Source organism: Medicago sativa, chromosome 1, assembly GCF_051527215.1.
Source record: "Medicago sativa cultivar Bolivia chromosome 1, Bolivia_mono, whole genome shotgun sequence".
NCBI classification, from domain to species: Eukaryota; Viridiplantae; Streptophyta; class Magnoliopsida; order Fabales; family Fabaceae; genus Medicago; species Medicago sativa.
The window spans coordinates 71843947-71904109 of record NC_140749.1 but is presented as its reverse complement, the minus strand read 5'-3'; the positions used below and the strand labels follow the sequence as shown (position 1 = coordinate 71904109).

Genomic DNA, 60163 nt, shown 5'->3' with positions numbered 1-60163 from the left:
AGCTAGATGCAAAATTGATTGCAAAGTCAAAACTATCAAATCTAAGGATGTTAAAGAGGTGAAGTCGATGAAATTATGGAATACCATCATGTATGTGTGGAAGAATATGGTGGATTCTCCTTCTAAGGAATCATATATTGAAGCCGTGTCGTAATTTTGAGAAGTGTGGAAACTTTTACAAAATTCCGCGATAGGTGTGTAGAATGTGTTTCAGTCTAATGCAAGAACGAATCAGGTCCTAACTAACGTAATGTCCAATCCTTTACAAAATGAAAAAAAAAAAGGCAAATCAGTAACCTCCAAACAACAGCGAATGGATGTTAGAACCTAATAGATTTGGTATTTTGGATTTTCAAGGAGCATGTGAGGCTGTGAGCAATTGAAGGGGACTATAGAGCAATTTTCTTTAGTTGATTATGGCTTTTCTTCTATTTTTTGTGTGACCCAAACAATGAAGAGTTTTACTTTTTCCACCCAGCTGCCTTCTCGCGTGCCCTGCAACATTTCCAAAAATACCCCTGGTCCGGATTATATAATCCGGATCAGATTGTTAGCGATATCCGAAAAACGAAATCCGGACCAGATGTTATGTGCTTTTTTGTGTTTTTCTTTGATGTCAAGGGTCTCTGTTGACCGTTATATGAACCTCACACAAGCTGCAATGCAATTGCAGGGTTCATATGAACGGTCAACAATGACCATGACACCACCGACACCCCTAAAAACTAATTTTTTTTGAAGAGAATAGAAGAAAAGAGGTGAAGTGAAGAATGAAGGTATTTGTTGAAGATGGAAGCCTATTTATAGCCTAAAACAAGTCATAGGTCATTAGTACAGTCAATGAAAACGTGTTAGTGGCTGTAACCGTCCAAACCTACATTAATGGCTCCACACAAAAGAATCCCATGCTGAAGCTTTCCGGATTATGCATTCAGAATTTCCTTAACCCTACAAGTGCCAACTTTTCCCTCGTTCACCAGTATCGTATTAATCCAGAAAATATATTATGGAAAACAAAGGTGCATTCCGGATTGTATTTTCCGGAATGCATCAGTGTCATGGCCGGTGGTTTGCACCACATGTTTTTATCGGTAGTCAAGTCAAGAAAACATGTTTTACCACGTTTTTTGACTACATTTATGACCTCCCAACCGTTTTTTGACTCACCCTCCCTATAAATAGCATTCCAAACGCCATCATTTCTCACACCATTCTCTCCCACCCTCTCCTCCTTTTCTTCCTTCTACAACCATGGTTTTCCATCGTTGGCCTTTCATAAATAAGGGTCTCGTTGAAAACTTTCAGGGTTTGTATGAACGGTCAATGAGGATGGAACTGCACTGCAAAGAAGTGCAGTTCATCTGGGGGTCATGTGGGTCAGTGTGGTTCTTAGCTTGACATGCATGGTGTAACGCCCTCCTTTTTATTTAATTATTTTTATTAAGTTAGAATCTATTTATTTGATTTATTTATATATATGAGGTGTTAGTATTTTATTATGTGGCATTATTCTATTATTTATTAGAATATGAGAATTATTAGTGTAAGTAGAATTGGAGGTTAGAATAGAAAGAAGAATAAATTATTGGGCCTAAATAGATTTAGGAAGAGTGATTAGTATTATAAATAAAGAAGCTTAGGTTAGAAAGAGTTTTTACGTTAGACCGCTTTTTGGAGAAAGAGGAGAAAGAGGAGAACTCAGAGAGAGAACCCTAGGAACGAAGAACACTGCTTTTGATTTCAGAAAAACAATCTAAGGTAAGGATGAGACTATCTTTCACTAATATTAGGTCTGTGAATCATTAGATTGCATCTAACATGCTTTAGGATGAGTTTGTATGGGGGAGTCTCTATTCACATAAGGGTTGTATGAACATATGAGTAGTGAAGGGTTTGTGTTCTTTCTTTCTTTTATGATTTTTTTAATAAATTTATATTAAATTTTTGCTCTAATTTGTTGCTGTGATTTTGGGTTTACTACTTTCTCTAAATTTATTATTTCATGTGCTAAATTTTTAGTTGATTCATAGTCATGTTATGTTTTGATTCTTGAATGTCTAAGGGTGAAAGAATCTTATATTATGATGGTAGTAGAATAATTTGTTATGAAAATATGATTCGGGGTTTATGTCATTATATGCAGTCTCGATTATGTTTTGTTCTTTTGAGTGTATGCGGTGTCGATTAAAAGTATTGGTTTTGCTAATTTCTTTATCATTCCAGCACAAAACCGTGTCTCAATTTGCTGATATTATGCGAGATGTACTTTACTTAATGCAAGATAAATTGGCTTAATAGGTTTGATTCAAAAATTGTCTGGAACCTTTATTTTACGGCCTGTACTGAAGTTTGATATTTCCCACTTCAATGGATATTATTAATTAAAGCTTTGATATCTTATTTTAAGTAGATAGTATTAATTGGGAGAGATTTAATTTTCATGATTGACTTGTGTATGGATATGAATGACTATACTGCATCATGGTGCTTATCAGAACTCACTAATTGCTTTATTTTTGAAAATTAATTGTATATATAAATAGGTGCTGTGAAGCTATCTTATTATTATATGTTTATACCTACACTGTATATTTGTACATGTTCATTCATTGAAGAATTGATAATATATTTGCTCAAACATGAGATACTCTATTTTTTTAAGGTGATTTTATAGGGATAATTATTATAATGAAAATAAGTTCCACTATTCTTAAATGTCTTTGAAATGATAAATTGAGTAGATGAATTATTTAATTATGTGTAAATATTAGCTATTTAATGATGAGTATTGATGTGTCATTTAACGATGTGTAAATAATAAAATATTTGACATTGTGTAATTGATGGGTTATTTAACGAAGAGTAATTGATGAATTATTTGATTAAGTGTAATTTGTGATTCATTTGATAATGTGTAATTGATGTGTTATTTAATGATGATGTTATATAAAGATGTGATATTTGAAGATGTGATATTTGACGATGGTGTTATTTAAAGATGTGTAGTTGTCGAGTCATATAAAGATGTGCATTGTTGAGTCATTACTTGGTGTCCATGCATATATTGTTGAGTCTTATTTAAGATGTAAGTGTCAGACTAAGTCAAGGAGTTATAAGATGTTCATGAAGTTTCTAAGACGTAAGATGTTGAGTCCATGCATACTCATTTATAGATGAGGGCTCATGCCCTGGAGCTTTTGCTCAACCACGACGATGGAGCTTTTGCTCAAACACGACGATGGAGCTTTTGCTCAACCATGACGATGGAGCTTTTGCTCAACCACGACGATGAGGGCTTATGCCCTAAAATGGTACCACATGCATTTGCATTTCATGATGATTCAAGATGGTTTAAGACGTTAAGAGTTGCATAGTCAAGTTTAGATGCATTGTCAAGTCAAGTTGTTAAGTTGTGATGTTTTAACGAATTACTTTGTGATGTCTTTTAGTATGATGATATGTGACAATGACTGTGACTGCTATATGATGATATTTTGCTAAGATAAATGACGATGTCTATGTATTTGATTATAATTGTTAAATTATAAGATGTTTATATTGTTAAATGTAATTTATGATTTATGAGCTTAATATTATTGTTTGAGAAATCTCACCCCTTCTGCTTGAAAATGTTGCTCTTCGTATGAGTAACTTGCAGGTAATCAAGATTAGTTGCGGTCGTGGGTGACTATCTCTCACTGTGTCCTTAGATGCTCTGATACGTAACGGGATGTGGATTTTAATACTATTTTCTGTTCCTTTACGTATTGCTTTTGAAGTTTAAGAATTATTATTGAACTAAGATTTATGAGACTTTTATGATGAGGCCTTTGTGCCAAAGACTATTTATGACGTTGAAATAATTCCGCTGCAAGACTATAAAAAATTGTGTTATTATATTTTGAAGGAATATTACTTAATATCCAGTTTACGATTTATGAAAGAAATGTGACATTCCGTTTTGTGATGAAAAACTCTTATTTTAATTATGAAATTTTTACGTTGGGAAAACGGGGTGTTACAATTGGTATCAGAGCAGGTCGGTCCGTCCGGCCAAGAAGATGAGTCGTTGAGTCGTGTCGTCATGTTTTCTAGTTAGTAGTTATGTTTTTATGTGATCATGTTTAACTGGCTAACTTGATGTGGTTTTTGTGTTTTGTTTGAAGAAGTAATGACTAAATTTATTTTCTATTGTGCTTGAATTTCGAGGACGAAATTCTTTTAAGTTGGGGAGAGTTGTAACGCCCTCCTTTTTATTTAATTATTTTTATTAAGTTAGAATCTATTTATTTGATTTATTTATATATATGAGGTGTTAGTATTTTATTATGTGGCATTATTCTATTATTTATTAGAATATGAGAATTATTAGTGTAAGTAGAATTGGAGGTTAGAATAGAAAGAAGAATAAATTATTGGGCCTAAATAGATTTAGGAAGAGTGATTAGTATTATAAATAAAGAAGCTTAGGTTAGAAAGAGTTTTTACGTTAGACCGCTTTTTGGAGAAAGAGGAGAAAGAGGAGAACTCAGAGAGAGAACCCTAGGAACGAAGAACACTGCTTTTGATTTCAGAAAAACAATCTAAGGTAAGGATGAGACTATCTTTCACTAATATTAGGTCTGTGAATCATTAGATTGCATCTAACATGCTTTAGGATGAGTTTGTATGGGGGAGTCTCTATTCACATAAGGGTTGTATGAACATATGAGTAGTGAAGGGTTTGTGTTCTTTCTTTCTTTTATGATTTTTTTAATAAATTTATATTAAATTTTTGCTCTAATTTGTTGCTGTGATTTTGGGTTTACTACTTTCTCTAAATTTATTATTTCATGTGCTAAATTTTTAGTTGATTCATAGTCATGTTATGTTTTGATTCTTGAATGTCTAAGGGTGAAAGAATCTTATATTATGATGGTAGTAGAATAATTTGTTATGAAAATATGATTCGGGGTTTATGTCATTATATGCAGTCTCGATTATGTTTTGTTCTTTTGAGTGTATGCGGTGTCGATTAAAAGTATTGGTTTTGCTAATTTCTTTATCATTCCAGCACAAAACCGTGTCTCAATTTGCTGATATTATGCGAGATGTACTTTACTTAATGCAAGATAAATTGGCTTAATAGGTTTGATTCAAAAATTGTCTGGAACCTTTATTTTACGGCCTGTACTGAAGTTTGATATTTCCCACTTCAATGGATATTATTAATTAAAGCTTTGATATCTTATTTTAAGTAGATAGTATTAATTGGGAGAGATTTAATTTTCATGATTGACTTGTGTATGGATATGAATGACTATACTGCATCATGGTGCTTATCAGAACTCACTAATTGCTTTATTTTTGAAAATTAATTGTATATATAAATAGGTGCTGTGAAGCTATCTTATTATTATATGTTTATACCTACACTGTATATTTGTACATGTTCATTCATTGAAGAATTGATAATATATTTGCTCAAACATGAGATACTCTATTTTTTTAAGGTGATTTTATAGGGATAATTATTATAATGAAAATAAGTTCCACTATTCTTAAATGTCTTTGAAATGATAAATTGAGTAGATGAATTATTTAATTATGTGTAAATATTAGCTATTTAATGATGAGTATTGATGTGTCATTTAACGATGTGTAAATAATAAAATATTTGACATTGTGTAATTGATGGGTTATTTAACGAAGAGTAATTGATGAATTATTTGATTAAGTGTAATTTGTGATTCATTTGATAATGTGTAATTGATGTGTTATTTAATGATGATGTTATATAAAGATGTGATATTTGAAGATGTGATATTTGACGATGGTGTTATTTAAAGATGTGTAGTTGTCGAGTCATATAAAGATGTGCATTGTTGAGTCATTACTTGGTGTCCATGCATATATTGTTGAGTCTTATTTAAGATGTAAGTGTCAGACTAAGTCAAGGAGTTATAAGATGTTCATGAAGTTTCTAAGACGTAAGATGTTGAGTCCATGCATACTCATTTATAGATGAGGGCTCATGCCCTGGAGCTTTTGCTCAACCACGACGATGGAGCTTTTGCTCAAACACGACGATGGAGCTTTTGCTCAAACACGACGATGGAGCTTTTGCTCAACCACGACGATGAGGGCTTATGCCCTAAAATGGTACCACATGCATTTGCATTTCATGATGATTCAAGATGGTTTAAGACGTTAAGAGTTGCATAGTCGAGTTTAGATGCATTGTCAAGTCAAGTTGTTAAGTTGTGATGTTTTAACGAATTACTTTGTGATGTCTTTTAGTATGATGATATGTGACAATGACTGTGACTGCTATATGATGATATTTTGCTAAGATAAATGATGATGTCTATGTATTTGATTATAATTGTTAAATTATAAGATGTTTATATTGTTAAATGTAATTTATGATTTATGAGCTTAATATTATTGTTTGAGAAATCTCACCCCTTCTGCTTGAAAATGTTGCTCTTCGTATGAGTAACTTGCAGGTAATCAAGATTAGTTGCGGTCGTGGGTGACTATCTCTCACTGTGTCCTTAGGTGCTCTGATACGTAACGGGATGTGGATTTTAATACTATTTTCTGTTCCTTTACGTATTGCTTTTGAAGTTTAAGAATTATTATTGAACTAAGATTTATGAGACTTTTATGATGAGGCCTTTGTGCCAAAGACTATTTATGACGTTGAAATAATTCCGCTGCAAGACTATAAAAAATTGTGTTATTATATTTTGAAGGAATATTACTTAATATCCAGTTTACGATTTATGAAAGAAATGTGACATTCCGTTTTGTGATGAAAAACTCTTATTTTAATTATGAAATTTTTACGTTGGGAAAACGGGGTGTTACACATGGGCGTAAGTTTGAGCACCCCCTACCTCCCTCAGGGGCATTGTTTGCTTCTTCCCGCCCTCCTCTTCCCTCCTCCCCTGGTCGCCCTTCAACAGGGAAGCTACTGATATGTCCCATCACATACCAGTGGTTATGCTCTTAGGAGATTAGAAATAGATTTAGGTTCTTATGTAATAAGCTTAAAAAGCTTCAACATTATTGTAATGTATTGTTCATATATTAATAAAATGAGTTGTTTTTATCTTTTTGTCTTTTTATTTCTGGTTTATATGTTTATTTGCATTTATTTTACGAATTTCTAAGCTTAAAATTCTGGTAAAAGACATTTCCGGATTTTATTATCCAGATTAATCTGCAAAATTCCAACAATCCATTTCGGAAAACATAATCCGGATCAGGGGTAAAATTGGAAGGAAAAAATAGGACGCGCGAGAAAAGGCATAGGGTGGGAAAAGTAATACTCAACAATAAAATAGCCTACGGCCTTACAATGAGACGGAAGCCAGCAAATTGTTATCTATACCCCCCCTCCCTAAAAAAAAAACTTGTTGTACCCTTCAATTTTATTTAATTTCAAAAGCATCTATCCTAAATTTTGTTTTCAAATTTCAATATATTTGTAGAGTAGCCGGCAATATAAAGCTATGAATTCCCAAATCCATATTATCTTTAACGAGCAAAAACACGGACACTAAGTGTTTATAAATCAATATTTTCTATTTATATTATATCAATTTTAATTTTATAATATATATACTGCTAAGTAAAATTGGTTATATGTTAAAAAAAAAAAGTAAAATTGGTTCAGAAAAAAGCTTGATGGGCACATTTAAATTATAGTGTAAATTTAAATATAAAAAATAATTGAATTGTTAAGGGTACAAAAACATATTTATAAAAATCGGATCATAATGTCCTCGTGAGCTTAGCTCAGTTGGTAGGGACATCGCATGTAACATGCAAGGTCTGGGGTTCTAACCCCGGCCCCACCACAAAAAAAAATCGGAAAAATCGGATCATAATTAATGAAAAATACAGATAAACAACACACTGGTGTGAATTTTGGCACTAAAGAACTGCAGTTGGATCAATTCGTTTTTTGTCACCTGCACTATTTTACTAGTGCTTTGTGCAACTCTTCTCACTGGTGGTGGAGAATGAGCTCTACAACTTTCTGCTTTGGAATTCATTTTATTTATAGTTTCGACAATATGACTTAAATTGAGCCTCTCATTAGGATGCTCATGAACACTTAATGCAGCAATGGTAACAAAATTTCTGTAAACCTCACTCTTTTATGCAGAGGCAAAATTCATTGGTGTTAGCCATTTTACATGTCTTTTTTATTTTACCTGCAAGCACTCACTATGTTGGCAATACTACATTTGCTTCATTGCTTGTAATTTAGCAACTACACCACTTCTTGTACCTTGTTCTATACTTTATTAATTAATGAAGATCTTTTGTCAATGAAAAAAGCAAATCAAATACCAAAACCATACATAAAAAGCAGCCTCCTTGTGATACAAATTTTGATTAAATCATTCATTATTCAATTTCAATACACATGATCTCATCCTCAACAAATCATAAACAAGTTGAGAAAGAAAGGGTAAAAAAATTGAAACAAAGGAGACAATACTCAACATCCCCAAATGAATCAAATTTCTATTTCTAATCCAAACTATATATGAATCACAACCATAACAATTACCAATTAATTTTACAACAAGCACCTCATCAAATATAAGAGGATTCATAAGTTAGTTCAGAATCAGCAACACGAGGCTTATTAGTGCTACCACCCTTCTTATGGTTACCCCCTCCACAAGTTATCGAAATCTCACACCCTAATGCTGTTCCAAAGCACGAAAACAAACCGCTACCTTGCCTTCGATGCTTACCTTTACCTTTCCCTTTCGTTTGTTTCGCAGTTTTCTTCACACTACCATTATTATTGTTCCCCAAATGATCATACACCTGCGGTATATCTATCTGTCTCCACCGGTCCATCTTCGTGTTCAACATCTCCCCGCCATTGTCCTTTTCTGGCGGCCATTTCTCAAACATTGAATTATTCACCGTCTTTCTTGGCACGTGCAATGGCAACGGATACAATCCTTTCGCTATCGCAGCAGCCACCACAGACGGTGAAGGTCCAACATCCGAACACAATGATCCATTCGCGTTCACGATCACACCTTTCTTCCCAGAAGGAACACTAATTTCAGACTCACATTCACCACCGTAACCGTTTTTCCCATTAGGATTATAAACATAATCATTAATAGTCGAATCATTTTTTTCGCTCTGTGAACGTTGAAGCGTCATCATATGCTTAGCATCACAATTACTGTTATTTTCGTAGTTTTGATTCTGTTTGTTAGGCTTCGTTATATCATAATATTCAACAGCCGAAGAACTAAGCTCCGAATACATCGGCATGCTTCTCATCGTAGCATCGACAACATTAACACCGATGTTAAGAATCCCTTGTGGACGACCAGAAGGTCGACGAACCTGCAAGGCAACGAACCGAATCTTGGATTTTCGGTTACGAGGTAAAAGATTGTTGAGATGAACAGCGACGGTTCCAATGAGAACATCACGGAGCCAAGCCGAGGCATAGATTTCAATCATAATGACAGACTCTTCTGATAGGAGGAAATCATCATCGACGCGGAAAACAAATTTTTCGTTCCAGGTAGGGTTGTTATGACCATGAGGGTCTGCTTGGGTGGTAAGTTTACGTTCTGGATTGAGCCATGCAACTGCATAGGCTTTGATTGATTTAGAAACGGGTGCGAGGTCTTGTGCTGATATGACGTTGATTTCTAGGAGTTGGAAGGGAGGTGCTAGCATCGACATTGTTGTGATGAGGTTGAATTTGCTGTGAAAATTGAAATGATAATGTTATGGGTGATTGATGGAGGGGGAGCAGCCGGTGTTGAAGGCTGAGACTCACCCACCACCTTGTGAATTGGACAAATGAAATGATTCTTTCTTTCTCTCTAAGGAGATAAACAACATGATTTGGTTATATTGGAAAGTTAAAAATGGCATGTTTTTTATTTTTGGGTTTGATTCATGCATGGAAAGATTGGATGAAGGAGAGAATAGTGGTTGTTGAAACAAATTGGTTTTGGTATCTGTCATGGACAATTTCTTATGATTTTACTCAACTAGTTAAGAACCTTCCTACCAAAAATAGGATTGAAAATGGATCCCAACCGTGTTGTTTGCATTTCATGCGGTTCATTTCGGCCATTCATTTGAGATTGAAAGGAGAAAATCACACGCTATGTTTTTTACATTATAATAATCTCAGCCGGTGGATCAAGATTGAACGATTGAGTTGGGAGTTGCAACTACCTAGCAGATTAGTAGAGGACAACTAACATTTAAACATAAATGTCAAGTCGACATAAAAATCGACATAGACATCGTATAAAATACATTTCTTTTTGTATTTTACAAGTTGTAATATAAGTGTGACATTGACGGTGCCTTAGTTAAATAAGAAAAATGTTTGTCTTTGTGGTACCAGTTAAGGAAACAAATATAATAAAAATGTATTGAAATTTGCATAGTCAAACTTTTAAAAGTGGTAAAAAATGTCATTTCGATACAATATTTTTATTTATGATTTTCACATATTTCTGGAAGACCTAAATACAAAGATTTAATTTATATGTCCTAAGCTAACAATTATGATTTTCACCGGTTAGCAAGACTTAAGTTAATAATTATGATTTTCACATATTTTCGGAAGTTATCATGTTTGAGACATTATTCAAAATTAAATACAAAGATTTAATTTAAATGTCGATAATGTAAAACTTTTTTTATATTTGTATCTAATCAGATCACTTGATCATGTTATCAATTTTTAAGAAAGTGCTAAAATATCTATAAATATCTACTTGACATGACTTGATTTGATGCATATGTAAAAAAAAAAATGTCAATAAACATTTATCTCTAGATATTAAATTTGAATGTTGGCTCTAAATGCTATAATATTGACTGAGCAAGGACATAAAAAGGGCTCCTTGTATAAAAATAGGGGTGAACACTTAGCACAACTCAACAAAATTCTACTACTCGTCTTGTTTTTTTCCTATTTAATTGGCCAAACATGAACTTTCTTGTTATAGGTAAATGTTAGAAGTTAATTTGTCAAGGAAGGGAGAAATTGTTCATAGTAGGTATTGAACAATTGGGGGCAACTGTTAAAGCTTGTTAAACTTTTTTTTCGTCCTAATTCATATCGATAGGTCCAGCCACGGATCCAGGTTATGTAAATTGGGGGCAACTGCCCCCACTAATGTTCCGGTTATATTTGTTAAGTCTTTACTATTTTAATGATTGCCCCCTCTTAAATTAATAGATTGCCCCTATTAAATAAAAATTTATATCATAAAAAAAGAATTTCGCTCATGAATTTTATAAAATCAAACATGTAAATGCGTTTGAAATGAAATTTTGAATAATTTCTAGAATACTTTTTAAATATAAAGATAAGTAAAGATCAATTTTAATTTGTAAATGTTAACGAGTCTTTAATTTTTCTAATATATAATAGTACAGTGTTTATAATCTCAAGTATTTTGTTATGTTATCATTCTATCATTTTTGCATTGCTAAAAAATTTCTATAAATATTTATCATATAAAATCTTGCCCCCGCAAGTCAACATTTCTGGATCCGTCACTGGATAGGTCTGTGGATGGGTTAAGGTTGAATGTAACTTGTCTCAACGGACTCACCATCACTCGCAGTTGTTAATTTTTTTTTGCTTGTTTAAAAGAGTAACTACATAACTCGTGGAGAATTGTGAATTCCAACCCGCGATCCAACCTATCAAAAACCCTTGAACTTTTTACCGCATAAATCGTCCCCGCATGATCCTAACTGTTAGTTTTTCATGTGAAAAATAAAACTAACAATTGGCTTTATTAAACTTTTACAAACAAAATATTCAATATGAAATTGGTGTTAATTAGAATGCTAAAACATAGGTGTTCAATTTTCACACTTTGACGTATTACTAATTAATTCGGTTAGATAGGATTAGGAACGAAAAAGTAAACCAAAACCCAACTCCCCATAGCTACCACCAAAATTCCAAATTAAAGTAACACCAAACAACACAACATATCATAAAATATTCAATGTTGGTTCCTCCAAATCAATGTTTCAAAATTAAACCACCAGATTAATTCTTATAACATTGAACAAATGAAACATCTCCAAAATGAATATTTCCCAATATTGCACCACCATCTTCTTCATTAGTTACACATTCTTGCTCTTCCTAACTTCTTCTAAACCAATTTCCAATTACAACAAATTAGTCTACAAAACATGTTCAAGTCAAACCTTCAACCATGAATCTTATTCTCAATCCCTCAATTCCTTATTCCAACAATTCATAACACAATCTTCCCAATACAAGTTCTTCAAAACCAACGAAGCAATCAACGACGACACCTTCATCTCCGGGTTTTTTCAATGCAGAAAGGACTTCACCAAAGAAGATTGTTTCACATGTGTAACATCTTTATTTCCTCATATATCAAACACCTTGTGCAGTGATTCCACATCGTCACGAGTACAACTTCAAGGTTGCTACGTTCAATATCAAACCGAACAATTTCAAGAAACAACTATTCATGAATCCGAAAATAACAATATGTTTCACAAGATTTGTGGAGTACCTGTTGTAGAGTATTATGTTGAGTTTAAAGAATTGATGAACGAGGCATTCATGATACTGGAAAATGGGATTGTAAATAGTGATGGGTTTTACACAATGAAGTATAAAAAGGTGAAATTGATGGCACAGTGTGAAGGTGATTTGAGAAGTTGTGAATGTGGTGAATGTGTTGGTAATGCAGTGATGGTTGCTAAGGAAGAATGTGGTAGTTCAGTTTCTGCAGAAATATATTTTGATAAGTGTTTTCTAAGCTATACATACATGCCCAAATCAAATGGTGATGATAACAACATTGTTCCAGGTAAATTCATTTTTAGATTTGCATTGAGAATCATAGTACTTATAAACGTCATGATAGAAATAATTTATATGAAATTGATGAATACAGGGGCAAGCAGAAGCAACAACCCCCAAAAGTTGATAGCAATAATTGTTGGAGGGGGTGCAACTTTGTTTTTGGGTCTTATAGTTGTATCGTTGATCAACTCTCGGCTTAAAAAAGATGACTATGAGTAGAGTTAATTGGTTGGGTTATTGTGTAACTAATTAATTAGTTTTGATTAATTAATAGGATCTTCTTTGCTTTAGTTGTACTATACTATATGATCTATTAGAGAACTTTTGAGACAGAAAAATTTGTAACGATTCATCAATTGAAAGAGACTTGTATATTGATTCATCTGATTTATTTCGGTCACAGAAATTTGTCTTGATTCATGATGTATTATTTTATTGGATCAGCCGTGTTTATAATTATATAGGCAAGATCATTATAGTCAGAATTACCACATGAGCTACAATATTCTAACAGACAGTGTTAGTCACCATAACAAAAAATGTCCTCTTCTATATGAGATTAAAACATCTAGATCATTTTTTTTTTTTGTAAAAAAAAATGAAAGAAATAAATCTAGGACATTCATATGATATGCCGTTGGGTCATGGGAGCTCATAGTTCTTAAGATACGAAAAGAATTTTTGTCCGTAAGAGGGGGAAAATAGTGATAGTCATTTTGGTCTCTGAATGTGTAAAGAGTAGGTACAATAGTCCTTCAATGTATCAAAATTTCAGAATAGTTTTTTATTGTGCATTTTGTTAGTCAAACTAGTCCCTGTTTTAAAATGTTTCATTAATATTGTCATATCATTTCTTCAATATACTTACTTATTGTCATATCAATCGTTATAAATACTTACTTGTTGTCATTTTAGTCCTTATATGAAAAGAGTTATTGTGTGTATTAAGAGATTATTTTAGCATAGAGACTATTTTGACTAACAGAATGAACAATTAAGAATTATTTTAAAATTTTAATACATTGAAAGACTAATGTTACTCATCACACAGAGACCAAAATTACTATTACCTTTTTTCTCTCTTGCTTTACTCCTTATCAGCTCATTTTAGATCTTCACGACGTTGGTTTGGAAAATATCTGCCATTTTGCCAATAATAAAAATATTGAAAACTAGATTCACCAATAGCAGAAAATACAAAGCTAGCTAATCATAATCAAACACATTAAAAAAAAAAAAAACAGGACAATACTATACATCACGAGAAACTTATATGCAAAAATTTACGAGAAGACACGTCGCTATTTCAAAATTGTTGCATTCTTCTAAATCGTGATGCTACCTTTCTAGAGATACAACAATGCTCTTTTATAATACAAGTTCTTTTGTATACATCGACCTTAAATCAAACTTTTAATCACATGGGTATTTAAAGGATGTCCAACCTTATTTGACTTCCCTTAAAAAATATTATTTGACTTATTTTATGTTTAATTCTTTCCAATTTTAATTACAGTATATAAGTTCAGTTTCATTTGAATACATGACAAAAAGGAACACAAATAAGGCCTTCTCCAATAATTTATTCAATCAAAGGCTTTGCCTAGCTTTAGACCTCCATTTTATCTTGGACATACCCTAACTCAATCAACCATGTTACCTACCAAATGTGTTATATATACAAGGGGAAATTACAATGACCTCCTCTGAAGTCTCTTCAAACGACATAGACACCCCCTCTAGTTTTAAACTTGACACAAACTTCCTCCGAGATATCTTAAAATAGATACATACATCCCTTACAACTTAACACCGTGATTGTTCCGTCAAAGCTAGAAACATCTTATGCATCGAAATGAATTTGGTTTTGTATGATCATTTGTTTCAATGATAGAGCTCAATCCCCAAATCAATTTGCATTTCTACTGTGGTCACATTCTCTCTAGCGCCAATATCTTTTCTTGTGGCCCTTCTCTTTGTGCAACCATTTTCATACTACCTTGCTCTGCATGCCACTGATTGAAACAAAATTTCTAGAATTGATTAAAAAACGTTTTCTCACGATTTCAGTACGTGAACTTGAAACAAAAACAAGGGTTTACACATAGTTTTTTAGTCTAATTTACTCCAATTTTGTGTGTGTTATTTTTCCATATACATATCAAGTGTAGCCCCATGATTGTTTATAGAATTATCCATCCAATTGTGAGAAACTTGATCCAATAAAACACACACCGGTAACCCCGAGAGTAAATCAATTTGTTCAAGACATTAAAAAATGCAATGAAAATAAATTGTGATCCCTGGACTTGTTGTGGCCTCTTCCACGTCTATGATTTTCTGGGCTATTAATATATCTTTTTATTGTTGGAGCTATGAATCAAATGTTAAAAAGAGAAAACATGTAATTTCAACGGATTTGTCAAGAAATAAAATGTAATTTTAACGGAAGGTGGATGGGAGTTTAACAGCAAGGGGTGTTGTTTTTTTTGAGGGATGTTGTTGTTGTTAAGTGAACAAATAGAGGGGAGGTGAGATATATTAACATAAACTCAGGGGAGGTTAGTGTAATTTTTCCTATATACAATGTACATAAAAGCTTCAGTACATTCTCTCCTCTTATTTTCACCGTAAACAAAATCTCCATATTTTTAAATTTGAAAATATGCATTAAATGTGTGGGACATTAAATAATATTGGTTGTCCGATCTCAAAATAATATGATATGATTAGGCAAATATGCTTATTACTTTTTTATGACGAGGAATCACACTCGTTATCTTTTTTTTGGTAGTGGCCGGGATTTGAACCAGACCTTACATATATAATTTATTTATTGTCCTTACCAGTTGAGCTAAGCTCACGAGGACTCACACTCGTTATCTTTAGTATATATATACTCCCTCAGATTACGGTTATAAACAAATATTCTTTTTTCAAATTTATTAAATAAATGGTGTATTTAAACTATACCGTAAATCAGATATATAATATCCTGCAGGGAAATCAGATACATTAATTAACCTTAATTTTTAGTTCCGAAAAAATAAAAACTCTTGCAGTGAATTGAATCCGAAACCATCTGTATGCACTTAACTGTGTTTGCCACCAAAGTAACCCAAAAAAAAAAAAAATGTGTCTACCCCATTAACGGTTTTGCTGATATAAAATTGCTTCAATCAATACTAAGAATAAGATGGACACTATAGTATGTCTAAATTTTATTGCGTGTTGTAATTTATTGACATCTATGAAGCACTTCCGAATTTTGAATTAGATATGTCTTTGCTGTCAAATATGTGTCAATGTTGTCAAATAATATTCTTTTTTGCTTTTGCCATTGTCAAGACATTCAAAGTGACATCCCTTTCCCCTAAAAAAAAAAAAAAGTGACATCCCTTTGTATTTGATTTACCATATGCTTATTATACTACGTAATAGTTTTTTTTAGAATCTAACTTATGGTTTACTCACCATGCATTACTTTGTTGTGTTATTTTCATTGCATAAATTTATGTTAATATTTTTTTTACATATAGGAGCGGCAAACTCTATTGCTGGTCTGAACATCGACTATATATTAGTGAAAAGATTTGAAGAGGAAAAATAAATGTACATCGATTTATTCTACTCATTTTTAATTTATATATTACATTTTTTATATGTAGTTTCTTTAATTCTTATTTATCTATATAACCATTGGTTGACATTTATGAAAGAATGGAATAATAGGTTGAGGAATTTATGTCCCGAGGAAAAAATAATATAACCCAAGAAAATTACTTATTCTTCATCCACTTATTCTTCTTTTTTGCTGTGAAAATCAATGAAAAGTGCAGCACACTGTGGTGTTATTACTTTTTTTTTTTTTTTGAAGGAATGGTGTTATTACTTTAGAAGTCATTGTCAGGGTTGCATATTCCTCTAAGTCAAGGTTATGTACTCTAGAAGTACTTCTTTGCATTACTTAATTTACATTTTCTTTAATGTTCTCCAATGATATATTCAATTTAATATTTATAAATGAAACTTAAAAATAAACTAAAAACAGTGTATTGTGCGAGTTAGAGTCTAGTTTGTTTATAATAATGACCAAATGAAGTATAACACTCTCACACACTACACATCAACCACTTATGTTAAACTTAACGATAAACACTACGTCCAACATTGTATATAAGCAAAAATCACCAAATTCAACTCTATTTAAAAGTAGTACCATTGTTCCAAAATAACCCTTTATTAAATTCTTCTACTTCCTAAGTGTGCATAATATATAGTCTAAATGCAAATTTCATATGATATTTTTTCCATCTCAAATTATAAATCATTTGAACAAAATATTTATCCTAAATTATAAGTCGTTTTACAATACTAATAAAATATTAATGTTACTTTTCCTATTATACCCTTAGTTATTTATTACTCTCTTCTTTCAATTAATTTATTTTTCCCATAATATTTATTAAGAACAATTTTCTAAAACAACTTATAATATATTTTTTCCATACAAAATTAATTACATTTCTTAATACGTGTGAAATGACTAAAATCTCGCTTCTCAAGGCCCAAATGATAAATGGAAAAAACAAATTTAAAAACTCAAGTCCAGCATAACAAACTGGGCCCACCCGCGACTCTACAACTTCTCCTGAAATTTATACTCACACAACGCACACTACTCTTTTATTCTCTGATTTTCCGTGAAATTTCAGTGCAAACAAAATCAAAATCAAATCACACATTCTCATTTCAGGGTTTACACTTTTTTGAACTCTACCTCCTTCTTCATCTTCTTCTTCTCCATAATAACCACCACTATTCGATTTTCTCTCTCCAAAGTCACTATTTCCGTTTACGTTCCGTGTTCTTCAAGGGAAGCTTCAGCCACGAACCTGCTTTTTATAGCAAAAACCCATTTTTTCATCGCTACATTGCAACTTTACCGCAACTTTCTCCAAAACAGTTACGAAAGCTTCTTCTGCATTGCATTCACACTTTTTACATTTTTGTTGTTTCTATTTCTATTTCTATTTTGTTCTACTTAACGATTAAGGAAACCCTTGCATGGAAGGGTTTAGTATTGAAGACAGTATCAAATTTTTTTTTTTTTTTTTTTATTTCAATAAATTATAAATTATAGTAATTAATAAATTAATAAAAACGTGCGTTTTTCCTTTGTGTAGGATTGAGCTCAATGGCAGAAAGTGATGGTGGTGGTTTTGTCTCCGTTTGTTGATTGATTCCCTAATCATTGGAAGGTTACTTTTTTTAGGTTTCACCGTAAGTCTTCATCTCTGCCGCCACTTGTTAAATTCTCCCAATCCCTCATCACATTACTTTTAGTTCCACTTCTAAAGAGGCCAAAATTTATTCTGGAGTGTGTAGAATTGATTCTGACATGTTTTGTTGCTTTCGAGAAAAATCGATGATTTTGCCTCTAGAAATTGGAGTTTTTGAACTAAGCAATTGAGCTTAAGTAGTTAATGAGTTTCACTAAGGACGAATTGTTTGGGAGTACCTCACTTTGATTTCTAGTGGAACAATTACTTACCTCCCAACCGAATTTCAGATTACATGGTTCCTTTCCGGTGAGAACAAGAGGGTTAACACAAAAAAGAAGTTTTTGATTCTAGAATTAATTTTGACATTCAAATTTATTATTCAACTTACTTTTACATAACTATATTCAAATATAAATCATTTTACCTTCAACTTGTTGAAATTGTTTGTAGTTAATTCTCACATTGTTTGTATAAATATGTTTGAGTACCCTCATTCTTTGATCTAACTTTTCGGATGAGATACAATCCTATCTAGCATGGTATCAGAGTCGGGTTAAGGATTGCAATGTGAGAATTAGACCTAGACCCATGCTAGGCGTGAGGGTGGGTGTTGAAGTTGATTTTGAAGTTGTTTGTAGTTTGTTATTAGTCCCACATTTCTCAAATTCCCGGGCTGTTGAGTGTATAAATATATGCTTGAGTACTGCCTATTTAACACAACTCACTTTTAACCGAAATCAATCACTCAAAATCAATTATTGTGAGACTGTTTGGAATGACTTATTTGAACTTATTTTGTGAAACTATTTGTTGAACTTATTTTGTGAAACTATTTGGGAAAGTTTGTGGAAAGATATTATGACATTTTTATAAGGTCTCCAAGAAAGCTTATGAAAACAACTTACAACTTACATGAATACAGCTTGACTTCATTTCATCTTTTGTGATAGAAATGGCTCATACATAAGTACTTATTTGATAAGTGTTTATGTTATAAGCTCTGAGTTATATTGTTTATCAAAACAGTATTTATACATTCGTCTCATATAGTTTGGAACTTTAATGCTCACTGTAATATATCACTCTGGCACCACTCTTCCCCTGTTTTGATGCAGAACAGAAAGTCTTGGACGGGTATAAGATTAACTACTGTGTAAAGTTACTGTTGGAACTATCATGACCACTACTAATCCAAGGGCAATCAAGGCCCTTAATGCTATGAAGGACTTAGGAATCTCGGAGGTCGAGGTGACACCGGTGTTGAAAAAGTTGTATAAATTGTATGATAAAAAGTGGGAGCTTATTGAAGATGACAATTATCGGACACTTATAGATGCATACTTTGAGTCAAAGGAAGATAAGGCATACTTTGAGTCAAAGGAAGATAAGGTTTCTCGATTCTTTGCTCATTTAAATATGTGTGTGTGTGCACACACATTGATTTGATCTGTTGTGCCTTTAATTACTAGTGTTTTATATGTCTTGACTTGCTAACATTTTGTCCGTATAATTAACTTTTATTTGTGATTGCTGTCTGAGTCTATGTTGATCAGTTCTTTTTTCTGACACCTAATTATATTCTTTCTAGAAGCAAGAAGATCATAAGAGAAAAGCTCCAGTAAGTTGTCATGATGGAGAGAAACCTAAACAGAAACTTCACTTGGTAGATATAGACAACCAGGTTTTATCAGCTGACAACTCAAGACAAGTGTTGTCTGTAGAAGACACTGGCATACCTCCCAAGACTTTTAAACAGGAAACTATGAAACCCTCTCAAATTTCCAGGCAAGATATGAATCCCACAACCAGTTCGCAGGCATTCATGGATGCTATAGATAGAAAGATCTATCCCGGGGCAGCATCATCTGCAGGTCATTGTAAAGATCCAATTGATGGACCTAGCCATCCTTCTATTCAGAGGAAAAATATGTCAAGTGATCAGAAGATTAAAGTATCAGGAAATGATAAACCTAAGTTTCATCCCGGATCTGTTTCGACAAGTTGCAATGGTAATCATGATAGGCTTTCTAACAACGTCTTTTACTTTTTTTCTTTTGTCGTTACATTAATTATGATTGAACTTTCTATGAGTCCTGAAAGGTCTCCTGTTTTTCTTTCATTTGTCCTGTCTGAATGAATGGTAGGATACTAGTAGTGGAGATCCTGAAATCAGCTGGTTTGTAATATCAATGTTTCTTAATATTTTTTGCACAAATTTTAAAAGAAAACAGGTCCAAAAAGTGAGCAGTTCTGACATCTTGTACCCTGTATCTAGATTATATTCATCAACCAACTTAAAGTTTTCTGCATCTGCTGCCTAAGAAAAGCATATATTGTTGCAGACTTGAACTTAGTTTGAAGTTTCTTTATATGTATGCTGCTTTGTGATTTTCTTGTTGATTTTCTATAGCCTCACTAAATGCTTCCAATGGAAATCTGCAGGTCATTGTAAAGATCCAATTGATGGACTTAGCCATCCTTCTATTCAGAGGAAAAATATGTCAAGTGATCAGAAGATTAAAGTATCAGGAAATGATAAACCTAAGTTTCATCCCGGATCTGTTTCGACAAGTTGCAATGGTAATCATGATAGGCTTTCTAACAATGTCTTTTACTTTCTTTCTTTTGTCAGTCGTTACATCAATTATGATTGAACTTTCTATCAATTTGAGTCCTGAAAGGTCTCCTGTTTTTCTTTCATTTGTCCTATCTGAATGGTAGGATACTAGTAGTGGAGATCCTGAAATCAGTTGGTTTGTAATATCAATGTTTCCTATATTTTTTGCACGAATTTTAAAAGAAAATAGGTCCAGAAAGTGAGCAATTCTGACATCTTGTACCCCGTAACTATATTATATTCATCAACTTAAAGTTTTCTGCGTCTGCTGCCTAAGAAAAGCATATATTGTTGCAGACTTGAACTTAGTTTGAAGTTTCTTTATATGTATGCTGCTTTGTGATTTTCTTGTTGATTTTCTATAGGCTCACTAAATGCTTCCAATGGAAATCTTACTGTCAAATCCCTGTCAGATGTGTATCAGAATACACACAAGATAGAAGCTACTCCCACATGCAATAATAACACCAGAACCTGTAAGGGTAATATTGATATTGGTTCTTCTTCACCCTTGGGAGAAGTTAAATCTTCTTTAAATTGTGATGCTGCATTAAGGACTGGCTTGAATTTAAATCGAAATGGATCAAGGCAAACTCTTTCTGAGGATAAAAAGAAATCCTTTCGATATGTTGAAGACATAACAAAAGGTTCTGAAAACATTCACATATCATTATTAGATGAAACCAACAGTGAGGAATTTCCAAAATTTAATTACATTCCATGTAACACAATGTATCAAAGTGCAAATGTCAATATTTCACTTGCTCGGATTGCGGATGAGGATTGCTGCTCCGATTGTTCAGGCGACTGTCTTTCTTTGTCAATTCCTTGTGCATGCTCTCAAGAAACTGGTGGAGTGTTTGCTTACACTTCACAAGGTTTGTTGAGTGAAAAGTTTTTGACAGATTGCATGTCCATGGTAAAGGAACCCCAGCATCATCATTATGTGTATTGTAAAGAGTGCCCAATTGAGAGGACTAAGAATGAGACCAAACCTGAATCATGCAAGGGACATCTGGTTAGGAAGTTTATAAAGGAGTGCTGGAGGAAATGTGGATGTGACATGCAGTGTGGAAATCGGGTAGTGCAACGAGGTTTAAGCCGTAAATTGCAGGTAAACTATTTCTTTAAAACTGTTCTCTGAATACTCTTGGAACTTATCTGTTGATTTTTCTTTTTTTACTTTAGTTAGTTTTATGTTATGTTAGATGAAATTATGGAAAATACGAATGCAATATGTTTAAGGAAGCATTTATGTTTTTGATCCTCTATTTATATTCCATACCTTTATAGTATAATGAAGATATCCTAATCAAGTTAGAAATTCAGACTAACAAATTAAAAAAGTTAAGTTTGTGGAATGATCTTGTTGTATCAATCTCCTATATGTTTTTATTTGGATCACTATATTATTTTGGTTCTATTAGTGTTTCAACTGTCAATTTGTTCACATTGCTGCAATTGCCACATTGTTAGTTAAATCCCGTAAAATGGTGATTCTTATTATTACAAGCCGTTATTGTTGCTAAACTTATTGTGGTTGATCTATGATTGAGACCTGCTTATCTTTTATTCTTCAGGTGTTCTTGACTCAAGAAGGAAAGGGCTGGGGCGTTAGAACACTAGAAGATTTGCCCAAGGGATCCTTTGTCTGTGAATATGCAGGGGAGATTTTAACCAATTCAGAATTATATGACAGGATTGTGCATAGTACCGGCAATGATAGACATACATATCCTGTAACACTTGATGCAGACTGGGGTTCGGAAGTGGGATTAAAGGATGAAGAGGCATTATGCTTGGATGCAACACATAATGGGAATGTTGCAAGATTCATCAATCATAGGTGCTTTTCAAATTTCAATAACATATTTCTAATTGGAATGAAATTGAATAGCCTCAAATGTTTTTGGCCTGAATTAGCCAACTCAATCACTTAAGGCTAAAATCAAGTGCAATTACTGTGGCGCTGAAATTGACCTAGATCAAAATCTTCAGGGATGAAAGAGGGTTAATTGTTTACTTTTTCCAAATAAGTACAACTATTTCTTTTTTTGGGTTTGGATCATCTCCTTCACTTTTTCTCTTCATTTCTCTCCTTAGTCTCCATCTTTCTCTTAATCTCACTCTCTCTCTTCATTGAAAAATAATAAAATAATCAAGACAGACAAATTAAGAGAGAGATAAAGAGTAAGGAGAAAGATGTAGAGAAAAGTGACGGAGATGATCATCCAATTTCTTGCATTATGATTGATTTTTTGTTGTTGCGTTCATGTCGAAGTCTACCATAAGACAACATTTTTTCTTTTTACTTTATTTTTCACACAAGATTGATTGAAGCCCATCACTTGTACCGAAGTCTACCATAAGACAACATTTTTTCTTTTTACTTTATTTTTCACACAAGATTGATTGAAGCCCATCACTTGTACCGTTTTGCATTCATCTTGTTTGGTTTTCATTACAGCCAATATTCTTTTCTCTGTTATTTCTAACACCTTTACGCTTTTGCTGTTGTGTTTTATTGCATATATGTTCTTGATTTCAGATGCTTCGATGCAAATCTAATAGACATTCCTGTTGAAGTGGAGACACCTGACCGCCACTATTATCATGTGAGAATTTGGTAGTCATAGGTTTTTATTTTAACATATTAATTAATTCATTAATTCAGTGTACTTAAATCAACAGAGCACAGTCCTCGTGAGCTTAGCTCAGTTGGTATGAACAATGCATAATATATGCAAGATCCGGGATTTAAACCCCGGACACCACCAAAAAAAATCAATGGAGGACAGTGAAGGTTAACTTTTGTGAATGAATTTTTATAGTGTATTTTCGTCTTTGTCTGCAGCTTGCCCTTTTTACAAACAAAGATGTGAGAGCATACGAGGAGTTGACCTGGGTAAGTTCCTCAGAACAATACATATCATTTGCTTCTTATTTGTTTTAAATAGTTGCATTGAAATTGTGATCTATAAATCATCCTTTTGAATTTTGATTGTGTATTTGTGTAGTAAATATTGTGTATTCGCTGATCTCACTCTCTTTCTATAATTAAATTCCATGATGATTTTATATCCCATCCCCTTATACATACCTTATCTTACCTACATTCCAATAGTTCCCCTTGCCAGCTCAGCTCCTTCTTAATGGGAAAATACTTGGGTGACATAATGTCACCGTGACATTAAATCTGGGTCACACAAAGGTGTTGTGTTGTGTGGTCCAGATGTGTTGTATGTGTTGTGTGGCCCAGATGTTGTGTGGCAATGTGTGTTGTGTGACCCAGATTTAATGTCACGGTGACATTATGTCACCCAAGTGCTTCCCCTTCTTAATGATGTTTGTGCCTCCCTCCTCTAGTAAACTTGCCAAATCTTGGGCCTATTTTTTCACATTAGACAACGCCTGGCCAATGTCAGCCTCCACATTCCTCTTAGTATGTGTAAATGTCCGAAAAGAAAAAAGAAGGGGTAATAGTCACGTAGTCATTCAATGTATCAAAATTTTAAAATAATTTATGATTGTGCACTTCGTTAGTCAAAATAGTCCCTGATAAATGTTTCATTAATATTGTCATATTAGTCCTTCAATATTGTCATATCAGTCCTTATAAGTATTTACTAATTGTCATTTCAGTCCCTATATGAAAAGAGTTATTATGAGCATCGAGAGATTATTTTAGCTTTAAAGATTATTTTGACCAACAGAATGCACAATCATGGACTATTTTGAAATTTTGATACATTGAAAAACTATTGTAACTAATCATTACATATTCAGGGACCAAAATAACTATTACCCAAAAAAAAAATCACAATTTCTCACATTTTCTAGTATATATATGCAAAGCCTGCAATTCTGAGGGAATTGTATTGCTATAGACATCTTATATGCAAGTGTGGTAATCCTATACTTAGTACACAATGATAAATGATTTTTGTACAAACAAATTTAGACAACTTTAATTTGAACATGGTTAACCAATCTTTTCACGTGTTCAAACACACTAGAATTTAACACCTGAAAATTGTGGTAAATCTTTGCTCTTCCAATTTTGCTGAAAAAAAATACTGTGCTAATCACTTAAATAATTGTTGCAAAAGTTGTTCAATTTTTGTTGTTGAAATAACATAATCAAGGCATCTAAAAGTAGCTAAGATTCTCAATTCCTAGGTCTCTAGATGAAGTTTATGTGAGGTCGTTTGAGTTCAAGATGTGTGAAATTATTTGCAGGATTATGGCATTGACTTTGATGACCATACCCATCCTATTGAAGCATTTCAATGTTGTTGTGGAAGCGCTTTCTGCCGTGATAAGAAACAAAAAGGTCTGTTTGATTATTTGCTTATCTGTGTTTGAACTAATTTAAGAATTACGTTGTTGTTACCTCGCTCTTTTACATCACATTTTCAGTCAAAACTTTAAGACATTAAGTATACGAGTCTTTTCATTCACTCTCATCGTCTCAAAATAATTGTCTTTTTATCATATTTTTTTTGTCTCTAAATAATTGTCAATTTAGAATATCAATGCAACATTTATTATTTTTTTCACTATTATACCATTTTTTTTATTGAATTTCATCCAACATAACTACTCCACTAACTATAATTAATAAGAGTATTTTAATAAATGATACTAATTTTATCATTGAAATCAACACAATTAATCATTCCCTTAAAATTCATACACAAACCTTGAATGACTATTATTTTGAGACGGGTGAAGGATATGTTGCTAAATATTTATTTTTTCATCCAACAAGAGACTTCTAACTTACACTTGACATATCAATAATCTCTCCTCAAATGTGAGACTCTATGGCTTTCATCCAATACCAAGAACCACTTCCGCTCCTCCCACCAAGTCGAACCATACTCTCGATACCATTGTAAGAGTTATGGTGAAGCCTTAGACACCAAGGTTGTTCAACACTTTATTTTATTTTTTTGTCTTAACTCTACGGTTCTTTGGGGAAGAGTGTGCCTTTGTAATCTAGAGTTTGATTGGGAGGTAAGTATAGTTTGACCAAATATTGTTTCCATCAGAAATCAAACTTGGGTTCTCGTAAACGATTCGTCCTAAGAGGTGATCGTTAACCACTTGAACTAAATTAATTGATTTGGTGGATCAACACATTGGGCTAGAGCAACCACACGAGTGAGTTTTGAAAACCACGTCTTCACCCAAAATATAATGACATTAAGTTATTGGTCCTCACACTAATATGTTGTTCAATTTCTACTCTTCCATCCAATGTAGAACTATAAACTCACTTGACTAATGTAAAAAAACTTCATTTTCAAGCTTTAAATATGAATAAGAGTTAAAATTAATTCCATTTGAGAGTAATCAAACAAACATGTCAAAGTGTATGTTTGGTTGTGCACTGACAAAATTTGATCTTAAGTAAATTGATTCTGACTAAAAGTGAGTTGAAAGTAAAATGATTTGTATTTGAATACTTTAATGTAAAAGTGAGTCAAACTTTTAATTGTGTGTAAAAATTAGCTCTAGAATTAAAAGTTACAAATCCTTGATTCAAATAGATTCAATTTTGTTTCCGTGAGCTAAGCTCAGTTGATAAAGACAATGCATAATATATGCAAGGTCTGGGGTTCGAACCCTAGACACAACCAAAAAAATATATTCAATTTTGGAAGCAAAATTAATTATGTTCGAAAATAACCAAACATGTCATAATCAATTTTACAAATCTAGAATCAATTTTGACTCCTCTAAAAGTGAAACCAAACATACGAAAAATCAATTTTACACTTCTTAAAATTGTGTCTCCAAAATTAGAATCAAACTTATGCACCGAGTACTCTGTTAGCTTATAATTGCCCACTCCTCTCTGTTTCCACATCTATATTGTCTACAGTACCTCTAATTTTTCGATACTGCGAATCCTCACATTAAACATTTTGCCAGTAAGTGTCTAAGAAAATTATATGTAGTCCAAACATTATTTTCCTTTACTCCTTTTACCCTCAGATTTTTTCCCTCCATGTTCTTCGAAACTCTCGAATAAAGTTTAAAAGATTATGTTTCTTATGCATACTTTCTTTTGATATGTTTTTGCAGGAATTAGATTAGCAAAGACAAAAAAAGTCAAGCATACATATACAAAGAAATAAAGTAGTTGAGATTTTGTCCGTTAAACTTAACTCAATTGACAATGCTGAGATTGTGGAATCTCTTCCCTTAAGGTGGTGTTTGTCACTTCCTCACAAAAAAAAAAAAAAAGTTACATTTCCAAGTGAGGTTGAATCTAATGGAAGAAGTTAGACACTTCCACAACGTTGCAAATCAAAGTTTAAATCTCAGTTGAGAGAGCTGCTCGCATCTAGTGTTTGACACTATCTCGAATATGATTACTTTTCTCAAAGAAATCTACGAGAAAAAAAAAAAAAAAGTAGTTGAGATTTTATTGTTAAATGTTCTTTCTAGTCGGCAAATGTTTGCAAGAAACATTTTCAAGTAGATTATTGCTGTTGCGGTATTTGGCTGCCATATAGGTGAAAATAATTTTGTTTGGGAATTCATTTTTTTTAGGGATTGGATTGTCGGGGAATTCTTTTGTAAATTTAGTATCGCCAGTTTCTATTGGCCAAAAGGGCTTCAAGAATCCAAGGAGGTCATCTCCCACCACATCCTACTGCACAGAATGTGAAGGTAAAGGAGGGGAGAGGCTGGGTTAAAATTCAAGAAATCAAAGGTGGATTGATGGCCAAAATTAGCCAGAAGATTGCCTAAACTAGGTACAGACATTTCACAAACCATGAAGGACAAACTAGCAGGTATCAGGGCACCCGATCTTGACAAGGTTAACAAAAAACAATAGTGTATTCTTGGTTACGCTATTTTGAAGAAAAAATTGCTTCTAGAGATGTAGATTTGATTTTGACAACAAACAATAGTGTTTGATTGTTTTAAGTATTTCTTGTCTTGAAAACTAAAGATGAAATTGAGTTTTTTATTCTAGATTTGATTTTTCTTACTAAAATTCATTATTCAACTCAATTTTACATATATTGTATATACAAATCATTTTACATTCAATTTAGTTAAAAATAATTTTATAAAATTAACTCAAAATAATATTTTGTTATGAATTAAACCCAAAATATATGTTTGGTTTCCACTTTTAAAAATAGTCAATTGATTCTAGAATTGATTTAAATATGTTTTTGTTTGTTCTGAAATAAAATTGATTTTAAATTTGAAGCTATAATTTGGAGTTTTGTCTTTGGTTGTTTACACGTTCAAATTTAGATAATTTTCAATCAAACGGTTGAGATCAAGTGGTTAATAAGATCCACCGAATGATAGATTATTCAGGAAAAGCTAAGTTTAATTCTTGTGTAGAATCATTTTTTGCAAAACTTTACTTACCTTTCGGTTGAATAGTTCATCTAAAAATTTCAACAAGTTTTGATGCTCTAAATATTTTCCGTCACAACATTTGGTCCTTGTTTTTCTTTTCTTCTTGTCAAGTAGCTTAGTGGTTAGAAAGTCTTATTTTAAAGAGAATAAATTAGGTGTTCGAGGTTCGAACCCCGACTCGTACATATACTATGCAATGTCTCTACCAACTGAGTTAAACTCACGAGAAACATATTTAGTTGACGATTAATAATATATGTTGGCTTATTATATTAATTAATTATCTACTAAGTGTGTTAACCATCTGATTAATCATCAAATTTAATAAAAATTGTGTGAAATTATGATATCATATTAGTGGAGTCGGAAAAAATTTGAACATGCTACTAGGTAGTAGTACATGTGAATCAAACGGTGGAGAATGTTGTGAATTGGAATCTTGGAAATGCTATAAAAGGAGTGAAAACAAGGTGGGTGGGGTTCGCCTCGTATTCTTACGTCCGCTCATTCGGCTCATGAGACAAACTTAACAATCCCCAATTCATTCTTCATTATGCATTAATTTAACGCTGCTGCTGCTGTTGCTGCAACTCTTCTTCTTCTTCTTCCTTCGTAAGGTTCGATCACTATTCATTTTATTCTCTCTCAATTCAATTCAATTCCAATCTGTTTTATTTTTCTGCTCTCAATTCGATCACTATTTATTATACAAATACAATTTCTTTTTGATCATGCAGTGAATAGTTAATTCCGAATTCACTGAACTTGTGAAATCTCAATCAAATTTCTACTTCAATTTCGCATTCATTTTGTTTATGTCGACACTTCTCGTGCTTCTACATTCATCTGCATATTTTTGAGACGTTTAAGAATATATTCCACTTGCAAAACAAGCATTCATTTATCGCAATTTTTGCTCACTTCCATTTTTTGGACCAATTATTTTATTTTCAGATGCCTAGAAGCTTATAGCCTCCTATGAAGCATGAGGATTAGGCGCGTGTGTGTCTGACACTAATATGATGTTGGTATGACACGTGTGACTCACACAAGTGTCCCAAAATAATTGTTTTTTTCTTTTGTTTAACCACTCTTTGGAATGGTGTCCGACACCTGTATGACACACTCGTATAACACGTGTGGGACAACTCTGACTATTGTCCCAATTTTCTTTATTATTTGCTTCGATACACCATAGACATTCCTTGGACACATCCACAATCGTTGAATATATGTCAAAACAATGTTGATCAATGAGGAGTTAAAAACATTTAATTTGATTACAACAGTCTAGAAGGTTATAGACGATTAAAGGTCAAATACGGTGGTATCTTGTTTTCGAATTTTTTTTTTTAATGAAATAAATTGCTCATTTTCGATGCACTTGTATATATTTTGATTCTCAATTTAGATCTTTTATGAATAAATTAATATATGTAGCAATAGAGGTGTCCTATATTTTTTACACTGTTGACATGTTCGTGTGTCGTAGTCCGTACTTCATCGGTAATATGAACAAGTGACCTTTGGAATTACTGTATTATATTTTGTCCAATTGTATGATTGGCGATCATAATGATAGTTTTGTCATTAGCGTTTGAGCCTGTTTGGTTTGTCTTATTTGAGCTTATCTACTGTTATAAGCTCTTCGGCTTATTTCCATAAGTTCTTCAGGATAGCTTGTGAAAACAGTGTATAACTTAAATAATAACAATTTGACTTTATACTATTAGTGCTTAATTAAGTTGTTTATCTAATCAAGGTGAGTTAGTTTACTTACAACTTACTTTTCGTATTGAAATCAGGTTATACAAAGTTGATTGATTCATCTGGAAACCTTCGACCAGAGCTATGTCTTCGTCTATTCCCTCTTCCTCGATGCAGGCTGCATCAATTAATTCCAACATCAGAAGTGTTGGACACATGTTTTCAACCCCTTCTGAACAGCCTGATAACGTCCATTTTTCCTCTGCTTCAGAAATACATTCTATGACATTCCCTCAAGAAAGTGACGTTATGTCCTGGGGAACTGATCCATTTGAAGATATTCTTCAATTTCCTGATAATGTTCCCACCCAGAATGACCATGTGGAATACAATGGTTCTGAAGTCTTGGGTGGAAATGCCAAAACAACGGATTTCAAGGAGTGGGTTGATCAGTTGATGTCAGTCGATGATGATTCTATTCAGCCAAATTGGAATGAACTTCTCGGTGATAACAATATGACAGAACCAAAATCACAGGTTTGTTTTTTTAAACTGATTTTAATATTGTACTACAAGGTCTCAAAGTGCTTGCTCCTATCTGTGAATAATACTAGAATATGTGGATGGCATTGGCATCTTGTTCCTCTATATGGTTGAGGATCGTGGTTATTTATTATGACCGACTAGTTTATGATGCACATGAAAATCAGGTCAAGTGGTATGGTATGATTATCTGTAATGTAACTAGCTAGTTGTGGGAAACTGAGCGCCGCATGATTTGCTTTGGTGCATTTAGGTTCTTTTTTTAAGAAAAAAAAAATTGATTCATCAATCATTGCCATCTGCATGTAAGTATAGTATGCTCCCTCTTTCCTCTTGCCCTGTATGTATCTTAACCGTTTGAGACCTACTGTTATTTTTCGCTTAACTCTTTGTCTATATAACTTCTTTTTTAATTAATTATTTTAATGAATAGGATGCACAAATGTCCCCTTCTCTCTTGATGCAAGAGACCCAGGTTTCACAGCAGCAGTATATACTATCACTACCATCCAAAGAAGTTAATGATCTTCCTAATTCTTCTGTGTCGACTACATCGCAATCTAAGCCTAGAATGCGTTGGACTCCAGAACTTCATGAGGCCTTTGTGGAAGCAGTCAATCAGCTTGGTGGTAGTGAGAGTATGTTCACTTCTCCTTTATTTTGTACTTCTTATCCTTCTCATTACAGATTTTCCTTATTATCTCATGGTGTTAATATGTAGAGGCTACTCCTAAGGGTGTCTTGAACTTGATGAAAGTTGAGGGCCTTACCATCTATCATGTGAAAAGCCATCTGCAGGTACATTTTTTTTTCTTTACTTAGGAGCTTCTTTATGGGTGTGTTTTAATCGAAGGTTTTTAATGAATTATTTGTTCCCTTAATTTCAGAAATATAGAACTGCCAGGTACAAACCAGAATCATCAGAAGGTATGTGCAAGTTTATACGGAGGTTTAATGTTCATATAAAGTTCATATAAACCAGGTTGCTTATTATTTATATCTGTGGTTTAGTGCTTCTTCACTCATCACCCGTAATGTCTCCAGTAAGATGTTTTGTTTGTGATATTTAATTTTTCTTTTTATAGGCAAATACGGTAAATTAGTTATGTTAAAATTTTGTCATTCACCGGAGTTTGAACCCCGATCCTTCAACTCCTTTAACATTGGGATAGGCAAACCAGTTGTTATGTATTTCCGTTTTTCAATGTTCATGCTTCTGTGACTGTATCTGTTCAAATTTATTTCTCCTGTTCTCTTTAGGGTTTAATAAGCACATACATAATTGGATATGCACCAATTTGTTTTGGATGAATCAAAGAATAGTGGTCTGAATGACATTTTTTTCCCTGCCTACAGGAATTCCAGAGAAGAAGTTGACTTCAATCGACGAAATGCCGTCTATAGACTTAAAAACGTGAGTCCCATCCCCTACTTATCTATAATTGTTTTTCTTATTGTATTGATTGATCTTTTTGACCAACAATGACATCTCTCAATTGTATGCATAGAGCTAAGTGTAAATGTCTAAAGTTCATTTGAAATAACTTTTGTCGTATATTTGAATTTAAGATATAACCTATGAAAAAGACGTGGCCTAAAAACTGAGCCGAACAGATCTAGTGTTTACTATTATATGATACCTATTGTCCTCGTTTCCAATATGTACAGTTATTAATGTCTAGAGACGCTTTGGATTGTGGTTGTATAGGCCTAAGGGGATTACAGAAGCATTGCGGCTGCAGATGGAACTCCAGAAGCGGCTTCATGAACAACTTGAGGTATATCTTAGTTGCTAAATCCACTGTGTTTTCTGTGTGATCTTTGTGTGAAGGAGTGTTGTTTAACTCCCCATATTTTGTAAGGAAGATGACCTTGTGCTCTGTTATTATAACTATAATAATAACTATTATGCAGATTCAAAGAAATTTACAGATTCAGATTGAGAACCAAGGGAAGCATCTACAGATGATGTTTGAGCAACAGATGAAGTCGGATGAGCCTTCTGCTCCACTATCAAGTGTGGCACTATCTTCTCCAGTTGAAAATTTAGAAAACACAAATGAAGGTCACGAAAAAATTGGAATCAATGGCAGCACTTCAGACAACATGCCAGAAGGAAGTTCCCAGAATACAAGCACAGAGCAAAAGGGAGATGATGCTAAAGCTACCGGTGAACTTGAGCTGGGAGAAGACCAACTTACCGCACCACCCACAAAACGAGTGAAGACTGACAAGTAGAGTAAAGAAGAAGAATTTCCAACCCTGTGAAGGCATCTAGTATTTCTGCTTCTACATACAACATGCTGGAATTTCCCTTTCTGTTTTTGACTATGACTTCCTTAATCAGTGATTTGGTTTCACATTTCTTGTCCTCGACTTAGGGTATAATTTGCATTGGAAAACTTCACTCCAGATATTTTTTGTATATTTATGGAATGTTTGGATGGAGCTTCTAGAAGCATTGTTGGATCGAGGGATGTTTCAACTGTATTTAGGGATTTATAAGTTATGGGAGTTGCTAATTGCATTCCCCATTTTCCCATAATAAGTTAACCTCTACAATCTCTTCTCATCCTTTTGAGAAGTAAACTTCCGAAATCTCTATGTTCCTTTTTCCCTTTGATCTCCCTTCCTATCTCGTATAGTTTTATCACACATTCATCGCAACATCATCATCTTTGCTTACTTTATTCTCGTGTTGGTTCTTAACTGTCGAACACTCTCATCCACACATCATCGTCGATCTTACAATTGTTCGATACAATTTTCCCTTCTACTACTTTTGTATTACATAAAACACCTGAGGCTCTTTTTATAGAATAATCATGAGTTTGATTATTTAAGGTTGAAAAGTTTATTTATCATATAAACATTATTTATTTGTTTAGAGTTTTTTTTATAATGTGGAGTTTTATTTACAAAATCCAACATTTTGATGGGACAAATTTTTAGACTTGAACCCGATCACAATTTGAAAAGAGAAAAAAAAAAATGTAGAGTTTTATCAAGTCCGATGCTATATAGGATAAGAAATAGCTGAATAAAATAAAAGTATAGGATGAACATAATCAATGTAAAAAAGAAGAGTAGTTAAAGAAATTTAGTTAATGTTTCATATTCGTTATTATTCGTCCATTAGTTAACTTGCATTAGTTTATCAGTGTTTGTTTTTAGAAGTGGCCAATATTTAGCTGTTTGTTATATTTGTTAGAGGAGAAGTTGCATGAACCTATCACCTCCTTATCTCTGCTAGGTATTGCGTTGCATGGGTTGGATTATAACTTGTATTTGAGAAAATAAAAATTGTGATAAGTATAATCACATATATTTTATTGATTTATAATATTCTTAAATGTAGTGGTATGATTATTTTAATATCAATTTACATTAAAATAGGAGTATTCCTTAAAACATATGAGAATTTGTATTGATTTATATCATAGATTTGTGTAAATATTTTAAGGACCATTTGTATTTATTTATATTGTAAATTTGTATAAATATTTTAAGGACAAATAATATTGTTGTTGGTGGATCCTATAATATTTAATAAGTTGAAAGACATATATCATAGTTTATCTTAATAATGCAATCATATAAGAAAATTCTTTTATGGTATCGTTTATCTTAATAATGCAATCATATTAGAGTCATTCATGCTTGATGTCAATATTACTCATAAGAAAGGTTGCAATAAGTTCAAGTTAGGATATGATTAATTTTTGGTGGTTTTGTCTTTTTCATCTTTGGATCATGTTCTTTGAAATTACGCAACGTGACCTAACTGCTTACTTTTATTTCCTATTTCTTATTTAAGGTCTCCTATATTTATTGAAAAGATAATCCTTATAATGATAAATTAACTTATTTTGAAATTTCCTATCAAACCTTCATTTCTAAAATTTTATTCTGACATTTATTGGTCCAAATTATTTCAGCCAACAATTTGGTTTACCTTCTTGTCACTTTGCTTAATTCATATTTTTGTTTGTTTATTTTTATTTAATCATATATAGACATTATGGAATAATAAAGGGTGATATTCTTTTGTAACCTATGCTTAATTACATTAATATTAGTGATTATTAAATGGAAAAGAGTGAAATTTTTTCCTAAGTGTTGCATATCATCACGGTTCTAACTTAAAAAAACATCCAAGCTTTCAAAATTCCAAAGATACATTCCAATATTAATATGTTTTAAAAATCATAGATACATGTCCAACCTAAGACACTAACTTAAATGAATGTTTTTTAGTAACATTTCAATAAAAAATAATAGCAAAGAATTAAATTAACATATTGTTTTATTTTATTTTTTTCTTTTTATTCTATAAAAGCTCAAGTCTATTATACTTTGTTAAGAAAAATATAATATTGTAGGATAACACTGTTGCTATAATAACTCAAGTCTATTATATTAATGCGGGACTAATATTGTTGAATTTTAATATAGTGGACAAATTTTGTGAGTGAAAATGAAGAGACCAAGACTATAATCAAACCTTTATTTTATAATATTTACTCCAAAAATAAAAAAGTATTTATCTACCATCATGAATTTGACTTTATTCCCAACTAATTATTGAAATATGCACAATTTTTTTCCTATCAAAAGAAATATTGAATTGTTAACATTATGATAAAAAATTATGGGAAAATTGACCAACTATTTTTGAATTGAATTAACAGAATATGACAATTTCAAAGACCTAATTGATAATTTACTTCTAACAAACAATTGCTCAAATTCCATAACCCTTTTTAAATTGAAAAAAGTTTTATACGATTCTTTCCTATTTCTTCTATACCGTAGAGTTAAAACTAAAAAGTATTTGTTGTTTTCTCGATGTTTTCTAACGTTTTCAACAAAACCCTCTCGTAAAAGTACAAATTTCTAATGGATAAAATAAATTCTATGAAATGCCAAAAAAATCCCACGATTGTATTCTATTTTAAATTTAATTTTAATTTAATATGGTAATTTAAAATTAAATTTTTTTGGTTAAATATTTTTGAATCGATTTATTCGCGAGGAGCCGTATGAGGTGAAAATCTCATGTACGATTCTGTAATAGAGATGGAATTGAGAAATAACCACCAACTATAACCCTAAAAGAACGAGATTACAATGCAACTTTTACACATGAATAGACATATCTTTTGAGATTCAAGAAAAATTCAATTTATCTAAGTTTGACTTAAAAAAAATGGTAAGCTTTACCAAACTAAGTTCCTCAAAACATAAATCAACATAACTTGTGATATTCGAGAAAACTTCAATTTATCTTAGCTTGAGATGAAATTTCATGCAATATAGTACCTTCTCCAATATCACGTAATAAAAAAAAAATTATAAATGTTAATCATAATTCCTTAAAAAAAATGTCACCATGAGTTAGATAACAAACAAACCTAACTAAAATACGTTCTATGAAATTGTAAGATGACCAAATATCCAAATCATATATAAAAGTATTTCAAAAAAAAACTAAATACAAAACTAAATTTGAGAGAACAACTTTCATGTAAAGATCATGAACAAACTAATTCCAAAAATATATCACACTTCCAAAAAAATAGTAAACTAATTTTTTAAAGGATTTTCAATAATAAATCATGAGGGAAAAAATACTTTGACTCAACTATCAAAAGGTCCATCAACAAATAGTTTTGAAAAGGAAGAAAACTACTAAAATAAATTAGAGCAATGTTATTTGAACAACCATTTCTTGTGACAACCTTTTGGACAAAGCAATTTAGGTAGTGGCACAAAAATCAAAGCAATAGAGAGAGAAAGTAAAAGGATAATGTGAGTATGAGAGAGAAAGTTGTCACAAAAGTTGTCAAAAAGTGGTTGTTCAAATATCATTTCTCAATAAATTAATAGATATAAAAGTACATTTTAGTAATCACACCTCTCTCTATTGTTATGGATAAAACCTGAAAATAAAATTGCATTAGTCTAAGAAAATAATGTGCTCTCTATATATAATCTTCTATGTTATATGTGTGACATATATGAACTTCTTTTTGAGAAAACATATCAACCCATTTGTGGACCGAAAATGTAAACTCAAACACAAAAAATAAAGGAAAGGAAAGGAAAGAAAAAGGAGAACCACATCACCTTAACAAAGCATAAAAGCATAAGTGATCATGGTAGTAGAGTTGGGAAATTATGCATATATAAGATAAGATGGGGCAAGATTTTATTGAAAAAATTAATAAGTTCATTTTTAGAATTTCCAATCTAATGAATGGAATTTATTTAGATAGCACATAATCCTTTTAATGTTCTTATAATGTTTGGACTTACTTTCCATTAATTTTGACAGTTTTCATTAGTCTATACGCTTGTTTGTTTTATGTGGACATATAGATTTAATTATTTAATTTTAGCATACATCATATTTTTCTTTGAGGTATTATAGTAACTTTCAAGTAACTTTTAGTTTTCCTTTCATTCTTCTGTTTTTTTCAATAGTGGAGGAAACTAATTCAATTTGATAATTAATTACTTATTTAATTCTTCAAAGATAATAGAAATTGATAAAGTGGAGAGTTGCAAAGTTTTTTAAGAAAGAAGTTAGACATTTTTTAATTGAAATAGAGGAGAGTTGTATTGTATAAGGGGTGTGGTTATGGTGCATAAGGAGATCCTTATGCACCGTACATAATTGCTTTCTACACCCAACATAATTGCTTTCTACAACCCAAGTGAAAGCTTAATTCTAATAAGTCCTGCATAAGTCCAGCCCATTAACACCTAGTCCAACAAAAACAATTTAACCTTTCTACACCCCCGTAGCCGGAAACCACCGCCGGAACCTTTCACTATCGCCGGAAACACACCGTCAGAAACTCATCATCACCACCACTGCTGGAACTCCGATCGAATCGCCGATCAATCTCAGATCGAATTCATCATCTCCGTTCGAATCTGTGGAAATGGTTGTGTTCTGAATCGCAAGAATTGGAAAAAGATCGATGAAAGAATCAAACACCAAATCCCTGGGGTAAACGAATCAAAATCAAAGCAGCAGGTTAGCGATGAAAGGCGCTTTTTCGGCGCCTGGTGATTACGTTCACTTCAAGTCTCAAGTTCCTCTTCACAAAATTCCCGTATGTTCCTTTCTCGATAATTCAAAATTTACTACTGTTTCTGCATTCCTACATAATATCTAGATCCAGCTCAATTTGTTTACTTATTAATTCAATTATTTCACTAGTTTGGGGATTAAGGGTTTTTCATTATTTGATGATTCATTCTTTGTAGATTGGAACAAAGGAATGGCGTTATTATGACCTCGGTCCAAAAGTTGTGCCTCCACTTATATGTCTTCCTGGAACTGCTGGAACTGCTTAGAGCTGTCAAAACGGGCGGCCCGGCCCGTTTAGGCCCGGCCCGGTCGGGCAACGGGCTTTTTAGGGCCGGGCTAAAAAGCCCGGTTCGAATATGGGCTGGAAAATTGGGGCCCGAGCCCGGCCCTGCACGGGCTCCCGGGCTAACGGGCCGGCCCTGGCCCGTATCTTTTTTTTTTTTTCCTTTCAAAAATCAAAAAATAATTTTATTAAAATAAGTTGAAAATGAAATATCGAGGCAATCACTTGGATGTAATTAACATGGGTGTGATGTTGAACAGTTGAAGTTTATAAGTGTTGCACTTTTGCACATCTAATGTCACCAAAAAAAAAAAAACTAACATTAATACGAAAAAAAAAGGGTTCTCAATTGACTGGATATTGTTTTATATTAATTCTGAGACGTGAGTGAGCTTGCGAAGATGATATTGTCTGGCGCCTGTGTGAGAACTAAGAACTGAATTTCATATACACACAAAGACAAAAAAAAAATTGTATTTTTTGGCGGGCTTGCGGGCCGCCCGCGGCCCGACCGGGCTAGCCCTACCGGGCTCCGGGCTTTTTCGGGCCGGGCCAAAAAGCCCTGAATCGATTCGGGCTCCAAATTTTCGGCCCAGGCCCTGCATTTAATTCGGGCCGGCCCGTAAGGCCCGGCCCGTTTTGACAGCTCTAGAACTGCTGATGTTTACTACAAACAGATTATGTCTTTATCCATCAAGGTATTCTATTGCTTTTATTATATTCAATTCTATGTCTTTATGAGGTTTGGATTTTGATTATATCTATGTGGAGTAGTTAATTATTTGGATGTTTTTGTATAATTTGTCATAAAAGTGTTCTTTATATGATTATTTGGATGTCTCCGTATTCATCAATCGTACTTTCATGATAATCCAAGGAATATTACTAACCTAGACGGTGGTATTCTATGTTGTTGTTTAATTTCTGGAAATGGTTTCATAATGTTTAATTTCGAATTGGTTTAATTTCTGGAAAATCAACTCAGATAGTTTAATTTAAGGAAATGGTTTTCAGCATTTTACTCTGAAAACCAATATGCTGTGTAAATGGTTTTAGCAAGTTTTACTCTGAAACCATTTTGCTGTGGAAATGGTTTCAGAGCGTTGATTTGCTTTGGAACTATTTTTAACAATTTCTTTGTTTGGTTTAGAATCTAAGTTGTAAAATGTGTTATTTTGCTCTGAATTTAAAATGGTTTACATGTATGTGAAATAGACTTAATCTTAATTGTCTCAGGAAATGGTTTCATACTGTTGATTTGTTTCTTATTTATTATAGTATGTTTTGTTTAAAAATCATATAGAAAACCATTTTACTCTGAAAACCAATATGTTGTGTAAATGGTTTTAGCAAGTTTTACTCTGAAACCATTTTGCTGTGGAAATGGTTTCAGAGCGTTGATTTGCTTTGGAACTGTTTTTAACAAATTTCTTTGTTTGGTTTAGAATCTAAGTTGTAAAATGAGAAACCATGGGAAGAATGACAAGGCTGCAAAAACTATGGATTTGAGAATTGGAATCTGTTCAACAATATTAAGCAACTCAAGCAATTGCAAAAGAAACTACGTGGAGAAGGCAACAACTTTATACTATGAAGAATTGATTCAAAAGCTAGCATGTCCAACATGATATATAACCTCCGATAACGGACTGGATTAGTGTTAATGTTTTTTTTATTGAATTTCTGGATTTAATGGTTATCTTTGATCATGCAGGTGAAAAAAACTAAAAAGCTAGAGTCATTGCCATCATTCAGTTTTGGGCTAACACAAATACAAATGGATGAGGAGGAAAGGAATGACACAGCTTCATCATCTGATGGTGGTAAAAAGAAGGAGCAGAAAACAAGAATAACATGGATTCTGAAGAATAACTCAGATAGTTTAATTTCGAATCTTGAAACAACATGTTGCACAAGATTTTGATGAAGGAACTTCAGATGATGAAGAATTGATTCAAAAGCTAGCACGTTAATGTTTTTTTTTATTGAATTTCTGGATTTCTAGATTAGTGTTAAGTTTCTTGTTAATGTTTGTATCAAGTTTATGAATATCTGGATTTGTAAAAAGTTTATGGTGAAACAAACTTAAGGGTATGGAATACTGAAACCATAAGTATGGTTTAATGGTTTTGATAGTTAGGTGTGTCTTTTTATAGTATCTATCATATTCTACTATTCATCTTATTTAATTTTTGGCCCAATAATGTTCAATTTAATTTAATTTTACTAAAATTAGGGGCATGGAATACTGAAACCATAAGTACGGTTAAATGGTTTTGATAGTGTTCTATGTGAAACCAAAATAACTGCCTAATGGTTTTAAATGAAATTATTAATTTGTTTTAAACAATTTATCTTCTAGAAAAAGAAAACATACTTTTGCTTTATTTTATGTTTGTTTTTCGTGTTAAACCTCTCGAGTTTCTACGAAAAGTGACATAATCAGTTGGTTGTGTCTTTTTATAGTATCTATCATAGTATACCGTTCATTTTATTTAATTTTTGGTCCAAGAATGTTCAATTTTATTAAAATTAGTTTTCAATGTAACCACTTAATAGTACAAATTTTGATAGTTTTCAATGTGAAACCAAAATAATTGTCTAATGGTTTTGTAATAAAAAAAATGTGATAAACATTAAATGTTATAAACACATCAGTCGGCATTGACATGCTCCAAAGTGGAAATATAATGTTGACAAACATAAATGTTGATAGCTTTGTAATGAATGGTTACAAATGTATGTAACAAAACAACTAGTAGGATATTGGAGTATAAATTCAGATTCTCTCTATATATGCCTACAAGCAAAAGCTTGTAAAAAACTTCAAATGTTTCCAGACATAAAATCATTTCAACAACCAAAAAGAACAACATCCCTTTGCTCAAACATGAGACATAAATCTTAACCCTATTTCAAGCCTACCTCTATAATCAAACCATTCTGGTGTACAGTAAGGAACAAAACAATATCTGAGTTTTCCACTGTAAATATACAAATGTAACCTATGAATAAAATCAGTCAGTATAGGTCAACGAAGCATCTTGGTTGCTCTCATCACTGTCTTCCTTCACCAAGTTCTTCCTTTTGCACCAGCACAGGTACAAAGGAATTGGCCCATCATTTCCAATAACCCAGCTATCTGCTGCGACATCAGTCAACGTCATCTTTTGTTTTGGGTCTACATCTTATAGCCCATGTGTCACCAAGAAAAGGGTATTCACCCAATATCATACAGTACAAAGTAACTCCTACAGCCCATGTGTCCGCAGCTTTACCACTGTAGGTAACACCTAAAAACACATTAACAAATACAAAGTGTGAGAACCTGCGTTTCGTAGACATCATTACCCAAATGCATTTTACAAGCATAAAATGAAAACACCAACCTAAAATACATTCAGATGCAGTGAAAACAGGAGTTCCAGGTGATCGTCGAAGCATATCATTATCATCCTGCAAAATGAAAACCATATAGGCTTCATATTAAGTCATAAGATTTTATCATAAACTGTGCATGGAGTATGTCAAAGGGGGTGGCTATGTACCAAACAAAAAGAAAAAATGGTAATCATATTGCAAAATGATTAAGTCAATGTTTAGTTTCAGGTATTATCAGAGTGCACCAATCAACTTTAATAGTTCCATATCGTCCAAGTAATCATATTCCTTATTTTTCAAACATTGTGTGCAATCATATTGCACTATCACAAAGAAAAAGATGTATCCTAAGCGGCAGTTGAAGATACAATATCATCCAAGTAAAGTGGTACCTTTGTTATATTTTAAGTATTTAAATTAACATTCAGGCTCAGTAGTTGCATTACCTCACAAGCCTGGCTGACACTGAAATCCCTTATCTTCACTGTACCATGACGAGTAATCAACAGATTATCAGGCTTGATATCTCCATGTACTATATTCTGCGTTACAAATAAAAATATAATTGAACATTATAGTAACATGATTAAACCATTCCAAGGCATTTAACGAGTAAGAGTATGAGCATTTACCATAAACAGTACGATGCTTCAAAAGTTTATTTTTTGTATTTTATCCGGCAGAATATATAACATACAAATTTCCATTGATATGCAAAAGTTGTGTTTGTGTACAAATGTATCATGTAAAGATTGGTAAAGAAATATTACATGAGCATGGAGATACATTAATCCACAAACTATATCACGCAAGTATCTCCTAGCAGTCTCTTCACGTAAGGCACAAGCTCGACCTGAACCTTCACAAACCCATTTGTCTTCCACATATTCAAGTACTGTATTGAAAAATCAGATAGTCAAGCCTCATACAAAAAAAGAAAAGCTAAATTAGGATGTTGCAGCATTTTTATAATGAACCAAGAAAGAAAGAAAAAACTAGTCATCAGTACCCATGTAGAAGTTATCCAATTCTGGGTCATCAATCACCTCAATCAGATTGACTATGTTAGGATGTTGCAGCATTTTCATAATGAAAACCTGAAAAGAAAGCATTTTCATAATGAAAACCTTCAAATTAAAATCTACCATACACTTATTTTCTTTATCACCTTCATTTTGCACACACAAATTTAATCCTTGCACCAGAGAACTAAATAACACAGAAAAATTATTCATTATAGAAAAATTCAAATTTATTACAGTGTTTCAGATAACAATAAATCTTTACTTACTAGAACTAGAACAACTCAATTTACACAGAAACTAACGAAACTAAGAACAACAAGTTTTAGTGTTTTACAGAGATGTAGTAAATCATTCTTTCCTTCCAAGTGTTTGAATAATTGCTTCCAAAATCTTAATATCATTATCACGCTTCGTAATTTCTTCTTGCTTTGCACGCAGTTCTTCCATATGCAACTCAAACACCTCTACCGTATTAAAAAAAATCAGAAACTATCAATTAACTTCTCCAATCAAAGATCCCAATAATTCAAATTCACAATCATTGAATTCGAAATTAGGATTCACAATTAGGTTAATAGTACTTACTTGTAGCGCGTAATTCAGCGGCTTTCTGAGACGCTTCGGCTTGTCGTTTCTCGGAACGAGCGCGAGCAGCGGTGGTGATGGCGGCGTCGAGTTCTCGTTCTAAGGTGTGGACGCGCTGATGGAGGAGTTTGATAGTGCGGGCTTGATCGGCGGCGAGAGAGGCTTTAAAGAAAGTGTCGTCGTCGACGAAAACAGCTTTCGTGAGAAGAAGCTTCTGGAGAGAGTGTGGGGTGTGGGGTGTGAGCTGTGAACCGTAGGATTATACATGATCTAATGGTTGACAAGTCCTTATGCATGGTGCATAAGTTATGGTTTATGCACCATAACTTTTGCCTTGTATAAGGTTTTAAGAGAGGCATATTCTCTGTAGAGTGCCACATCATCACAAAGTTTGCATGAGAACAACTCAAGTTTCCTTTACAAAATAGATAGATAGAATATAGATTCTCTACGTCCTTTCCCCAAACCATCAAACCACCATATGACTCACAAGTTAATTAGTCATTAGCTCATGCAATATCTTAATAGAGTTGCATCCGTATTCCATATTTGAGACTGTCTGTGCAAAGAAAATTTTATTGTATCAATATATCTTACTAAGTATGATATAGATGTGTATGAAATTTTTATATGAATAAAGTTTAAATAGTTCTTTTATTTTTTTATTCTTCAAAGCCTAACATAACAAAAAAAAATCACACAACGGGATATAGATGGAATTGAGCTGACTCCGTACCAAAAAAAAATAACTAAAGCTTTTAAAATAGACCATACGAAACAAATGGATCTATCACGTGTATATTTTTTATTTTTGACGAAGTATCACATGTGTATTTATTTTATCAAGGAATAAAGCATAATTTACTAGTATGATTAGTTATTAATATAGAAAGTCTCTACCATCTGGCATGCCACATTTCTAGGTAATGAAAATTGAAAATTTCCACTTGAAAAAAAAAAGAATATTTTTTTTATACCAAAAGAATCTTATCAATCTCTTATTTTGGTTTCACTACCAAAAAAATCTCTTATTTTGGTTCAAAGACAGATAGATTATATAATTTACTTATGAATTAGGAGGACCACAACTCAAAAGAGTGGGTAAAGAGAAGAGACTATATATACTTCATCCACTCACTTTTTTTTTTTTTTTTATCCATCCACTCACATTTAAAAGTAAAAAACAAATTTTCAGATTTATTAAATAATTTATGTACCTTATTTATAAATGTGACCAATTACATTAGTTATCCAATAAACCTAAAAAATTGTTTTTTACTTTTAAATGTGACCGGAGGAAGCATCGGAAAATTACACTAAACTATCCTGATCTTCATTGGGACCCACCACCACTCTACCCCTCAACTGAAAAACCAATTCATGCTTGCATGGCATTGGCATTGGCATGTGTATAGCCACTTTGTTTTGATATCTTCCTTCCTATGCACAAATATACTCGACCTGGTCCTTCACCTTCCCAAGACCTTTCCTCTTTTTTGTTTTAGTCAGGCCAAATGTCCTTTCCTTTTACCCCTTTTCAAATTTATTCATTTATTTTTTTTATAAGAATTCAAATTAATTCATTACTTGTGTATAGTATAATTAACTTGTATATTCTATACTATATAACTATTACTAAATTATTTTGTCAAGTATATATAACTAAATTATCATCTCTATATAAATGTATTTGATATATATTGACTTCTGCTCACAAAAACAAATATACTGACTTTTATATTTCAAAATTAATCCAATAATATTATTTAAGGTTAGGTTTAAAAAGTTGCAACTAGTAATTTAAAAAATGAATTATATTTAGGAATAATTTTTTCTATCAAAAAGTACTTATAATTAAGGACGAATTTTACGGTAACAAAACTTTATATTAAAAACGTATATAATATATATCTAACACCGATACGACACCAATAAGTATAAATTTTTTTTTCCTCTAAAAAGAAAGTATAGTTTCTTTTTTGAAGCCAACCAAAACAATTATAGTTACATTTAACTACTTTTGTTTTCTCAAAATTATTATGAATGTCAACCTTTTAATTTTGTGTTCATTATACGTGTCATTGATTCATAGGTTATAATAATAATAATAATAATAATAATAATAATAATAATAATAATAATAATAATAATAATAATAATAATAATATGTCACTTTAGTAAAAAAAATAAAAAACTAATGTCACACACATACACATGTTAGATATAAAATGCATGTTGCTGTTCCTGAGGCTTTCTGATAAAGCTATTGAATCATATTCTTATCTTCTTCCCTGATTGTAACTTTTGTCCCTTTCACTGCATGTGATTGTGTGTTCTCTCATGATGCTTTTCTTATCAACTTTGCATCAAGTGTCTTTACATAACCAGTTATCAAGGTTAGAACTCATAGCTACCTTTCTTCTCAAAACAGTTTCAAAAATTTTCAATTTTATTTAATTGTACTTTCATAGCATGCCAATTTATTTTGCAATATTTCTCTGGTTGACTCTTTGTTTGAGTGTATCTTTGGTTAATTCTGATGGAAACTTATATTAATGTTACAGTTTCATTGATCACAAGGCTGGCCAACAAAAGTGTTTATTTAAGGAAACATAGTGCAAATAATTTTGTCGTTTTTGAGGTTTGTTAATCATTGGAGAAGGTTTTATTAATTTGAATTAAGAATTGTGAAAAAGAGAGAGATTGAAATGGTGGCAATGAATCAGAAATCTATTGAGAGAGTGGTTTCTCAAAAAGCATTGCAAATGAGTAGTTCATTTTCTTGTCAAATTTGTGCTGTTGGATTTCTATGTGGAGTTTGTCTAACCTCCTTGTTCTTAGCTGCTTTGACTTCTTTTGGTACTTTTAACTTTAGCCCCATTTTGTTTTCATCAATGTCAACGGCTAATTCTACTTCTCACAACAATATCAGTAAGTCAATTTCAACCATTCCTTATTTTCATCCTTGTTTTTTTTCTCTTTTCTTCTAGAAAAATAACTTGGCCCGTTTGTATTAATTTATTTGAGTTCATGTATTGACAAACAGTTATGAGATTGTATGAGAACGTATGAAAGTAGCTTATGACATGTCTAAAAGATGTTTTCAACTTATTTCCATAAGTTTTACTGGATGACTTATGAAAAAAGTTTATAGTTTATATTTAAAACAATTTGACTTTATTCTGTTATAAAAATAGCTTGCACATAAGCACTTTTATGATAAGTGCTTATAGTATAAGCACTTAATTAAGTTGTTTCTCCAAACAGTTCTCAAGTCTATTATGAGTTCCTGCTCTTTTTTTAATAAAATTTTTGTTTATTGAATGAATTTTATCTGTGAAGAAAACTTGATGAGGAGTTAAGACTTGTGCATGAAGCAACTTTAGTAGATGATAACTTATTGCTTGCTTTACGTTATGCATACTCTACTAATCTTTCTTTTTTTACTCTGACTTTATTTGCTAATGGAGTGTTAGGGATAAGGAGAGATAGCATATGCATTGTTTTGCACAATCCTATTAGTTTTAGATGACAATTTTTTAATAATCACTTAGAAGTTAGAACTGATCATAGGGCTGCAGTAATGCAGTAAACAATTTGCATATTATGGATATATATTAAACCAAACTAATGGAGGAACATGCTTTGTTTGTTTTCCTAGACATGGTTACAGCAACCAACTGCAATTTTATGCTTAAGGAAACTGAAAGATTATTGGATTTGACGAGCACTAGAGAGCGAGACAACGATGAGAGAGTCTCATTGCTTTACTCAGCTTGGAGTGCAGTCTTGAATAAATCTATAAGGGACTTGGAGCACAAACTTGGAATTAAATGGTCTAGCTTGCCTAATGCTCCACATTTAGAAAATTGCAAGTTGAAGACGCAACTATATCGCGATTTTGACCAGCGTATAGGAAATGAGAGGCTTCCACCATGGACAAGTTGGAAGGGATTTTTGCAAACATTCCCAGTTGTCCCAGACGAGCATATACAAAATCCAAAGCTTGATGAGGCTGTATCTGAAGGGGCCTATCCGCCCTGGGTGAGCTTTTCAACTAATAACAAACTTGATTTGTTTTGAGAACTTGTTGATTTGTTGCTACCTCCCAATATGCTAGTGAACTTCATTAGAACATAAAAGGACACTTACAATGCTCATTAGAACATTTTTCTGCAGATTGTAGGATCTGATGAAGATAACTATCCCTTGACTAGAAAAGTGCAGCGCGACATATGGATCCATCAGCACCCTTTAAACTGTAGCAACCCTAATGTCAAGTTCCTTGTTGCTGATTGGGAGGGATTGCCTGGACTTGGTATTGGGGCTCAGATTGCTTCGATGTGTGGACTTCTTGGTATTGCAATCAATGAAGGAAGAGTTCTTGTAGCCAACCATTACAACAGGGCTGATCATGATGGTTGCAAAGGTATGATTCTGTGAGACAAATCATGTTGTAATTGGTTGTAATTTATTGATAATGTAAAACGATTTATATTGTAAGTGCGGCACTTTTTCATATGCAGGGTCTTCCCGTTCGAGTTGGAGTTGTTACTTCTTTCCAGAAACATCCTTTGAATGTCGTCAGCGTGCATTTGAACTTATGAAAAGCAAAGAGGCGTGGAGCAGAGGAGTTGTGACCACAAAAGAAAGTTATACATCCAAGCATATATGGAATGGACCAACTCCTAGGTAAATCTCAGAACTGCATTATGATTGCTTCCATGCTGAGATTTTGAAAGTACTTACAGTTGTTTTGTTCTTACAATGCTAATATATACTTTAGGAAGTGGGGACTTCCATGGAGTTATTTGCAACCTACAACTTCTATAAATGGGAGTTTGTTGGTTTCTCATAGAAAAATGGATAGACGGTGGTGGAGAGCACAGGTACTTGTTAGACATGCAAGAAAAGAAGTCTGTCCTTATTTTGGTTATAGTTTATGGTTAAACAACTTAATTTAACACTTATATATAAGTGCTTACATACAAGTGTTTATGTATATTATTTCCATAACAAAAGATGAAATAAAGTCAACAAATATTGTTTTCAGGCTGTACGCTACTTCATGAGGTTTCCAACTGAATACACATGCAATTTAATGAATGAGGCTCGCCACGCCGCCTTTGGAAAATTAGCTGCAAAAATGGTTCTTCAAAGTCTTGCTGCAGACTGGCCCAAGGTGGTTGTTAAATTTGTTGCACTATTTTTCTTATTGGACAAAAGATTATCAAGAGTTAAGAGTATGTTTATTATATATAACCTTGCTTTGCATCAGAATACAAATGGGAAGCATGTATCCTATAAGAAACACTACCTATTTTTTTCCCTCATGATACTTGTTCCAGTTTGATAAACACAACAGAGGTAAATATTGGTCTTCAGTTAGTTATTCATGAAAATTATATATTTCCCTTCACTCCTTTGCCTCAGGAAAGCAGTGACAAGCCAAGGTCTGATATGGACGAATATGTATGGTCCAATCACAAGCCATGGGTCCCTAGGCCTCTTCTAAGCATGCATGTAAGGATGGGAGACAAAGCATGTGAAATGAAGGTGGCTGAATTTGAAGAATACATGGAGCTTGCTGATCAGATTCGGAGTCATTTTCCAAACCTTAATAGCATTTGGCTTTCCACTGAGATGCAGGTATTGGTTACCCATCCGAATTCCCCACATTCATGGAATCCTGCATGGCTGCAGTTAGACAATTTAGATTATCGAACCAAGATCGGACCATCCACATTTTAACTTGAGTAATCGGGTCTAAAATGTAAAGTCGGATGTGAGCCATCTGATCTTGATCAGATAGTCTGAATTGTTTGACTGTGACAGAAACAAGATTCTCTAACTTTTGGTTGCAATACTTTAAACTCTCTTATTACTAATCATAATGGGTCGTGTTTAAAATTAGAATGATATAGAGTCTAAGTCTAACTAACACAAATACTACTCTTGATTTGATTCAGCAAGTCATTGACAAAACTAGAGAATATTCACATTGGAACTTTCACTATACAAAGGTAAGACGCCAAGCTAGGGCTAATATGTCAATGTCAGACTATGAAGCCAGCCTAGGTAGAGAGACCAGCACTAATTATCCACTAGTTAATTTCTTAATGGCAGCTGACTCAGATTATTTTGTTGGGGCATTGGGTTCTACTTGGTCCTTCCTTATAGATGGAATGAGAAATACTGGGGGAAAGGTGATGTCTGGATACTTGAGTGTCAACAAGGATAGATTTTGGTAATGTCTTGTAAATATGATGATATGATTAATTATTTGTTCCACGAGCCCATTGGTTTATTTTTTTTTTTCTTAATTCCTTTCTGTTCTTGTCTCGGGGAGTAATTATTCAATCTTTGAATTTTGTTATTATGGGTATTCTAAATACCTAACTAGGATGTGTTTAAGGTGCATCACTTACATAATTATAAAGGACCAATTTATAATTTATTTAAATTTATCTTTTAGTATAAATGCTATAAATTAATTTTCCCTCTCCTCTCATCCTAATCAACACAATATCTATAACTAAAATCATACGCTTCCCCCTCCCCTCTATAAGAATCTCTCTCCCCCTATCTATGATTAAACCAATACTCTATCAAAACTATTGAATGATTTCTTTAGATAATAATTTATAAAATGTAAAGAAAATTCAAAAATCCACCTTGGTTAACAGAAAAATCAACAAAGAAGATTCAAACTATCAAAATGGAAAGAGTTACAAAAATCAATAAATTTTACTGTGTCAATTTGAAAAATAACCTAAACTTGATGAGTAAAACAATGTATACTAACCGAGACACCACTCACAGAAATGGGAGATCAATGACCATCGATGTAGATGTAGATACAAATATGGGTATCTTGGAGAAAATTAGAATGAAGCCAAGTAGCCAACTAATCGAAAGGCCACACCCTCTTCATTTTCACTTCACATTACAATACAACAATTTTCAGATGATGAAAGCTCTCTTCATGATCCAATATCGCAAATGGGAAGAAAAAAAAAACGTAAAGGCATCCTTCTGTTGAATAATAAGGATCGCACGAAAAGTGTCCAGTAAATTCTTGGCAAGACCATCCAATGTGAAAAGTATAGTCAGCTGTGCACACATACTCTTTACATTTCCTCTCTGGCAACGATTATCAAAGTAGTCATTACAAATATACCACAATACTAGTGGTATAATTCTCCGAAATCATCACTCCCCTGATGCACTCCATCTCTTCCTTTAGCAACAGTCTGTTTCTTATTTTTCTTAATTTTGGCCCTTTTTGCCTTCATACGGCGTTTCCTCTCATTTGCATCCACCCATTTATAGTCTGGAGGAATAATGAAAGGGTCTACTTCATCCTTATATCTGTGACTGTGAATATGACTATCAGAGTCACTAGATAGCATACCACGACTTCCTTTCATCCATGAAACCCAGGATGCCGACCCTTCTGATTCCTTGGATTTAGCATCCTGGAAGCTGACAGGGCTAGAGAGTGGAGTTGAAAACTCCTCCGGTGTCTGAAGCTCCTCAAATTTTGTAAAAGTAACAATTACCCTTATAGTAGGGACTATAGGAATAGCTACCTGCACAGCAATAGCATAACCAGAGAGGCCTGAGAAATAATGCCGTACCATACAAATACTGACACAACATTTTACAAGAGCACGATAGGAAATCAATAAGCACAGTAGTATGATAAACAGATTAGTTATATCAAATATTAATTTCATTATGCAATACAGTTTATGCAACAAAAAATACTAACCAGCATATGAAAATACATCCTATATGCATCTGACTTGTTTGAAAGTATCTCTAAAATGTTCAAAAAGGATAAGACAGCGGATTTTGGCAGCCTTTCCATAATGCAAGTAAAAGAACTATACTTAGAAAGAAGTGTTGTTTTGTGTATTGATGTTTAGAACGCCACCGGGACTTTACTCTTGGAGTGCTAGAGTTCTCATATGTAGGAGCAAATTCTATAATGAAAAATAGAAAAGGCACCGCTACAATTTGAATAACGCTTGGCCAACATATGGAAGTCGCTTTGCAATTTATTGTTCTGCATAGATGATGAAAAGCTATATCTTCAGATTTTAATCTACAGAAGGGCAACTGCATGTGTCAGCCTAAAGAGTACTGGGTATAGGCCAGGGTCTCGGAAAGCTTCTCATTCTTTTAACACGATTCCATGCAAGTGCTCAATTAGCACAAAGATTCAAAGGGAGAAACAAACTAGGAACCATTAATATCTTAAATAATGATGCTAAGAAGCTCAAGTCACATATTTTAAATAGAATGGTGATAGTATCTCCCCATAGAAAACCATCAATATTTGGAACTAGACTGGTGGAATTAAAGAAATTGATTTGCACCCACTTATGACAATAGAGAAAGAATGTCACTCATGCACTATCAAAGAAAGGTAGAAAACCCAACCAACCAATAAGAAATAAAGAACTTTCAAGGAGGGGGGAGAATGTCTGGACAAACTGCAAATATTTTACAAAAATTTATAGAATAAACTATAAAGTCCTATTTTCATTCTCATGTAGTACAAGTGTCATCACATTTTTGTTCTTCGACAATTTTGTAATCGATCAGACTATGCAAAATGTCACCAAAATTGGTTTTTCTTTGACAGGATGACATACATGAATGTAGAGGAGGAGCCTTAATTTAGGGACTAGTTTGATGCCATTTTGCATGACTGAGACTAAATTGATGACATTTTGCATTATGATGGGATTAAGTTTATGTAATTTATATATGGATGACCAATGTAATTTCATTTTGCATTATTGAGGAACCTTAGTTTGTTTGGTTTGAGAAAGCATATTTTTATTCATTTCCTCTTTTCCCCTTTATAACAAAAATGTCACAGTATTTTCATTATGGTCTCTGTTTTCAAACATTAGTACAGAAAATTGTTAAAAAAAAGGCTGCTTTCACTCATATTTATGCACAAAATTTAAGACAATTTAGTAATTTGAAATAAAAACAAAAAACAGAAACAAATAACAATTTCTGAAACCAAAGAAACCCTAAATTGATAGAACAATCATCAGATGACCAGAATAATGGACATTTGGAGGATAAAAGTACTATTTAGTAAATTATCCTTTAATGTATCTTGTTAGGATATATAATAAAGGATAATTAGTAGTTAAGAGTGGGGGGGATAAGGAGAGTGCTGCTTTGAGAATATTCTGTACTTTTCTTTTCCTATTGCTGTAAAATAAAGAACTCTAGATTCTCTTTTGCAATACTCATCCTTTTGATCACTCAGCATTCATCTGTTATGGAAATTCTTTCTTGCTCAAAGAAAGGTTAACATCTCTAGTCTAATGTATGTAACAAATATATGAACAGAATTACAGCTAACTAATCTTGTCGGCAAATAAGAAACAAGTAATACAATCACATTGTAACAAGAAGCATGCAACGCAACTGTGCATTAAAAAATGAAGTTAGTGATAGAATTTGAGTTACCTTAACAGGAAAGGTTCCTTGAGGAAGTTTAGTTGTCAGAAGTTCTCTGAGTCTCCGAATAGCCTTCACCTTGTTTGCTAAGATATCAAGTAAGGGCAGAAGCTCATCTGTCTTCAAAGGAAAGTCTTGTGTCAACCACAAGACAGGTCTTACACCTCGTTTGAACTCACTCTCACTTTTAGACTCGTTACTCGCCCCTTTCTTCTTTTTCTTTTTCAAGTTTTGATCCTTTCCTTTCTTTGATTTCATTTCCCCGTGATCCTCCTTCGGAAAATCAGGCTGTAGCTTTTGCTGATCGCTCAATCTCTGGTTTGGATTCTTATTCCATCCAAACCAACCCTTCTTCTCTTTAACCACACCATTAACTTCACAATTATCATACACAATTCCGCGACCATCAAATCCTCCTCCTGCTGCTCCAGGTTCCTCGTCTTGACAAACACCATCCGAGTTCCCCATCCTCAAAGCCGAATCCAATTGCACTCTCTCCTCAGCAGTCAACACATCATCATAATCCTCTCCATTTGCAAAAACCTCTTCGTCATTCAAAGCACCAGGAACCCGCCTCGATTTCACACTCACCATAACATTGAGCATATCATAAACCTTTGCCTTCCAATCCCCAACAACCTCCGTCTTCTCTTGACGCCTCCAATTCAAATTCGGAACAAGCTCAGCCTGAGTAACATCAATCCCTGGACGATACATATTCGTCTGAAACATCATCGAAACTTCATTCGCAATCTCACTTTCTGTCGGCTGTGTACCAGCACCTTCCAAAGCATTCGTAATTTCCTTCTCCTTATGAGCAAGTGCAATCAAAGAACCACGTGGTAGCGTCACATTACCATCCTCTGAAGCATAACCCTCACCGAGAAACAAAAAACTCTGATCCGAACGCTGAATTCGAAACCCATCGAAACCAGCTAAAGTCATATCAGCACGAAGATTTGCACCACGTTTCCAAATACGGTAAGTATCAGAAGGAGCAATTCTACCTATAAAAGGAATAACAGAACTCTCAAAATGGAAAGAAATCTCCATATAAAAATCACGAATCCGCGAAGCGGAACCTATAACACGTGGCAATCTCCTGCACCATTTGGACCAAGCAAGAGGTTGATAATATCGCGCGATAACAAGCGCGATTGATTCTTCTCGATTGCAAACCGCTTCTTGAAGAGAACTCCAGCCTTGTTCGTTTTGAAGACTCCAATCGGCGCCGGCGGACATAAGAATCTCGGCGGCGATTGGATCCCTTAGACGGACGGTGAGATGGAGAGGTGTTTCTCGACCGGGAACATCGCGGCGGTCGATGACGGAGGAGATTTGATCGGCTTGAATCTCGGCGGAGAGAGATTCGGATTCGGTGGTGACTTCGCCGGGTTTGGGGAGAGTGGGGATGGTGGAGATGAGACGGCGGAGGGAGGCGTGGTCGCGGTTTAAGACTGCCACGTGTGCAGGACTGTGCTTGTATTTGGATATATCTTCCATCTGAATCTGAATCTGAATCTGAATCTGAATCTGAAATGAAAATGGTAGTAGAGTATAGTATATAAGATTTTGTAGTGGAGTGGAGAAGAAAAAAATGAAAGTGTAAAGTTGGTGAAGAATGATACAAAGAAAAGAAAGAAGAGTGGAAGTTTCGGTGATTTTGGAATAGATGTAAATGTGAAGAAAAGTGTAGCTAAAAATGAAAGGAAGAAGAAGAGTTAGAGTTAGAGTTAGAGTAGGAGAGATTGGATCTAGAAAAGGACATGAAGGCGGAGGGACAGAACTGGCGTCGACGTCGTCAGTTAATCACATTCTCGCTTTACTTATCAATCACTGTCTGGTGGCCCGGGAAGAGTATCTACCTTTTCTTTTTTTTTTTTTTTTTTTTTTTTTTTAAGACGACAAAAATTCAAGATGATTTGAACTCTGGAAATTTACTACAGTCAGCACTCAGCAGAGTAGATTTTGATGTTCAACAAAACTTTCACATTGATAAGGGAAATTGAAAACAATATTTTGGATTGATAAACTTCTTTCTTATCAATAATCGAGACAACTTTCATCGGCTGTATCAACCTATTCTTTTGAAAAAAATAATATTTGTACAATCGTTTAATGATAATTTTTGAAGCTGTAACATATATTACCTCTTGATGAATTGGAAGTAATTTGCTCCTAATGATAAATAAGATTCGATTCTAGAATAAAGAAGATGAAGATCACATGTTAAATTAAGAAGATGAAAAAGTTTGATGTTCTTGAGATGAAAATGGTAACCGGTTTTAAGAAAAGTTAAAAAAAATGAGATTTTTCTTTAATAAGTTTATATTATCCACAATTCATCAAGGGGTAATATAGTTGGAACAAATACTCATATTGTACGATTATATAATCTGATGCATTTGAGTTTGGTGGTTTTGTCTTTATTTATCTCTTAACCAGTTATTTTCCCTCATCGAAATAATTTACTTTAATCATTCATCTATCGATAAAATAAACTAAAATCAACGAATTCATCCAAATAAAATACCATGTTATGTTCTTGCTTTCTCTCTCTATTCGGGCCAAAAAAATTATTTTCATTATTTGAAGTTCCTTACCAGCTGAGCTTGTGTTTATAATAAAGTGAGGATAAATTAATAAAGCGGATGTAAATTAACAAACGGTTTGAAATAAAAGTTAAAAAAATAACTCTCAAATTATTAATTTTAAATAATAAAGATGAATGGTTTGATCCAAATAAAAAAAAGCACACTTGCTAATCTACGAATTAATAGTTAATAGCAAGAATAGGCATTTGGTTTATCATGTCCAACGATGTGATCGTGTAAACTAGTGAATCCTTCCAAAAAAAAACAGCTACCTTGTCTCTAGGGATGGCAATTGAACTCAGACCCGATGGGTACCCGCAAAAAAATACCTACAATGGGTAGGGTAAAACACCGTTTTCATGGGTCTGGATACCGGTACGGATAATACCCACAAATTTAAATAGGTATGGGCACGGGTAAGGGTACTATACTGCCCAGCCCCACAACCCTGCATGTACATATTTATATAGTATCGTAAATAATAATTTATTGCTCAAAAAAAATAATTTATTTATTTAACTAAATAAGCCTAAACCTAAACCAAAAAACTACTCAATACAATACCAGTTCCATCATGCCGGTGTACAATTTTTTAGGAATATTTTGGATATTTTTATTTGACTAAATACTACGGTTTGCACTAATAAGTTAATTTAAAAAAAATTGGACCATAGTTTTATTTCAATTGTGATGTTTTTATTGTCTTTTCATAGTTAACGTGCGGGTAATGGGTGCATGTATGGACATTTAGGTACCCATAAGATATGAGGAAGGGTACTAAAGTTGTTGCCCACGAAGATACGGGCACGAGTATGTGTATTTTTTACAAATGCGGATATGGGGAAGAGGCAATGCAGTACCCTACCCATAGGGTACCCATTGTCATCCTCGTTACGGTTTTTTTTTCTTTTCAATTCAATAACAATAACAATAACTTGAGTTTAGGTAATGGTGAGGTAAGGTGATGAGTGAATAGGAGGTAGGGGTTTTCTGGTTTTAGGGGGAAAAGAAAGCAACGGTAGTTAACTCCCGCTGGGACCAGCGGCAGTTAACTGCCGGCGGTTTTCCCAACGGTAGTTAACTACCACCAGAGGCATTAACGTCATTTACTTGTGTCAATAGGAAGTATTCATTGTCAAAAAAGCAATTTTCATTTAGAATTAGGGCTCAACATGCCATAAAAATCAAAAGCCCATGAGAAAAGCTTATAAATAGCAAACACGCTTTAACTCTTATGAAAAGCAGCAATTCAAAGAAATCGAAACATGAAAATCAAACCGTTCCCATTCGAAGGTTATGATGTGTTGGTGGTTTCGTCCGTATCGTCGCCGAATTCTTTTTTCGAAACACACTCTGTTCTGTCCCTTTCATCTTCAATGGTACGCTTCTGACTTTATCTTGATTTTCAGGTTTTGATTCTTGAATTTTCATAAACCTTATACAATTGGTGCACGTTGCGAATTTTGTTGTTAGGCTAGCCATTCTCTCATTCTTGCTTATTCAACAACATTCAATCTTCTGCTTTAACAACAACAGCCCTATACAATTTTGTAAATCAAAATTTAACAAACCCTATAAATGGGTGAAACGCTGCAAGAACATTTTTTTCCCACACTTTATGAGCCTAAATGTTGAAACGGATAGGGTGCCTTGAGGACTTTAAAAAATTCATAATGTAGAGTTGGATGATATCTTTTATGACATGAATTGAATTCTTTACTGTGATTGCCTCAATGAGTTGAAATCAATTTTGGTAATTTGAAAAGGATGATATAATCCTAAGTAATGGATGGAAACGATGCATATTACTTTTTCCTCCTTAAATTTTATAAATGCTGGAATTCTAGACTAGAATTGTCACTCAAATATGATATATGAGCCTGCGTTTTGAAATTATTATGATGCCTCAATGACTAGAAAAGAATTGACTGATATAATTTGTCCCATTAAACTTTGTAAATGTTGGGATGCCTCCGTGATTTTACGATCTTGAGTGCAATTCTGGACTATGAATTGTCACTCAAATATATGAGCCTGAGCTTTGAAATTATTATGATGTCTCGATGACCCGAAAAGAATGGACGGATATAATTTGTCCCATTAAATTTTGTAAATGTTGGGATGCCTCGGTGATTTTACGATCTTGAGTGCAATTCTAGACTAGAATTGTCACTCAAATATATGAGCCTGAGTTTTGAAATTATTATGATGCCTCGATGACCCGAAAAGAATGGACGGATATAATTTGTCCCATTAAATTTTGTAAATGTTGGGATGCCTTGGTGATTTTACGATCTTGAGTACAATTCTAGACTAGAATTGTCACTCAGATATGATATATGAGCCTGAGTTTTGAAATTATTATGATGCATCAATGACCCGAAAAGAATTGACGGATATTATTTGTCCCATTAAATTTTGTAAATGTTGGATGTGATTTTAAAGAAATCTACATTTTGTAAATGTTGGGATGCCTTGGTGATTTTACGATCTTGAGTGCAATTCTAGACTAGAATTGTCACTCAAATATGATATATGAGCCTGAGTTTTGAAATTATTATGATACCTCGTTGACTCGAAAAGAATTGACGGATATTATTTGTCCCATTAAATTTTGTAAATGTTGGGATGCCTTGGTGATTTTATGATCTTGAGTGTAATTCTAGACTATGAATTGTCACTCAGATATGATACATGAGCCTGAGTTTTGAAATTATTTTGATGCCTCGATGACCCGAAAGGAATTGGTGGATATTATTTGTCCCATTAAATTTTGTAAATGTTGGGATGCCTAGGTGATTTTATGCTCTTGAGTGCAATTCTGGACCATGAATTGTAACTCAAATATGTTATATGAGCCTGAGTTTTGAAATTATTATGATGTCTCGATGACCCGAAAAGAATTGACGGATATTATTTGTCCCATTAAATTTTGTAAATGTTGGGATGCCTTAGTGATTTTTAAGAAAACTACATTTTGTAAATGTTGGGGTGCCTCGGTGATTTTATGATCTTGAGTGTAATTCTAGACAGTATGAATCGTCACTCGTATATGATATATGAGCCTGAGTTTTGAAATTATTATGATGCCTCAATTACCCGAAAGGAATTGGTGGATATTATTTGTCCCGTTAAATTTTGTAAATGTTGGGATGCCTCGGTGATTTTAAAGAAAACTACATTTTGTAAATGTTGAGATGCCTCATTGATTATATATGATCTTGAGTGCAATTCTAGACTATGAATTGTCACTCAAATATGATATATGAGCCTGAGTTTTGAAATTATTATAATGCCTCGATGATCCGAAAGGAATTGATGGATATTATTTGTTCCATAAATATTGCAAGTGTTTGGATGCCTCAATGACCCATATGATATTTGAGCCTGGGTTTTGAAATTATTATGATGCCTCGATGACCTGAAAGGAATTGATGGATATTATTTGTCCCATAAATGTTACAAGATGCCTAGATGACCCTGAAGCAAACATTATGAACACTTTACCCATAATGTAAAGGTTGGATGATGCCTTAAATGTGAAATTGTTATGAATTTTTATTCATTCATAATGCCTCTATGACCCGAAAAGAAATAATGGATATGATTTGTTTCATAAATGTTGCAAGCGTTTGGACGCCTCAATGACCCTAAAGGAAATATTTTGAACACTTTACTCATAGTGTAAAAATCGATGACCCTAATATGAATCTTTATTCATAATATAAGGGATGGATTCGTCGTGCTTTTATAACCCTGAATGCAATTCTAGACTATCAATTGCCACTACGAGATGAAATGTAAGATGTCTTGATGATCCTAAATGAATCAATGGATATTATATGTTCCATAAATGTTGCAAGTGTGTGGATGCCTCGATAATCCTAAAGGAAACATTAAGAATACTTCACTCACAATGTAAAAGTTGTATGATGCCTTAAATGTGATATTGTTATGAATTTTTATTCGTAATATAAGGGATGGGTCCATTGTGTGCTTTTATGACCCTGAATGCAATTCTAAATTGTAAATTTCCACATTGAGATGGAATATAGGATGCCTCATTTGACCCTAAAAGGAACATCATGAACACTGCAATCATAATTTAAAGTTTGATGATGTCTTGCATGGGAGCGATATTGATATGAATTTGTATTCATAATGTAAAGCTTTGTATTACATGTTTGTTTACATGGTAGAATCACACCAAACACACATTTGTGCTGAAGTTTCATTTTGTAGCTTCTCATAAAACGTGGCATTGGGACGTGCACCCAGTTGTGGAAAAGTCAATCCAAACATACTAGTATTCGTTGTGCTTTTATGGCATTGAGTTCACTTTTAGACTGTGATTTGTCATTGTGTGCTATATGGGATGCCTCATTACTTCTCTGCATTCCTCTTCAGAGGTTATGATGTGTTTAAATAAGATGAAACACACATTGTTCGGTCCTTTCATCTTCTTTAAAACATGCAATTTAAAAAATTTGTAGTTTCACCTTCAATGGTAACATTTATACCTCTCTTGCTTTTCAGGTTTTAATTCTTGAATTTTTTAATAGTGGAATTGGTAGTACCAGAATGATTCAACAAACTTTGCTTTTGTATGGAGACCCTTTTGGTACTGATTTTTGAAAGACAATTTGTTTGTTAGTAAAGGTGATGAAATTTTCACAAATCCTTTTGGTTTTATAATATTTGATGCATGTTGTTAGGCTAGCTATTTTCACAAGATCTTTCAATCTTCTGCTTTATACAAATATAGACAAACCCTTCATATATGACCCTAAATTTTGAAATGGTTAGGGTGCCTTGACAACCCTGAAGTAGAAATTTTTTGTGTCTGGGAGATGAAATATGAGACTTAATTTTGTGTCTCTCCAGATGCCTCGATGAACTGTAATGAATCAATGGATATTACTTGTTCTATGAATTTTGTAAGTGTTGGGATGTATCGATGACCCTATACAAAACTTCAGTCACACTTAACTCATAATGTAAAGGCTAGATAATGCCTTAAATGTGATATTGGTGTGGATTTTTATTCATTACGTAAGGGATGGTAACTGTTGCACTTTTATGACTCTCAATGAAATTCTAAGACTGTTCTTTTTGAGCCTACAAGTCGGTCAACATAGTATGAGGGACTTTATAGTTTAAGTGACTAGCCATCTAGTGTTAGTCTTGAGGGATAAATTATACTCTTAGCTTTTGGAGTCGAGGTATATTTGACAGACTCTATCGAAGGAGTTGATGAAGTTCTTCAAAGGCATAAGTGATAAT

The 60163-nt window shown here is 33.1% G+C and overlaps 8 protein-coding genes across 14 annotated transcripts; 5 read left to right on the top strand and 3 right to left on the bottom strand.

Moving 5' to 3' along the window:
• Positions 1-8373: 8373 nt before the first annotated feature.
• LOC146957068 (Calcium-dependent lipid-binding (CaLB domain) family protein) lies at positions 8374-10092 on the bottom strand. The gene has a single exon (XM_085733915.1). The coding sequence runs from the start codon at positions 9721-9723 to the stop codon at positions 8596-8598; it is 1128 nt and encodes a 375-aa protein (XP_085590041.1). The 5' UTR covers positions 9724-10092; the 3' UTR covers positions 8374-8595.
• A 1927-nt stretch (positions 10093-12019) lies between these two features.
• LOC146957067 (plasmodesmata-located protein 2-like) lies at positions 12020-13253 on the top strand. Its single transcript, XM_085723510.1, has 2 exons — positions 12020-12875; positions 12963-13253. The coding sequence occupies exons 1-2, from the start codon at positions 12113-12115 to the stop codon at positions 13088-13090; spliced, it is 891 nt and encodes a 296-aa protein (XP_085579636.1). The 5' UTR covers positions 12020-12112; the 3' UTR covers positions 13091-13253.
• Positions 13254-17559: 4306 nt separating this feature from the next.
• Positions 17560-27284, top strand: SUVR4 (SET-domain containing protein lysine methyltransferase family protein). Of its 3 annotated transcripts, none has more exons than XM_085733902.1 (11): positions 17560-17836; positions 18058-18154; positions 19272-19545; positions 19748-20165; positions 20599-20736; positions 21139-21887; positions 22354-22619; positions 23322-23388; positions 23628-23678; positions 25013-25106; positions 26867-27284. In XM_085733902.1, the coding sequence occupies exons 3-11, from the start codon at positions 19333-19335 to the stop codon at positions 26917-26919; spliced, it is 2049 nt and encodes a 682-aa protein (XP_085590028.1). In that variant the 5' UTR covers positions 17560-17836; positions 18058-18154; positions 19272-19332; the 3' UTR covers positions 26920-27284. The 3 variants fall into 3 exon arrangements, with proteins under 3 accessions (XP_085590028.1, XP_085590020.1, XP_085590016.1); XM_085733894.1 differs by having other exon boundaries at positions 17699-17836; positions 19277-19545; positions 19745-20165; XM_085733890.1 differs by having other exon boundaries at positions 17699-17836; positions 19745-20165.
• Positions 27285-28647: 1363 nt separating this feature from the next.
• LOC146957065 (protein PHR1-LIKE 1-like) lies at positions 28648-33016 on the top strand. Of its 2 annotated transcripts, XM_085733910.1 has the most exons (9): positions 28648-28785; positions 29123-29196; positions 29974-30412; positions 30852-31056; positions 31140-31216; positions 31306-31345; positions 31775-31832; positions 32127-32196; positions 32333-33016. In XM_085733910.1, the coding sequence occupies exons 3-9, from the start codon at positions 30020-30022 to the stop codon at positions 32654-32656; spliced, it is 1167 nt and encodes a 388-aa protein (XP_085590036.1). In that variant the 5' UTR covers positions 28648-28785; positions 29123-29196; positions 29974-30019; the 3' UTR covers positions 32657-33016. The 2 variants fall into 2 exon arrangements, with proteins under 2 accessions (XP_085590036.1, XP_085590031.1); XM_085733905.1 differs by lacking the exon at positions 29123-29196.
• A 4039-nt stretch (positions 33017-37055) lies between these two features.
• Positions 37056-39942, top strand: LOC146957064 (uncharacterized). 2 transcript variants are annotated; one of them, XM_085723335.1, is made up of 4 exons: positions 37056-37542; positions 37697-37783; positions 38463-38501; positions 39518-39942. In XM_085723335.1, the coding sequence occupies exons 1-4, from the start codon at positions 37471-37473 to the stop codon at positions 39725-39727; spliced, it is 408 nt and encodes a 135-aa protein (XP_085579461.1). In that variant the 5' UTR covers positions 37056-37470; the 3' UTR covers positions 39728-39942. The 2 variants fall into 2 exon arrangements, with proteins under 2 accessions (XP_085579461.1, XP_085579531.1); XM_085723405.1 differs by lacking the exon at positions 39518-39942 and adding an exon at positions 39249-39492.
• A 554-nt stretch (positions 39943-40496) lies between these two features.
• LOC146957063 (serine/threonine-protein kinase GRIK2-like) lies at positions 40497-43122 on the bottom strand. Its single transcript, XM_085733638.1, has 5 exons — positions 42795-43122; positions 42194-42673; positions 41955-42079; positions 41631-41726; positions 40497-41259 (listed from the first exon to the last, which is right to left on the bottom strand). The coding sequence occupies exons 2-5, from the start codon at positions 42417-42419 to the stop codon at positions 40957-40959; spliced, it is 750 nt and encodes a 249-aa protein (XP_085589764.1). The 5' UTR covers positions 42420-42673; positions 42795-43122; the 3' UTR covers positions 40497-40956.
• A 1878-nt stretch (positions 43123-45000) lies between these two features.
• Positions 45001-52268, top strand: LOC146957062 (uncharacterized). Of its 3 annotated transcripts, none has more exons than XM_085733621.1 (9): positions 45001-45190; positions 45359-45725; positions 46456-46838; positions 46974-47223; positions 47321-47486; positions 47581-47683; positions 47848-47976; positions 48228-48443; positions 48764-49088. In XM_085733621.1, exons 2-9 carry the CDS (start codon positions 45503-45505, stop codon positions 49043-49045), a joined length of 1752 nt encoding a protein of 583 aa, XP_085589747.1. In that variant the 5' UTR covers positions 45001-45190; positions 45359-45502; the 3' UTR covers positions 49046-49088. The 3 variants fall into 3 exon arrangements, with proteins under 3 accessions (XP_085589747.1, XP_085589759.1, XP_085589754.1); XM_085733633.1 differs by lacking the exon at positions 48764-49088 and adding an exon at positions 51448-52268 and having other exon boundaries at positions 45051-45190; XM_085733628.1 differs by lacking the exon at positions 45001-45190 and having other exon boundaries at positions 45201-45725.
• LOC146957061 (uncharacterized) lies at positions 49474-54083 on the bottom strand. The gene is made up of 2 exons (XM_085733612.1): positions 52296-54083; positions 49474-50386 (listed from the first exon to the last, which is right to left on the bottom strand). The coding sequence occupies exons 1-2, from the start codon at positions 53787-53789 to the stop codon at positions 49982-49984; spliced, it is 1899 nt and encodes a 632-aa protein (XP_085589738.1). The 5' UTR covers positions 53790-54083; the 3' UTR covers positions 49474-49981.
• Between the last annotated feature and the right edge of the window lie 6080 nt (positions 54084-60163).

What these genes read in the sequence shown, in the direction of transcription:
- LOC146957061 (XM_085733612.1), bottom strand. Translation starts at nt 53,789, where the DNA reads ATGGAAGATATATCCAAATACAAGCACAGTCCTGCACACGTGGCAGTC. An exon ending in AAGGAACCTTTCCTGTTAAG is followed by an intron (nt 50,387 to 52,295) that starts GTAACTCAAATT and finishes ATTGCTGTGCAG; the next exon opens with GTAGCTATTCCTATAGTCCC.
- LOC146957063 (XM_085733638.1), bottom strand. Translation starts at nt 42,419, where the DNA reads ATGAATAATTTTTCTGTGTTATTTAGTTCTCTGGTGCAAGGATTAAAT. An exon ending in TAATGTATCTCCATGCTCAT is followed by an intron (nt 41,727 to 41,954) that starts GTAATATTTCTT and finishes TTTGTAACGCAG; the next exon opens with AATATAGTACATGGAGATAT. An exon ending in GTGTCAGCCAGGCTTGTGAG is followed by an intron (nt 41,260 to 41,630) that starts GTAATGCAACTA and finishes TTCATTTTGCAG; the next exon opens with GATGATAATGATATGCTTCG.
- LOC146957067 (XM_085723510.1), top strand. Translation starts at nt 12,113, where the DNA reads ATGAATATTTCCCAATATTGCACCACCATCTTCTTCATTAGTTACACA. An exon ending in TGATAACAACATTGTTCCAG is followed by an intron (nt 12,876 to 12,962) that starts GTAAATTCATTT and finishes TGATGAATACAG; the next exon opens with GGGCAAGCAGAAGCAACAAC.
- LOC146957068 (XM_085733915.1), bottom strand. Translation starts at nt 9,723, where the DNA reads ATGTCGATGCTAGCACCTCCCTTCCAACTCCTAGAAATCAACGTCATA.
- LOC146957062 (XM_085733621.1), top strand. Translation starts at nt 45,503, where the DNA reads ATGGTGGCAATGAATCAGAAATCTATTGAGAGAGTGGTTTCTCAAAAA. An exon ending in TACTTCTCACAACAATATCA is followed by an intron (nt 45,726 to 46,455) that starts GTAAGTCAATTT and finishes TTGTTTTCCTAG; the next exon opens with ACATGGTTACAGCAACCAAC. An exon ending in GGCTTTCCACTGAGATGCAG is followed by an intron (nt 48,444 to 48,763) that starts GTATTGGTTACC and finishes GATTTGATTCAG; the next exon opens with CAAGTCATTGACAAAACTAG.
- SUVR4 (XM_085733894.1), top strand. Translation starts at nt 19,333, where the DNA reads ATGACCACTACTAATCCAAGGGCAATCAAGGCCCTTAATGCTATGAAG. An exon ending in TGTTTCGACAAGTTGCAATG is followed by an intron (nt 20,166 to 20,598) that starts GTAATCATGATA and finishes GGAAATCTGCAG; the next exon opens with GTCATTGTAAAGATCCAATT. An exon ending in CCGTGATAAGAAACAAAAAG is followed by an intron (nt 25,107 to 26,866) that starts GTCTGTTTGATT and finishes ATGTTTTTGCAG; the next exon opens with GAATTAGATTAGCAAAGACA.
- LOC146957065 (XM_085733905.1), top strand. Translation starts at nt 30,020, where the DNA reads ATGTCTTCGTCTATTCCCTCTTCCTCGATGCAGGCTGCATCAATTAAT. An exon ending in TGACAGAACCAAAATCACAG is followed by an intron (nt 30,413 to 30,851) that starts GTTTGTTTTTTT and finishes TTTAATGAATAG; the next exon opens with GATGCACAAATGTCCCCTTC. An exon ending in ATGTGAAAAGCCATCTGCAG is followed by an intron (nt 31,217 to 31,305) that starts GTACATTTTTTT and finishes CCTTAATTTCAG; the next exon opens with AAATATAGAACTGCCAGGTA.
- LOC146957064 (XM_085723335.1), top strand. Translation starts at nt 37,471, where the DNA reads ATGAAAGGCGCTTTTTCGGCGCCTGGTGATTACGTTCACTTCAAGTCT. An exon ending in TTCCTCTTCACAAAATTCCC is followed by an intron (nt 37,543 to 37,696) that starts GTATGTTCCTTT and finishes CATTCTTTGTAG; the next exon opens with ATTGGAACAAAGGAATGGCG. An exon ending in CTGGAACTGCTGGAACTGCT is followed by an intron (nt 37,784 to 38,462) that starts TAGAGCTGTCAA and finishes TCTAGAACTGCT; the next exon opens with GATGTTTACTACAAACAGAT.